The following is a 72,089-nucleotide window of genomic DNA, read 5'->3' as shown; positions in this document are numbered from 1 at the left end:
AATGGGATTAAGGGTCCATCATTACATGCAACTACCATGATGTACCTACTGCCTTTAGACATCCCCAAGAGCTACAGATTAACTGACTCTGCCTTGAGATATTTCAAATTGAGAGCTAAATATATTTGCCCATTATAAATTGATTATACCAGGTATTCTATTATATTAACAGAAACTTGAACAATATTTATCTACAGTAGTGATACACATGACTTAATAAAGCTCAGTGATAGAATACCCCCATAAAATGTACAAGTTTTACCCTAGGTTTTATCCTCAGCATAATTAAATAAATATATAAATAAATAAGAGAATGCCAATTGTCAAGGGAGAGAATACGGAAAAAAATCAGTTAATTTTGCTTGGTGTGTAGAAAATTTTAGTTATTCAAAATAAATATTTTATAGAGACCTGCTTTGTAACAGAATGAATATAGTTGAGAACAATGTATAATGTATTTTAAAATATTTCAAAAGTAGTCATTGTTTTGAATTTTCAAGTGACTCTATGTGTTCAGGAAACCTTTTGAAGTAGGTAGAGACTTTACTTGACTCCTACGATATTTCACAGAGGTATGTGCATGTTCACTGAGCACACTGTATATCCATTGTATAATTCAATTATATGTGCATAATGTTTAAAATAATGTTTCTTTTTTAATTTTATTTTATAATTTAATTTAATTTTACATATCAGCCACGGATTCTCTTGTTGTCCCCCCTCCTGCCCCTCCCTCCATTTCCTCCCAGTCCACCCCCCATTCCCATCTCCTCCAGGGCAAAGACTCCCCTGAGGATTGAGTTCAGCTTGGTAGATTCAGTCCAGGCAGGTCCAGTCCCCTCCTCCCAGACTGAGCCAAGTGTCCCTGTATAAGCCCCAGGTTCCAAACAGCGAATACATGCACTGAGGACAGGTCCCGGTCCCAATGCCTGGATGCCTCCCAAACAGATGAAGTTAATCAACTGTCTCACCCATTCAGAGGGTCTGATCCAGTTGGGGGCCCCTCAGCTATTGGTTCATAGTTCACGTGTTTCCATTCATTTGGCTATTTGTCCCTGTGCTTTATCCAACCTTGGTCTCAACAATTCTCATTCATACAAACCATCCTCTTTCTGGCCAACTGGACTCCTGTAGCTTCACAACATTGCATTTTATTTGATTATGATTTTTGGTAGTAGTCTCCATCTATTGCAAAAACAAAAAATGTTTCCTTAATGGGGAGTGTAGACCACATTTATCTCTGTAGATAAGGACAATTGTAATTGTTAATAGATTATTATATGTTTAAAGACTATCATTTGAGAAGTTCTTTAAAATAAATTTTTATACAATATGGTTGGATTTTATGTTTCGCTTTCCAGCTGCTCCCAAATCCTCTCTGCTCCCTACCCACCTAGATTCAAGTTGCTTCTCCTTCTTAAAAGAAAAAAATCCAAAGATACAAAAATAAAACACACACACACACACACACACACACACACACACACACACACATACACACACACACACAAACACACCCCATGGACTCACTGTATTGAAGAAAACCATTTTCTTTTTGTTTGTTTGTTTGTTGGTTGGTTGGTTGGTTTTCTCTTCTAGCTGGTATCAATGCAAAAGAAATGGACCTTGTGTCTACTTCTACTTCTCCATGCTGGGATTTTTGTCTGTTTTAAAATTGTGTAGGTCTTGTGCATACTGCTATACTAAGTACATATGCTGATCTGCCTTTAAATTTTTTTTCTTTGAAACACTGTTCACCACCTCTGACTCTTATAATAACTCTGTCTCCTCTTCCACATAGATTCCTGAGCCTTGCGGCAATAAATTTGAAAAAGATATCCAATTTAGGACCAAGTATTCCAAAGTCTCTCACTCTTTGCATATTTTTCAGTTATGGATCTCTGTGTTAACTACTGTTTACCACAGAGGAAGCTTCTTTGATGATGTATGATCCACTGATTTATGGATATAACAATATGCCCCCAGTAGTCCTGAATATATCTCCTAAAGGGCAGATTACAATTATGTGGGGACACAGTATGGTTATTTATATATTAAATGACTTGTTATTAGTATTTGCAATTTTTGTTCATACACATTTTAGACCTTATAAGTAATTAATAATTACTAAGATACACTTCCAAAATTGAAATTATATTCTTACTTCCAAAAGAAAAACAATTATTTTAATTATTAAGAAATTTTTTATTCATTTTATATACCAACCACAGATACCCCTCTTCTCCCTCCTCTTGCCTCCCAGCACTTCCCTCCAAGCCACCAGCCATTACAATTTTCTCCAAGTCAAGGTCTCCCATGGGGAGTCAGCAGAGCCTGGTACATTCAGTTGAAGCAGATCCAAGCCCCTTCTCTCCAAGGGTGCACAAGTTGTCCCACCATAGGCAATGGGATCCAAAAAGCCCACAAATGCACCAAAGACAGATCCTGATCCCACTGCCTGGGGGCCCTCTAACCGGTTCAAGCCAAACAATTGTCTTGCCTACCCACAGGGTCTAGTCCAGTAATATGGGGGCTTCTAGCAATTGGTCCACAGTTCATACATTTCCACTAGTTTGGCTGGCCATCTCTCTACATTTTCCCATCATGATCTTAATATCTCTTGCTCATCGAATCCCTCCTGTCTCTCATTGACTGGACTTCTGGAGCTCAGCCTGGTGCTTGGCTGTGGATCTCTGCATCTGTTTCCATCAGTTACTGGATGAAGGCTCTATGATGACAGTTAGGGTATTCACTAATCTGATTACTGAAGTAGGCCAGTTCAGGTACCCTCTCAACTATTGCTAGTAGTCTAAGGTGGGGTCATCTTTGTGGATTCCCGGGAACTTCCCTAACACCCAGTTTCTCCCTATTCCCATGATGTCCTCATTCATCATGATATCTCTCTCTTTTGCACCTCAACCAAAGAATGAATAAAGGAAATGTGGCACATATACTCAATGGAGTACTACTCAGCAGTAAAAAAAAAAAAAAAAAAAAAAAAAGATAACATATTTGCAGGCAAATGGATGGAACTAGAAAATATCATCTTGAGTGAGGTAGCTCAGACTCAGAAGGACAAACATGGTATGTACTCACTCATAAGTATATACCAGATATAAAGCAAAGCATAACCAGACTACAACCCACAGCTCCAGATAAGCTAGCTAACAAGGAGAATCCTTAGAGAGACACATAGATTGCTCAGTGAAGGATAAATATATGAGATATACATAAGCAAACTAGGGTGAGGGGGGTAATGGAGGGGAAGGAATGGGGGATGAGAACATAAGGGAATGGGAGGTTTGAGCTGGAAGAGGGACAGAGTGGGAGAGCACGGAAAAGGATACCCAAAGGAAACTTTTAAATATCACAGTTTGCGAGAAAGATAGAGTGACACTTTAAATATTTTTGTTCTAAGTCTTAGCTCTAGAAAGCTGATAATAAGAAGACCATGACTTTAAGGGAATGGATAGATAAATTTAAAATAGGATAGTAAAAGTTGAGAGAGGACAAAAAGAGGATGTTGGCAGAGGAATGAGACCTAGAGAAAGTGCTATTTCATTACAAGTAACAATGAAACAACTTAAAACTGTTGTAGAATACAAAATAATATTTTAGGAAATGTGTTAATGAGCTACTAAGATATTTGCATTCACAAGCATTCACACTTCCTATACATTCACACTGAAAAAAATTTCTCCCTCTCCAGGAGAGATTCTACACAGTGAACTGCATATAATTTCCAATCTAAAAATCCTTATGAATAAAAAAAAGGAATGTTACAGCTTTAAATATCTGTTTTCTTTCACCCAATGCACTGATTATGAGATTCATTTCTGTCATTTGAGGCATCAGAAGTTTATTCTAATTTTATTCTGCATATTATTCAGTCCTATGACTAACTACAAAAATCCTATTACTTATTGATTGTGCCACTCTGGATTGTTTCCAGTTAGGGTCTACTCCACACTAATTTGTTGAAGCAACAATATATAAGTTTTTTTTAGAACTATGCTTTTATTTAAGTAAAGAAAGATGGAATTGCAGAGCTTCAAGTTGGCTGCATGCTGAATTTAGAAATAACTGAAACATATATTAACTGTAACCTCTCTAATATTTAGTGTCATTGATCTTTAAAATTTTATTAAATCTGATGGGCAAATATGTACCTAATTGGTATTGAAAGTGTACTTATTGAACAAGTTCTGAATTTGAAGGTGTTCTGATGTGTAGATAAATGAATAAGTTGTTAAATGTTTGTTTTCTTTGCCAGAAATATATTTTTCCTGATAAGATGGCATCTAATTTTTACATACTCTATTAGTCACTATTTTTATGATTTGTGATGAAAACATCATTGATTGTCTTATGTTTTGTTCTGAAACCAATATGTATACCTAATATATATTAATAAATTAAAAAAGATAGAAAGGCGCTTTAGTAGTAATTATCAAGCTACATCTTTGTGTGCACAAGGTTATATCATCAACCTATTTAAAAATATTTTAATGCAACAATATCTGAATTAAAATAAATGAAAAAAAATTTATTTTCACATGACTTGGAATATTTATTTTTTTATATACTGTCATTTTAATATATTACAAAGAGTTTCAAATCTGGAGTATTTTGGAAGGGGCATCTGCTATTTCAACCCCATAGAAATGAGTTATGAAAACTTGTAAAACTTAAATATAGTACATTGATTATTCAAAGTCAAGGTAATATACAACATAATTTTAATTCATCATGTTATGAAAAAGTCCTTCACTTTGAATGGAAATATTTTAAAAACACATTTCAGTAACATGTTGTTAATCACATAATTTACACTTCTTGTCCCATAATTGATTTCTAGTAGCATCATTTTTCCCCAGGGAAGTCTGAGATGTCCATGGATATTTCTTGTTCAAATTGAGTACAGTTTCATATAAGATGATATATTGTCTCATATTTCTTTAACTAATTTAAAATTATTTACCCTGCATTCTTTATGATATAAAGCCATGGCTTATTTGTTTTATTTCCCTCATGGCTCATTTATTTACTGAATATATAATAGTTTTTCCTTCTTGATTTCCAAAACATAAAGTTCACAAATCACCTTTTTGGGAAATTAATATGGAACTAATTTTAAGCTACATTTATTAATACGGTAAGTGATCAGCCTCAGGGCTGATTAACAGTGAACTCTTTTATTTGCCTGTATTTTAATGAAATAGAACAGAAATGCTATATTTAACTAGAGGAAAAATTCCTATAGCTCGTAACCACATTCATTTATTATTGCTAAAGCCTCTTTGATCTTCAGTCAGTGGCTAATATCATAGGGTTTTGGTTTGGGAAGATCAATTATTATACCTCTTTGCCCTATGATTGTTTTCCTGGGTCCATGTTTTTGATGCTGATGCAAGCAATAAGAAAACAAGAGTATTTCAGAAGTGATCTTTGAATTTGAACATGTCACTATTTCAACAAGTCATTGGCCAAGTTGAAATCCTGGTATTCTAGTCACTTTGAGATCATAAGAATGTGTTGGTACAGTCAGCGGAGAAGGTACCAGGAATTGAGCCCATCACACACACACACACACACATACACACACACACACACACACACACACACACACACACACACACACACATTCATATCACGGGTACACAAAAGGATAAAATAAGTATCCCTATTCAGTTCAATTGTCTTCTTCATTCTGTAATGTATTGGCTAATAGTGATAATGTATATACTTCAGAAACACTACAACATGAATGACTGAGTTAGCTATGATCCTTCTTCAAGAATATGAATCACATAATTCCAGGTAAAAGTGATTGTCAGTGTTAAATATCAACTTTATGAAATCTAGAATGAATTGGGAAATAAACTTCTTGGCATATCTATGGAGGGATATCTTGATTATGTAAGGTGATGTATGGCAAAATGTCTTATTAGAACATCCTGAGGAGGTGTATTAATGGAGTAAAAGATCTGATGTATCCATCCATTGGACTATTCTGACTAGTGATAGAGTGTGACCTATTACTTCAAACTCCTGCTTCTTTGTCTTTCTACTATGAAGCAAGTGACCTCTAACTGTGTGAGGTAAAGTAAACCTTTCCTATTTTATGTTTCTTTTTTCCTTTTTTTTTTTGTTAGAGTATTTTACCTGGAAATACAATTTAAAAAACAGGGAATTAAACTAACCATCGAGTTATCATAAGATGAAATACACGTGGGTGAGGAACATTTTACAAAAGCTCAACATACTTAGCTACTGGGTGTAGCTTGATTTTTTTTCGCCTTGCCCACAGTCAGGACAAATCTTTGTCACCCGCCAGTCCCACAGCCGCTCAGACCCAACCAAGTAAACACAGAGACTTAATTTGCTTACAAACTGCATGGCCGTGGCAGGCTTCCCGCTAACTGTCCTTATCTTGCTAACTGTGCTTTTATCTTAAATTGGTCCATTTCCATACATCTATACCTTGCCATATGGCTGGTGGCTTACTGGCGTCTTCACATGCTGCTGGTCATGGCGGCGGCTGCAGTGTCTCTGGTCATGGCGGCGGCTGCAGCCTCTCTGGTCATGGCGGCGGCTGCAGCGTCTCCTTCTGCCTTTCTGTCCTTTTATTTCTCCTCTCTGTTAGTCCCACCTATCTTTCCTGCCTAGCCACGGCCGATCAGGTTTTATTTATTAACCAATCAGAGCAACTTGACATACAGACCATCCCCCAGCACAGCCAAGTGCAGACCATCTCAAACACCTGCACTCAGGCCCATGGTCCTAATCATCCTCTATACGGACCTGCTGGGTAACGCCACAAAGAACCCAAGAAGGGCTCCCACAGGACAAACAGAACATCCCACAGCAACTGGGGAAATGCAAATTAAAACTGTTTTGAGATATCATCTCGACCCAATCAAAATGGTTCTGTTCATAAAGAAAAGACAACAATTTCTGGTAAGGATGGAATGAAGGTGGAGCACTTATTCCAGGCTGGTGAAAGTGGGAAGAAGCTAGAAGTAGTTCTCACATGATACAGCTATGCCTCTTTTCTTCATATACGTAAAGGACTTTATATTCTGCTATATGGCTACCTGCTTATTCACATTAATTGCTCTTCTACTCACCAATAGTGAAGAAATGGAAACAGCCTAGATGTCCAGTGACAGATGAATGGATAATGAAAACATGTTACCTTTACACAATGGAGTGTCATCCAGCTTTTAGGAAAAAAAATGGAATTATGAAATTCTTAGTTCAATGACTTGATCTATAAGCAATCATTCTATTTGAGTTAGCCTATACTCAGAAAAAAATGCTGTATCCTTTTTTTTCCATATGTGGATATTGGCTACTAAGTTTTAAATATGAGGTTCATTTGGAATATCCATAGAGGTCAGGAAATTAGTAAGCAGCAACATAAGGGAGATTTCAAGGAAGGAGAGATAACACACTGAGCTCTGAAAGGCTAAGGGAATAGGGGGGCACAAAAGGATAAATGAGAAAGGGGGGTTACAGTAGAGGAAGAACTTAGGAAGGGTAAATGACACTTAAAATATTCTTGGAAAGGTAAAAAGGAAACTTACTGCTAAAGAAGGTTCCTAATATACCTACATACACACACATAAAGAATTAAAATGGAATTAGACTGTACTGGAAAAGCAATGATTCTACTAGTTACCAGGAACTAAAATCAAAACTGCCGTGCTGATCAGTAGTGGGATCGCACCTTTGAATAGCCACTGCACTCCAGCCTGGGCAACATAGGAGACCCGGTCTCAGCCTCCCAAGTAGCTAGGACTACAGGCGTGCGCCACCATGCCCGCGTTCCTCTGCTGCGGGATTCGGCGAGCACTGAGTGGCGAATGACTCGCTGTCTTTTGTCTCTATTTTTTAATCCACAGTCCCTCCCTCGGACATGGTGAACGCGTGGCTGTAGCGTGGGCGTTACTGCAACACTAAAATATAAAGAGATGAGTGTCCGATATAGGTTACCACTTTTGAAGATGTTGGAAAGAGACATACCATAGACTTACATACATTATAGGCTGTTTCTAGTGCTATTTGTACTTAAGGACTCAGTGGTAAAACTCCACTGTTGAAAACACCACATACTTGAGTCATTGGACATGAAGTAACTGAGATAGTATGGAACTGAAAGTTTTTTCTGTAATGGCTAGCTCTAATAATTATTGGAATTGTTATCCACACTATAGGACAATGAAAATAATTACCAACTTCAAAGCCTGTGAGTTACATTATGACTGATCTGGCAAGGCATACCCACTGATGAAATAGTGGCATGAACACCATAAAAGTAGCCAAGCACATTTTTATTTGATTTAAGTCATGATCCACAATTTGAACCCCATACCTAGCACTATGATTAGTGCCAATAACATGTGACTAGACAGACTCTAGGTCCTAGAGAAGAAGAACCTCTGCTAAATGATCATTGTGTTAAACCAACTCTTTTTTTTTTTTAACGTTTTGTTTAACTTACTTTTTTTCCCCCAAAGGACTGCGATCAACCTGATAGACTCAGTCCAGGCAGGTCCAGTCCCTTCCTCCCAGACTGAGCCAAGTGTCCCTGCATAAGCTCCAGGTTTCAAACAGCCAACTCATGCAATGGGCACAGGACTTGGTCCCACTGCCTAGATGCCTCCCAAACAGATCAAGCCAATCAACTGTCTCACCTATTCAGAGGGCCTGATCCAGCTGGGGGCCCCTCAGCCTTTGGTTCATAGTTCATGTGTTTCCATTCATTTTAAACCAACTCTTAATCATTTATTGTTATACCAATCAAAAAATCATCCATCTTTCAACTCCCATAAGAGCAGAGGTCTTGATGCAGGCTCTTGTAGATCCTTTGCATGCTGCAACAGTCACTGTGAGTTCATATGAGCTGCTCTCAGTTGCTTTATTAGGCTTGGTTTTCTCTATCCCCTCTGGCTTTTGGACTCTTTCTGCCTCCTCCTTTGAGAGGTTCTCTGAGCTCAAAGGGGAAGGATTTGACTGAGATATTCCATTTAGAGCTATGTGTGTTCCAAGGTCCCTCCTCTGCCTCTGGTATTAATTGGCTGTAGGTGTCTGTATTTGTTAGATTTGATAGGTTTATCTGATTCTTATAATGGCCGAATAAAGCACTGATCTGAGTATAAGAGAATATCAATAGGAGTCAATTGATCACTGCTTTTATTTTTTAGAACAGTAGTGTTTGATTTTACCCTTGGCCTCTGGGCTATCTATCTGACTTACGGTTCTTGATCACCCAAGCCATGTCAGATATAGGTTCCATTTCATGGAAAATGCCTTAAGTCAATTTAAACATTGGTTGGTTTCTTCCACCATTGCCCTAGCATATTATGCAGACAGAACAGCACTGTAGATCAAAGTGTTTAGGGCTGGGTTAGTGCTTACAGTTCTCTTGGTAGCATGAAGGGTACCTTCCTGTACCAAAGACACTCAGATGTAAGAGTGAAGGTTCTATGCAGGCACCTGCTTGACTTCCCCATGTACAATGTGTTTTGTCAGTGTTGTCTTAAGCAATGGAGTCTTGCTGTCATTTGTGGAGAGAAATTTACCATCTTGGCAACTGCCTGGGTTGTTTGGGGATTTTCATGGGATGTTTTCACCAAACAACTCAAATGGATTTAACCCAGTCATGGTACTGGAAGCTTTGGTGACAAGAGATGGGCAGTTGGGACTCCGTTTCCACCATTATTTGGAGACTTCTTTGGGATTGCCTTCATATATTTTGGAAAGTTTCCATTGCACAAGGTTTCCATACCACCACTCAAATGCTGCTCAATTCTAGTTCTATCTCCCCACTTTCCCTTCCTAAACCCTATTTTCCCTTTTCCTCCCCACCTGATCCTCCTGATCCAATTCCTCCCCTCCACCATTGCACCCATAAAAATCTATTCTATTTCCTCCTCATAGGGAGATCAATATGTGTTCTCCTAATTCTTTTCTCTATACCTACCCTCTCTTAGGCTATGGACAGTAGGTTGGTTATCATTTACTTAACAGACAATATCCACATATCAGTGAAAGCATACTGTACTTATCTTTCTGGGATAGTTTGACTCACTTGAGATGATTCTTTTTTTTTACTGGTTCCATCCATTTTCCTGCCATATAAGTTTATCCTATCAATGATTTGGTTAATAAAGTAATTGCCTCACTGACTTTGAACAGCGAGAGTCTATATTTTCCTTGTGGAATTCTGTAAGTTTCTAAAGATGATTGACTTTTATAACAAATTAGGGAAATTAGAAATTTTCTATTTCTTTCTAATTAAGTAATTTCTAAGGATTTCACATTTAACTTACCCATTTCTTTTTTTTCCAGCTATTTGATCATGTTTGGGGGTCTGTTTTTGTTCAGTCTCAATTCCATAATATATTTTTCCTTGATAAATAATGGGTTTATTTCTTGACAATTCAGGAATCAAGTTGGGTGTAAGCCAAACTCAGATGTTGAAAGTTGAAATGCAATAAACACCAAGCCAGCCTCAAAACCTTCGGTCTGCAATGGTGAACTTATTGCAAAGTATGCTAGGGCAATGTTGGCACAAACCTTGTGAGGATAAGGATCCAGCATCTTATCTGGCTTAAGACCCACTCCATGGAATGGAACCCATAGTGACACTGCTTGGGTGAACAAGAACCTGAGACTAGTGCAGTAACCTAGGGTAAAACCAAATGCTATCAATATTTAGAGAGTATTACAGAGTGATAAAATGACTACTAATGTTATTCTGCTATACTTCTGCTATACTCATAGATCAGTGCCTTATCCAGCCATTATCAGAGAACATTCCCCCCTGCAGCAAATAGGAAGAAATACAGAAATACAAAGACCCACAGGCAGGCATTAAGTAGAGAGTGTTAGATGTTGAAACACTCAGCCCCAAATGGAACCTCTCTATCAAATCACTCCCCTCTGGGTTCAGAGTACCCTGTTGAAGAGTAGTCAGAAGGATTTTAAGAGCCAGAAGGGATGGTGTACACTAAGAAGACAAGTCCCTCTAAATCAAATGAGCAAGCTCATATGAGCTCACAGAGACTAAAACAGTATTCACAGGGCTGGTAAAAGTCTGCACGAAGTGCTTTGGATGTAGATTATAACTTTCATTTTAGTGTTTTTGTGGGATTCCTGAGAGTGTGAATGAATGGGTCTCTTTTGCTTTCTTTGGACACTTTTCCTTCTGGTGGTTTGTCTTGGCCAAGTACTATGTGATACGTTTTGTTTTATCTTATTTTTTTATTCTGTTATATTTAATTGTTATCCTTCAGAATCCTGTTTGTTGCTGGAGGGCTTCTCTCCAGCTTCTACCAAGCCCGGCAGTCCCACAATCCACGTATAAAATAATCACTCAGACACTTATATCACTTACAAACTGTATGGCCGTGGCAGGCTTCTTGCTAACTGTTTTTATATCTTAAATTAACCCATTTTTATAAATCTATACCTTGCCACGTGGCTGGTGGCTTACCGGTATCTTTACATGCTGCTTGTCCTGACGGTAGCTGCAGTGTCTCTCTTCCTTCTTCCTGTTTCCCCAATTCTCCTCTCTCTTTGTCCCACCTATACTTCCTGTCTGGTCACTGGCCATCAGTGTTTTATTTATATAGAGTGATATCCACAGCACCTTTTCTTTTCTAATAAGAGAGTTAGATATGGATGGGATGGGAAGCAGAGAGGAGTTAGAAAGAGTGGAGGAATGAGAATCCATAATTAGGATATGTTGTATGACAAAAGAATCTATGTTCAACAAAAAGAAAATAGATGTTGCCATGATGGGAGGAGGAAACAACAGTTTAAATGTATCTATCAGATTTTCACATGGTAGAAAATTATTCCTCAAATTTGTGTATCCACTGAACTTAGAACTTAGAATAAACCTTTACATGTTTATTAATACTAAAGAAGCTCATGAGAGTGTGGCTAAAATAACCCTAGAAAACAAGAAGAGGATAAATGGCTAGTGTAGTACACTTAGAGCATGCTGTTCAACAGTAGGGTATTCTCATTCAATGATAAACCAGTGTCTACTCCATGATTTTAAAACCCAACCTCCATATACCAAATAGCCTTCTGTTTTCTAAACTACTACGCCAGGAAAAAAAAACAACAACTGGATAACATGAATTAAAACATAGAAAAATCTTTTCTAAATTTTTTAAACTTTCTCATGGCCTAATTTTAGTGGCTTTTAGGTTTCCCTCATAGATTGTGATTACTGATACAGTGAATAGCTTCTCTTTTCTGTATGTTGATAACTCCTCCAGGTTTTTTATTGTATATCAGTATTTAATTGTCAAGTCAAGTTCAATGTTACATATCAGTTTCCTTAAATTCCAAACTCAAGTTGCCATATTTAAAAAATATTAACTGCACCCCCATTCTCTGTCGTTTTGAGACCTGCTGTTCCACAATCAATGAAACAGAATAAAATCAGTGTCACAAATGAGAACATTTCCAATTAATTTCTCTATATAAATTTTATTGCTTATATGATTGGGCTTTGACTTTTTAATTTTGCATTTTGTGCATTTCCCCTCTTTAGTGTCCCTAATGTTTCCATTGATTTTTAAAAGCATTCCATTTCCAATTTTCAAAGAGAGAAATCATTTTCAGTTCCCAATTCATGGATATGACAGAAAATAACTATCAATCTGCTTTCAGATTTCAGCTATTACCTAAACTTCTCAACGGTATCTAATAGTCAGTGCATGTATTTTCATTTGGAGCACTATTTCTATTATTCAGCATGACATTTAAAATCATGCAATATCTGTATATATGGCAGTGTGTTTCATCAGCTTTATAGTAGAGAAGCCCAAGTCTTGGAAAAAATCTCTTACTTAAAGTTGTTAATAGTTGAGCTACAATTTCACATATATTTCTTCAGTGTAAATAGCATAAAGTGACACCTTTGTGTATTCAAATATAAATGTTTGTCATATCGATTACTTTATTACCAGAAAACAATTATATTTTAGACACTAGCTCCAGGTCATACCTGAACTAATTTACATTGAATCATTACCCAGATATACAAACAGTATTCTCATTATGTTTCCAAAAGTTTACAATATGATTGCAATTTTTGTATTATTTCCCAACTTATTTAACATACTTAGGAGAACATCTTTGAAGTCACGTTTATGAAGCTGTTTGATCAGCAGATTTTGTAAGCTTAGAGTTATTTTTCTACTTCTATATTTACAGTTATTTTTAATGAAAATACTACATTCACGTAAACAAATTTTAAAGAAATGCCAAATATCAGCAGGTTTTTTTTCCCAATATTTAACAATGAAATAATCACTGTTTGTTTGGATGCATCACAATTTTTAATGAAAAATTTTAGCAAAACTATATTAGCTAACAAGAGAGACATAAGGCTATTCACTAGGTTATAAAAAATGAAAATATATAAGTATAAAGTGGAAAAGTTGTGTGCCTTGTACCAAATGCTGTATTCATTTTGTTACTTGTGTTCTAAGTAGAGCAGTGATATCACCAGAAGGTGAAGATTAAAGTCCTCATATGTGTTGTTCTTTTTTTTGTGATACTAAACTTGTGCTTTCATCTTTTTCCTTTTAAAGATAGAAGTAGCTTGCTTCTCTTTTGCCAAAGGAAATAACCCAACTCAAAGGCTATGAGACAAAACATTTTTTAAAAAAATATACCAATCAAAACAAAATAGATATGTTTCAAAGAAGTCACTTTATTTGCTCAATATTACAGAAATCTTTATTGTTGTGTAGTACTTGAGATAAAATATGATATGAATTTCAGTCTTCCATAAAATTAATGAAAAAAATATGTTTTACTATTTGGGGTCATACAATACTGTTCCCTATTACAATTTACAAGACTATTAATTCAGATAATGGATTTAGTCTAGTTTGATATTATCCATATTAAACAAAACAGTTGCATTTTGTTTTGGGTCTTTCATATCTATTATGTTCATTTTTTCACTATTTATTAAAAAATCTTGGATCTGAAGAGATCCAAGTGCTTAAGAGCATGAAGTGTTCAATTCTGAATACTATTATTATTCTAAATCAGGTAATTATTATAAGTAATAAAGGAGAAGATAATAAACTTATTTGTAATACCATATTGAAAAGGGCGTCAGGCAGTGGTGGCACATGCCTTTAATCCCAGCACTCGGGAGGCAGAGCCAGGCGGATCTCTGTGAGTTCAAGGCCAGCCTGGGCTACAGAGCTAGTTCTAGGAAAGACGTGAAGCTACACAGAGAAACCCTGTCTCCGGAAAAAAAAATGGTAACAGCTGTTTGAGTATCTTTTGGACATATTTTTAAGGAAATCTGGTTTGTTATTATATCAGAAAATCCATTTAATCACCAAGGCAATGAACCTATATAAATACTGGAATGCAAAGTTATTTAAAACTCCCTACCACAAATTCTGGCACAGATTGCATATGTTGGTTCTCCTAGGAAGCACACTTAGTGAAGATGATTTGCGTGGAGAAAGTTCAATAGAACAATGCAAATCAAGGGTGATAAAATTATTATTGAACACAAAAGGAGTTGAACTAATGTCAAGGGATCTCAGCATTTTAAAAATTTATTAGGTCTAAGTCTGAAGTCATACATGAGAATGTCCAGTTAACCTCAGCTAATGGAAATTCCCAGAAATAAAGGCAGCTGAAGTTGTCTCCAATATTCCTAATTTTTTTAACAGCATTGAAAGAAGGGTTTTACTGGACACCATAACAGCAAATAAGTCAACATTAGTGGGCAAATTATACAGCTCTAAAATCTAGTGTTAGATACCATCAATCTAACACGTTTAAAACTTTAATGTACATAATTTAGGATATTAACATTTACAAAGTTCAGTCATCAAATTTCAATCCCATTTTTATGCTCTTGTATGCCCACTGATCTGCTATATTCTAAAATTCTATATGATAAATTAACTTTGATTGAAATGTGGGGCATGATTGGGAAGAATAATAGTATGAACCTGTCATTAAGATTATTACAAGTTTAGAGAACAATGCATTTGAGGAAAACTATAAGTATTTGACCATGAGTTGTAATCATACCGATATATTTTACTATCTATTATTACTACAAATGAAAGCAAACATTCTTGGAACTTCCGAGTTGATAAGAACAATAGAGAAACCTATAATTCATAATTGACAGTGTTTCTTTTCCTGCTTAAGAAGAGACAGATTTTCTGGATTGTCAGTGAGATATAGTTCTCTCTTCATTTCACTTTTTAGGTAGGACTTTTTTTTTTTTTTTTTTTTTTTTTTTTTTTTTGGTTTTTCGAGACAGGGTTTCTCTGCGTAGTTTTGTGCCTTTCCTGGAGCTCACTTGGTAGCCCAGGCTGGCCTCAGACTCAAAGCGATCCACCTGGCTCTGCCTCCCGAGTGCTGGGATTAAAGGCGTGCGCCACCACCGCCTGGCCAAGGTAGGACATTTTATGTTCCCACATTTGGAGTTTATATCTGTAACTAGAGAAACATGTCTATTTAATATTTATTAAATATTTCTATTTAATATTTGCTGCCATGCCATAATCACAGTTGGACTCTACTAATTTTCATTTAATTAATACCTCAATTCTCTCTTTCTACCTACCATATCATGAAAGAGAGAGAAGCACTGAACTCTAGCTTACAGAGGATGGTGAATCCTTTTGTATCCATCCTTAAAATTCATTAACTATTGTTATCCTAACCAAGGAATTAGAAAATAAAAAAACATGAATACGTTTTAAACAAAGATTGTCAAATTTTATCTTCTATGCTTCCTCTGGATAAGAAAAAAGTATAAAGTGATGTTTGGGTACTACCTGATGACATGTCATTAATAATTAGGACATCCATAGTCTAGACTATTTGTTAATTGTAATATAATCAAACACTATTGATTTTCAGGAGGAAGTTGGGTAAGTTAAGTTTTCTCTTTTTAGCATAATTCTTATTTATTCTTTGGGAATTTCACATCATGCGCCCCAGTCTCACTCATTTCCCAGTCCCTCCATATATGCTTTTGACATGAAAAATGTCTAGCCCCCAAAAGAAAATAAAAATCATAACAACATTGCTTCCAAACATCAGCAACAAGAACAACACTTTGTTCCACCATCCTTCTCACCTCTCCATCATCTCTTCATTCCTCTTGGTGGCATTGGGAGCTGTAGTGTGTTATGCAGCTGGTATTCAAATGGCCACAGCTGGTGGCCTAGACCCCTGGCATCTTGCGGCCTTTGGTGGTCTGTGGCCCTACTGCAGCCAGTGTGTGCGTTGATGTCCATGGCTCCTGTTACTTCCATTGTGTTTCAATTAAGGCATATAAACTATCAAAGAGAAATGATTCTATATAACTTTTTGATCTATGAATTGCAAGGAATTCTAAAATGAATAGAAAATCATATATCCTTGGAACGATTATAATAATTAAAATATCTTGTTACTACTGAAAAAACAGAGTAATTTACAAGCTTGTCTTTGCATCCTTCACTTTTAATACTATTGCAAAATGGAAGACTGGAAGAGAAGGAGAACAAATAGACCTGTGTTTTATTTTTTAACATGCAAGGTAACGAAATGGTTCCTGACTGACAAGATTTAGAAACAGCATGTAAGCAAACATGTGGGCATATATTTATCAGATACAGTGTTAAAGCAATGAAGCTGGTAAGTAACATAGGTAACCTATTTAAAATAGAAAAATTCTACTAGCTACTTAAAATAATTAGGGCATAAAAATCCCACTCCAGGAATTAATTAGAAAGAAATCTGAGGAGTGATGAATAGACACTGACTTAGTTCTACCCTTTTGAATGCACAGACTTGGTTTACTTTTAAGAGTCCCAGGGAGAAAAATGTAGGCAAAATTAATTAAAAAAATCATTCAATCTAAGATCATATGTTTTTCAGGTGTATAGGAGGCATCAACAAGCTCTATGTTCACTACGATATTTCAGTTCATTGGTGTCAGTCATATTCCATTCCTGTATTTCTAATATACAAGACAGAGCTATTGGCCATGGAAATAAGATGAGCAGCTTGAAAGGGATATGTAAACATATTTGTTAAATATACTATTAGAAATCAAAATAAAATAGGAAGAAAAATAATGAGTTAATTTGAATCTCAGAGCTTACTCAAATGTGCTCTGTTTGCTTGCTTGTTTAGAATTAATCACACGCATTCAAGTTTGATTCTTTGCCAGTGTTATATGAACATAATATAGATCAGAAAAGTAATGAGGGGAGAGACAGTAGATCCTTTACTAAATCATTTTAGCAATAAAAACATTAAAAGCATCATAACTATAGTAAAATAATAAACATTCTTGCTTTTAAAGAGCTTGGTGTCATAATTTATAAGTATAATTAAACTATTGAAAAATTGATATGTATAAGACACTTAGCCAGCCATTGAACCGAGACAATTGTGAATAAAAGAGTCTCCTGTGTGTACATAAATAGCAGACAGTGAGGAATAATTGTGATCGGAAGAAGAAGAATCATAAAAGAAATTTAAATACTGTGAAAAGTTAGATAGATCAAAATGGAAGTTATATAAATTTCTCAGGTGGGTGTGGTGGTTTGAATAAGAATGCCCCATGGGCTCATACAGCTGAATACTTGGTCCTCAGTTACTGAACTGTTTGGACCATGATGGAAGAAGTTTGTCACTGTGGGTGGACTTTGAGGTTTCTAAAGCCCAGGCAGTTTCCATTCAAGGCTCTCTCTCTTCCTCTTGTGTCTGGGTCAAATATAAGATTTCACCTTCATATCCATCTAAATGCTTGATTGTTTACTTCCATGTCCTGTACCAAAACAGTCATGATCTCTCATCCTTTACAACAATGAGTCTTATATGAAATGCTCTTTTATTAGTTTTCCTGGACATGGCATTTCATTGTGTTTTAGTTTTAATAGAATAACTAAGTAAGTAGTAGTTTTTCAAGAAGTCAAGAACCCCAAGAATAGTAAATCATTGCAGGAATTGAAGGGGAGGATATAACTGGTAAGGAGGTAAGCATCATTAAAGAAAAGTAGAGATCAATCCCAATGGATGCATACTCAAAGCAACTCCTACAACTAAAGCTTGGGGAACATTGCAGAAGAGGATGTGGAAAGATAGTAAGGGCCATGGGATCAATGTGTTTGCTGTGAGATTGTGTCTTCTAGTAATGTAGAAGCTACAGCCATAACGTTTGACCAACATGATTACCTAAATATGAGCTGAATAAGAATAGCAGCAATAGATCCACTAAAGAGGATGGGGAAGAAACATAGGCAACTAAGGAATGCTAAGAGTTATCCTCAGGAAAGAGCACACTAGTTGGTTTTCAAGTACCAAATGGTCAACCAAGAAAACATACATATGAGTAACATTACAGAGTTTCAGAAAGTTATATGTGGGGATATATGTGAATATCGATATACTTATATACATGTAACAACAATTAATGAAAAAAGGGGCCATGAATTTGAAAGAGAGCAAGGAGGGGGTATATGAGTTTTGAGAAAAGGAAGGGAAGGGAAGATGATATATTATAATCTTAAAAATAGAATTTAAATAATTATGAAAAAGAAAAAGGGAAACCTCCCACTAGGTCTTGGAAAGCTATCAATATGCCCTTAGGATAAGACAGCACCAAACCAACCCTTCTACTTCATATCATAGGTGAGACGTATTGTTTCTATGCTAACAAGCCAGGAGTTATCAAAGCAATGGGCAAAAGTTGGTAGAGACAATCGAGAACAAAGAAGATAAAAATGTGAGTCAAATAGTTACAGCTACCATAAAAGGTTGTCTGGAATTCCTGGCTTAAGACAGTGCTCAAAGTGGTAGAGCCTTGTGTCATCAATATCTACCTAAAATATGTAAGATGAAGGATTACACCGGTTATTATTCTAAGGACCCAGTACTCACGTCTTAATTAGAGAAAATGATTTGAATATAACTAAAAGTGGGGAATGAAATGGCTTAGGAATAGTCATGTTACCCTGTCCCCACATTTCTTTCCCTCTGGAGTTTTCTTCTGCTTATAAACATTTCCTTTCTTAGAAATGATGCTGGTAAGATCAAAATGTCCTTCCTTCACCTCTGGGAAAAGACTGTTGAGACAATTTTTGGAGACCCGGCTGCTGCTATGCCCCTTGTTAAACAGCTGGCTTACGAGCAATGCACCAAAGAATGCAGAGCTGCAATCACTCCAGTTAAAAGTAAAGGATTAGGCACATGAGTAAAGGCTTGCAGGGAGATAGGTGGACCTCTAACTAATGCAGGTCTTGCGGCTGCATTCCTCCAGATTACTCAGAAATGGGGGACCAGCACTCAGACTCAGGCTTGCTACAAATGTGGAAAGAAAGGACACATACAGAGCAATTGCCCATTTAGAGGAGACAACAGTCAGGAGCCAGGAAGTGGCCAACGCCCCGTTCAACCGGGACTTTGTCCAAAGTACAAAAAAGGGAGGCACTGGGACAGTGAATGTCGGTCTGTAAAAGACATACATGGACAGCCTATCGTTTCAGACAGTTTTCCAAAAAACGGCCAGCGGGGCCCTCACTCCCTGAGCCCTCAAATATATGGGGCAATGGAGACCCCGGGACAGGAACAATGGCCCTCCCTCCGCCATCCCAAGAACCGCGGAGAGCCACTACTGGCTCAACAGGGCTCGACCTCTGTGCCACCGCCGGACTCGTACTTGTTGTGCCCAGATCGTGACCCCCAGAGAGACCACCAAAGACGAACATTCCGGAATGCAAAAGCAAGGTTTAATTCTGGATATCCAAAAGCAATACAAGCCTAGGCAGGGACTTCGTCCAATACATCCAACACAGTGGAGGCTGGAGGAAGCGCCCACCTGTCTGCAAGCTCAGTTTTTAAAGGGAAAAGTCACAATGTTACATCATTTAGGGGTGCAAGTACAGGTACAATTCTGATTGGCTCGCTTCTAGGGACTTCTAGAAATTACTTCTAAGGGAGTGGTTGCCCGCCACCATTTCTCATTGGCTGCCCTCAGGTGGAGGCATTTCTGTGGTCAGTTGCCCTGGAAACCAGGGAGAGGACATTCCATAGTCTGGCAGGCATTACCTCGTGATTATCTTGTGACTGTGAACTTCTGCACTTCCTGGTTTCTGGAATCTGAACTGACTGGCTTCAGTAACTAATGGCCTATTCCCAAAAGGAGAAATCTTAGGCCTTAATTTTAGAGTGAAAGCATTTTGGTCTTATTTCTAAGATGGCTCATTTTGTCTCACAGTACTAACACCCCAAATGGGGGTTCAATTGGTGAACACAGACTTCTCTGGCACTCTACAACCTAATACAGTAGGATTGCTTCTAGGGAGATCCTCCACAGCCTTACTGGGCCTTCGTGTCCACCCCGGCGTGATTGATTCGGACTACACGGGAAAGGTCAAGATCATGGCTGAATCCCCTAAATGGATTACAGTCATTTCCCCAGGTGACAGGATAGCTCAGATTGTCCTATTACCCAGCTTGCATGGTTTCCATCCAGCACACAAGGAAGGAAGAGATGACAAAGGCCTCAGGTCCACAGGAGCTGATTTTACATTCCTATCATTAGATTTGGATATGAGGCCCACCCTGGAATTACAAGTAAATGGAATAAAGATTAGGGGACTCCTGGATACAGGTGCTGACCGGAGTATCATCACCCAGAAGGACTGGCCCCGCGGGTGGCCGATTCAACAATCCTCTCAGACCCTGCAGGGGCTGGGGTACGCTCGCACCCTGGATATGAGTGCGTCCGAACTCAAGTGGCAGGATGAGGAAGGGCACTCTGGTGTTATGCATCCTTATGTTCTTGAACTCCCCGTATCTCTCTGGGGACGAGACCTCTTGTTTTCCATGGGATTCAAATTGACTAATGAATTCTCTCTAGAATCACAAAAGATAATGAAGAACATGGGGTATCATGCGGCAGCTCCTCGACCAGCGAGGAAGAACGACCACCACGCAAGGATTCTTCTCAGATCACACTTTATTGGTGCGCCTCTTGGTTAAGGGAGAGCGGGAGGTGAGGGGCCCCGAGAACTAAATTGCAGCTGCTTATATGGGGAATCAGGCAAACGTGCCGTACTGTGATTGGGTCCTGCCAGAATGCAAGCACGGGGAGCCACGGGATAGGCTGAAGACATAAGGTCGATTACCATACCCGTGCATGCGCAGGTTACAGGACATGTAGTCCCGAGAGCATAGCCAAATATGGAGTTGTTTACAGCTGGGCTACCAGGAAGCCAGCGCCATCTTAGAATGGCGGCTCCCTACAGTATCATCCTAATTATGGCTCAGGCAAACATTTGCAGGGAAGGAAGGAACCCATACCTACAGTGCCAAAAAATGATAAGAAAGGTCTGGGTTTTTCTTTTTCTTTCTTTCTTTCTTTCTTTTTTTTTTTTTTTTTTTTTGGTTTTTCGAGACAGGGTTTCTCTGTGCAGTTTTGCGCCTTTCCTGGGACTCACTTGGTAGCCCAGGCTGGCCTCGAACTCACAGAGATCCTCCTGGCTCTGCCTCCCGAGTGCTGGGATTAAAGGCATGTGCCACCACCGCCCGGCTTGGTCTGGGTTTTTCTTAGGGGCCGCTGAGGAGACCATCCCCATAACCTGGAAAACAGAGGAGCCAGTATGGGTTCCTCAGTGGCCACTTTCCTCTGAAAAGTTGTATGCAGCACAGGAGATAGAGGAAGAGCAGCTGCAATTAGGCCATATTGTGCCCTCTGTATCGCCATGGAATACCCCAATATTTATAATCAGGAAAAAATCTGGTAAATGGAGACTTTTACACGATCTAAGGGCAATTAATGAACAGATGCAAGTCATGGGGCCCATACAACGCGGGCTGCCGCTTCTCTCCTCACTACCAGAAGGTTGGCCTATCATCATTATTGATATTAAAAATTGCTTTTTTTTTTCTATCTCTTTGTCCCCTAAAGACAGCATAAGGTTTGCTTTCACCTTACCCTCCATCAATCATGAGGAACCTGATAGAAGATATCAGTGGGTGGTGCTGCCCCAGGGAATAGCCAATAGCCCCACTATGTGCCAGCTTTATGTTACAGCTATTTTACAGCCAATTAGAAGGAAGTTTCCAACAATGAGGTGTATCCATTACATGGATGACATTCTGCTCGCAGCAAGACAGCGCGATATATTGCATCGAGCTTTTAAGGAGCTTGTTGGCTGTCTGAAAGCAAAGGGCTTAGAGATTGCCCCCGAGAAGGTTCAACAGGATACGGTTGTACAGTTTTTGGGCTCTAGAATTACCCCTCATATTGTGACCCCCCTAAAAGGTGGAGTTAAGGAAAGATCATTTACACACCCTCAATGATTTTCAAAAGTTATTAGGAGATATTAATTGGATTCGCAATAGCCTGCAAATACCAAATTATGAGTTAAGGCCCTTATATGATATCCTTGTTGGGAGTCCAGCCCTTGATTCTCCTCGCGAGTTGACCCCTGAAGCAAGGGAAGCACTCTCTCGAGTGGAAGTGGGGCTCCAAAAAGCCTTCCTACAAAGAGTGCAAGATCCCGCTAATGTGTGTTTATGTATTCTATCTACTTATTTTCAGCCCACTGGGTTGTTATGGCAGAGAGGACCGTTGTTGTGGATGCATCCTAAAATATCTCCTACTCAGACCTTGCAATATTATCCCTCTGCTGTAGCTGTGCTGACACAGCAAGGTATCCAGTTATGTATACAACATTTTGGGTTTCCTCCTAATGCACTTATAGTCCCCTATACTGCTAAACAGGTCATTACCCTATGTGCTCTTTTGGATGAGTGGGCCGTGTTACGGTGCTCCTTTCACGGAGCTATTGACTGTCATTATCCCAAGCATCCCTTGATGACATTTTATCAGATACATCCTGTAGTTTTTCCCAAGTTAACTGCCCCCCAACCCATACCTGGGGCGTCTATCGTGTTTACTGATGGCTCTAAGACCGGGGTTGGAGCCTATATGATAGACTCCTAGCAACCCGTTAATTGTCAGTTTCAACCGGGAGTCCCACAACAGGTGGAACTACAGATTGTATTGAAGGTTTTTCAAGCATGCCCTTTCCCTTTTAGTTTTGATTCCAGTTATGTTGTTAGTGCCCTGAAGACTTTAGAATGTGTAGGCCAGATCCGTTCCTCCAGCCCTGTAGGTATGCTGTTTCGCAACTGCAGCGACTGATTTGGCAATGCAAGAAACCTTTCTTTGTCCAGCATATTAGAGCTCACACGGGGTTGCCGGGTCCCTTGTCGCACGGCAATCAGGTAGTTGATTCCTGTACCAGACATGAATGGATGTTTTTAGCGTCTGTTATACAAAGAGCTTCTGATTTCCATAAAGAGTTCCATGTTAATGCACGGACTCTGCAGACTAAATTTTCCATTTCTCCTGCTGATGCATGAAAAGTCGTGCTAGATTGCTCACAGTGTGCTGTTTTCCATCATCCCCCCCCAAGTCTTGGAGTTAACCCCCGGGGTCTACTCCCTTTGAAAATCTGGCAGATGGATGTTACACACATCCCAGAATTCGGTCGCCTTAAGTATGTGCATGTTTCTGTAGATACATGCTCAGGCATTATTCATGCCACCCCCATGGTCGGAGAAAAGGCTACACATGTTATATCCCATTGTTTAGAGGCCTGGGCAGCTTGGGGAAAACCCCTCACCTTAAAGACCGATAACAGGCCTGCTTATACAGGTTCCAGATTCACTTCCTTCTGCCAACAACTGAGTGTTCAACTAATGCATGGCCTTCCCTATAACCCTCAAGCCCAGGGTATAGTGGAAAGAGCACATCGCTCACTTAAAGAAATGCTCAATAAACAAAAAGGGGGAATAGGTCATAACTGACCACCCAAGGAACGACTTTCACTTGCTCTCTTTACCCTGAATTTTTTGAATTTGGACGCATCAGGGGAATCCCCTGCGGACTGACACAACAACCCTGCCAGTCCTTCAAAATGCCTGGTTATGTGGAAAGACATCTTGACGGGCCAATGGCATGGTCCTGATCCCGTGCTTGCATGGGCACGAGGCTCTGTTTGTGTGTTTCCACAGGAACAACAAGACCCAATCTGGGTGCCGGAAAGACTGGTGAGAAGAACACAACCAACACGGCCCCAGGAAGATGTCCCCGTGAGTGTGCCTGATGCTCCTGCTGAGTTTCCAGTTGGGGAAGACAGAGCAGAGATAAGGAATCCTATCAGCCTTCTCCAAACCGATGCCTGTACAACATGAAGCACAAGTTTTTCCCAGAATCTTTACTACCAACCCTCATATGACTTTGCCGTATTTACAGGTGGATGGACAGATTGTCCCGTTAGGAGAAAATCGAAGCTTCCCTGAGGTAGGATCCTTATGCTTCATAGCAAATAATGATACATCTGACTGCATCCGCCTTGTCAAGAGCTTTATGGGCTGGTTTGAAGGCAACAAGAGGTTTATTCCCCTAGCAAATGTAACAAAAGATTCCAACAATATAGCCACGGTGTCCCAGGATTATTACCTCCAAGTTTCTTGGCTTAATGCCTCTATGCCCGTCTATCCAACCACAACAAGCAATGTTACACCACGCCCCCAACCGAAATGGGGGCCAAGCTGCTGGGGGCGATATGAGGGCCAGAAGTGGCCCTGGACAGATTGCCAGACCATTTTCGCCAGATGGGCGGATAACAATCAGAGGTTCACATTTTCCCCAGATATGCAAGGACCACTGGGTTATAGGGATCCCAAGACTCAGGGACTGTTTCTTCAAGACCCCTGGATGAATTCATTTAATAAATGGCTGCTCTGTGGAGTGAATGGTAGTTGCTCAGATATTTCCCCAGTTAGTTTGCTTATGGGAGGAGCTTTTGGAGTTAATACTGTAACCTGCAGACTTATATATACTAAGAATGATACTAGAGGGACTTTGCTAATGCTTAATTCCTGACCGGGAGTGCAGGAAGTTTAATAAAACTGTCCTAAATTTTACTCAGTATTCAATTACTCCTATATGTGTGTATCCCCTTTTTCTGTTTATCTTATCCAATGACAGTTTTACTCAGTGCCAAAATTCAACATGTTGGATGTCTCAATGTTGGGATGGTAAGCGTTTTACCAGGGCTCTCGTAGCCCGGATCCCTAGATGGATCCCTGTACCAGTGGAAGTCCCCAGTACTATGACCTTGTTCGGGCCCAAGAGGAGCTTTGGTATTACTGCAGCTGTGATTGTAGCCATTTCAGCTGCTGCTATATCAGCCACTGTAGCAGGAATCGCTATGTCTACCACTGTTCAGACAGCCTCCACATTGAATGATTTGTCGGCCACCGTGGCACAAGCCTTGGATACTCAAGCCTCCCTTAATGCACAGCTTAAAGGTGGCCTTATGATCCTTAACCAACGCATAGACTTGGTACAGGAGCAACTAGACATATTGTGGCAACTAGCTCAGCTTGGATGTGAGTGGAAAATGCCTGGATTGTGTGTCACAAGTGTACAGTTCCAGAATGGATCCTGTGGTGGTATTCTAATTGTACTGAAATGTGATTTTGATTGTATGTTAATAAATAAAGTTGCCCGAGAGTCAGAGCTATTAGAGCCATAGACAGAGTGTGGCAGTGGTGGCACATGCCTTTAATCCCATAGATCTCTGTGTGTTCAGGGATACAGCCAGCATTGGAGACATATGCTTTTAAGACCTAGGGGGCTGTACATTCAGACAGTGACGAGGCAGTCACGTGTTTGGGTTTACAACCAATGAGAAGGTAGAACAATAATACTATAAAAAAGATATACAGACAGGATATAGCTCTCTTTTTCGGGAAGCTGGGACAGCAGGCGGAAGGGTGAGATTTTAGCTCTGAGCTCTGACCTCTTGGCTTTCTCTTTTACATTGTTTCTGTGTTTCTTATTTAATAAGACGGTTGGTTACATCTACAGGATCCCTTGCTGCAAATTTGTCTAAACAATTGTCCAGTCATCTTATAGGCAGCTGGTCGGAGGAGTTCGAGGAAACCCTAGCGCAGCTGAGAGTGGCAGTGGTGGCAATCAGTTCCACGTGAGTGGACCTTAGCATGGCAGAAGGGCTGACGTCCTGGATTCAGCTTGCAGCAAACCATCTAAAGGAATGGGCGGGGTTAGGTGCGCCTTATCGATCCTTGTGATACTTGCCTTTCTTACTTGCCTGTGGTGTGTTTACATAGTGCCGCCAAGCGGCCATGATCATTCAAGCTGTTACTGCCATTGAGGCAGGACAGTCGCCCCAGGCCTGGCTGGCCACACTTAAAGACCTCTAGGCGCAGGATGTGAGGTGAAGCACTGCACTCAGGGCCCGACACGGCTTGCTTGGGTCCGAGGGGAGCAAGTCTGATTGCATGCGGGTCAGTACCGATCTCCCGCCTCTGGAAAAAGGTACCAGATGGGCCAAGTGTCCTCTGGGTGGATGACACCTGGACAGACACCAGTACAATGTCCTTGTTTGCCAGAGATCAGACCTCTACTCTCGCCTGCTGCCATATAAACAAAAGGGGGGAACTGTAGAGAGCTGCGTGCAGCCGCACCCCAAAATGGTGCCTACATCCTGTCCCCGCCTTCCCGCCAACGGGACAGTTGGAGGAAAACAACTCCATATTTGGCTTGGCATCATGACATGGCTTGCTCAGGCAAACGTGTACCAGTTCGATAGCCCCACGTGGCATAAGGAGGTTGGTGGAGCAGGACCTATATAAGGTTGGGACGGAGCTCCTCCGGGGTAACGCCCTGAATAAACAGCTTGAAGAAGAGCTCGGTGTTGCGTTTTCCTTGCTGGTTGAGGTGGTCGCGACACTGAGAGGCCAAAACAATGGTAACAATAGGTAATAGATTTTCAAACCTTGTATATTATAATTCAAAATAGACCTTTGTTCTTTATAAGTTGATATTCACAGGTATTATTCATAGGAGTCATATTCATCTGACTAACACATCCCACTATTGACCCATTTCAAGCAACTGAGAATCAATATCAATAATTTGGATCTTTGTGTCATATCTATATCATATCTGTCTTCAAGGATTAGTTCCATCTTCTATTATATAGACGTTTATTTATGTTTAAAGTTGAAAATATGATGCTTCGATGAACTAGTGAAGTGGCAAAATGCTGCATCATCGAATCTCCGGGTATGTCATCTTAGCAGTATCACTGAATTCACAGTTATATTTATTATTCTTCACACTGTGTGAGCTTAACATAATGATACTAACTCCAGTTTACAAGTAGTGGTCCATTAGAAGAAGCTCCTTCACTTCCTACATCCACATTGTTTAAATAAGAATGATGGAACAACACTTTTAATAATCAAGGGAATGGTTTTCTGGTTTTTCCATACATCTTACTTCTACTGAAATTTGTAACAATATTTTCAGATTAATAATTACATTACCTTCCTCCCTTGCTAATAAAGAACGAGAAATAGACCCATATCTATTGCCATGCACAAAAAAGTCCAAGTGAATGAAGGATCTCAACATAAATCCAGTTACAATGAATCTGACAGAAGAGAAAGTAGGAAGTAGCCTTGAATGCATTGACGAAGGAGACTACATCCTGAATATAAAATCAGTAGCACAGACACTTAGACTGACAATAAATGGGACCTCCTGAAACTAAAAAGCTTCTGTAAGGCAAAGGACATGGTGAATAAGAAAAAATGGCAGCCTACAGAATGGGAAAAGATCTTCTCCAAGCTCCCATCTGACAGAGGACTGATCTACAAAATATAAAAGGAACCCACTCAAGAAAACAAACATCAAAATAACAAATAATCAAATTAAAAATGGGATACAAATCTAAACAGAGCATTCTCAACAAAAGAATCTCAAATGGCCAAAAGACACTTGAGTTGTTCAACATCCTCAATCATCAGGGAAATGCAAAGTGACTCTGAGATACCATCTAAAACCTGTCTGAATGGCTAAGATCAAAAATATCAATGACAACTTATATTGGTGAGGATGTGGAGTAAGGGGAACACTCCTCCACTGCTGGTAGGAGTGCAAACTTGTACAGTCACTTTGAAAATCAATATGGAGGTTTCTCAGAAAATTGGGAATCAATATACCTCAAGATCCAGCTTTACCAATCTTGGGCATACACCCAATGGATGCTAAATTATACCATAAGAACACTTGCTAAACTATGTTCACAGAGCATTATTAGTAATAGCCAGAACCTGAAAACATTGTAGATGCCCCTCAACCAATGAATGGATAATGAACATGAGGTACCTTTACACAATGGAGCATTTCTCAGTTGTAAAAAATAATGACATCAAGAAATTTGAAGGCAAATGGATAAAACTAGAAAAAATCATTCTGAGTGAGGTAACCCAGAAAGACAACATAGTATGTACTAATAAGTGGATATTATGAGTAAAGTTTACAATCCACTGCCCCAGAGAGGCTAGATAACAAGGAAGGTCCAAAGAGGGATGCATTGATTTCCCCTATGAAGCAAAAATAAAAGAGATATTCTGTAGATGAATTTCTAAATGGTCTTATTCATAGAAAACTTGGAGCCAGATATAGGGGTGAAAAACCTGAGAGAGATCAGAGGAATAGGAACAGCCATATACTAACCTCATCTTACCAGCACTGCAGCTTCCAAAAGGTGAAATACTTACTGTCTACCCACGCCTATATGCCTTGCTGTTCTGATATCTGATTTGCTCTCTCTGTCCAGCTACGTCACTTCCTCTTCCTGCCCAGCTCTGTCACTTCCTGTCAGTCTGTACAGATCTCCAGACCTCCATGGTTAACTATTGTTGGAATTTAAGGCATGAGTCACCACCCCAGGCTCTGTTCCCAATGTAGCTTTGAACTCACATAGATCCAGACAGATCCCTGCCTCCCAAGTGAAAAGATTAAAAGCATGTGCTAACATTGCATGACTTTTGTATTTTCTAATAATGGCTGGCTATTTCCTCTGATCTCCAGGCAAGCATTATTTATTAGAGCACAAATATAATATCACATTTCCCCTTTTATGTCTAATAAAAAAAATTCTGCATGGAACCATGACCACACTTAACAGTGACTTTGAAATCTCAAAAAAAAAAATGGGATCCCACAAAGATGATTCCACATGGACTTGTACTATGATAAAGCCATTAAGCTGATTAACACCACTGAAAGATCTACTTTGGATTACAAACTACTCAGGACAATTTTGTGATAGCTAGCTAAGATGATACAGATTCACAGACTACTAGAACAAGGACTTGAGTTAAGCCCAGCATTTTCCCATTATGCAGATACTGGACAAATGATACAACTAACTCTCTCAGGACTTGAAAATTAACCCAAAATAATTCTTTTCAGGATTCCCTAATGATACCTTCACCCTCAGACAGCAGTAAGTAATGTTAGGAACATAATGCCCATATTCCCAAGAGGTAGTGTGGATAGATTTTGGTTGTTTAGTGAGTTATGGATATTGTCATTGTTTACGATGGTTGGTTACAAATTGTTAATTGTTAATGGTCAGGAAAAAAGCTAAACAAAAGAGATTAGATTCAGGGTTCTTTTTTTTAAAGATAATATAGATATGAGGTAGATTATTGGATCTATTCTTCAAAAAGAGAGAGATAAAAATAATAGGATAAATGGGTAAATTATTGTATCTACTCTAAAAAGAAAAGGGGAAGATCTAAAAATGATAAAAAGTAGATTATTTAATCTACTATGAAAAGAAAAAAGGGAATATGAATATAATAAGATAAAAAGAGATTATTGAATCTACTTTTAAAAAAGGAGCTACTTGTTTTAAATATTTTACATTAGACTGGATTTTTGTATTTTATATAAAAATTTTGTATTGGACTCACCAAAATAGGATAAATAATGAAATTTTGCCTGAATTTGTCAAATATTAGTGGACTTGACATTGTTAATATATATAATGCAGTTTTTTTTAATCTGAATCTGTCAAATGTTAATGGACTAGACATTGTTAATGTAATTCTTCACTGTATATATTGTATATACTTATTGGGTATAGTTGTTCTTATATTAGGCATAAGCTTCTTTTATTATTTTAGACAAAAAGGAGAAATGTGATGATATTTTGTCTCCCAATATATTGTGCACCCTAGTAAACTTATCTGGGGTCAGAGAACAGAATAGTCATTAGACAGACATAGAGGTCAGAAAATGATGGCACACACCTTTAATACTATCACTTGGGAGGCATAGATCCATCCGGATATCTGTGAGTTCAAGGCCACACTGGAAACAGCCAGGCATGGTGACACACACCTTTAATCCTGGGAATGATGGCAGGAAGCAGAAAGGTATATAAGGTGTGAGGACCAGGAACTAGAGGCTTTTAAGCATTTAGGCTTTAAGCAGCAGTTTAGCTGAGACCCATTCAGATGAGGACTCAGAAGCTTTCAGTCTGAAGTTTCATGGGAAACAGGATCTGATGAAAAGTTGTAGAGGTGAGGTTAGGTGTGGCTTGTTTTGCTTCTCTGATCCTTCAGAATTCACCCCAATACCTGGCTCCCATGTTTTTTATTAGTAAGATCATTTGACATTCATATTAGACTATCTTTGGTAAACTTGGGGCAGGAGAGTTGGGGATCAAGGGAAGGGATCTTGAGGGAGCTGATTGACAGGCTGGGTTTGGAGGTGGTTTGCAGACAGGATGGAGGGGGAGAGTAATGAAAGAGAGGTCTTGATAAGTGGATCATTTTAGGGTCAGGGAGAAACTTGGCACCAAGGAAACTCCAAGGAATCCACAAGGATAACCTCAGCTAAGATTCCTAGCAATAGTGGAGAGGGTGCCTGAATTGGCCATCTACTTTAATCAGATTGGTGACTGCCCTAATTGTCATCAGAAATACTCTATCCAGTAACTGATGGGAGCAGATGCAGAGATCCACGGGGAAGCACTGGGCTGAGCTCCAGGAGCCTTGTTGAAGAAAGGGAGGTGGGATTGTATGAGCCAGGGGTTTCATGTCAGGGGAACCCACAGAGACAGCTGACCTGAGCTCGTGGGAGCTCATGGACTGTGATCCAACAGTTAGGGAACCTCCATGGGACCTACCTAGGTCCTCTATATGAGTGTGACAGTTCTGTAGCTTGATCTCTTTTGAAGGCTCCCAGCAGTGAGATCAGGACCTGTCCCTGGCACTTAGCTGGTTTTTAGGAACCTGGTGCCCATGCTGGATTACCTTGCCCAGCTTTAGTGCAATGGGAGGGGCATGGTCCTTCCTCAACTTGATGTGACATGCTTTGCTCAGGCCCATGGGGAGGCCTTCTCCTTTCTGAATGGAGATAGAGGAGGAGTGGAAGAGGAGTTGGGGAGATTGAAAGCAATAGGGGGCACTTGGAGGAGAGGAGGGAGGGGAAACTGTAGTTGGTATGTAAAATAAATGAAAAAGTGTTATTTAAATTTTAAAAAGAGAATAAAAAAGAACTAGCAATATGGCAACTATGTGGGAGCATATCACAAGACACCCTATGTTTCTATTAAGTATGTACATCCCAGATTCAGTAGTATGGATTCAAATCATTCATTTCATCATTTTTGCATCTTAGCCCAGTGCTAAACATTTCTGATAAAGGTGAAAGTGTAGATTGTTGTACAATGGTGTGATCCCACTTTCTTGTTCTTGAGTCGTTGAGTGTTTCCCAACAGTGTTGTCTTTTCTGCACTCTATTCAATTTGAAAGAAAAATTGCATTACCAAATTTAAAATCACCTCAGCGCTTGAAATAAACAGCGAGTCTCTGGGTGGGCATATGTATATGAGAGGCAGTGCCTTTGGACACCAGAAGAGATCATTCAATACCCCAGAGTCAAAAGGAGTTGTGAGATCCCCCACCTGGATGTTTAAGTTCCTCTACAATCACTATTAATCACTAAATTGTCTCTCCAGCCCCCAAACACCCCAATCCAGAATACAGTTAGGCAACATCTGAATTTTTCCTCATGAGATTACAGCAGAGAGAATGACAAGAACTTGGTATCATCAGATACATTTAGGCCTCCTTGCTAATTTCTGCATGTGAGTCAAAAGTATGTATGTGGATTCATCTGAACAATGCATCCCATGGGCCACAATGCTCTATTAATCACCATGATTATACGCAGGTGGTAACACATTCACTTACATTAGGAAGAAAGCTGGGAAAACCTGACTATTCTTACTATGCTTGGGTTATTCCTCCACAACCACTGCTATGCCTTCAATATAGTCTATTTACAATCCAGTCTCATATTGTTCATAATACTGAAATCTTGTAAGTTTAATAAAAACACTAGATATTGATTGTGTTCTCTCTACTTATTCTTGAACATAATTCACTGTAGTGAGTAGCTCAGGGGTATACATGGACTCTCATTCTAATTACCTGAGTTGAAAAAGTTTGGAATTGTTTTACAATAAACTTAACTATCAGCATTGATTCTTACTGTTATTTTATATCATTTAAAACAATCTCCTATATACAAATATATAATGTAAGGACACTTTAGCAATTTCACACATGGTAGTTGGTTTTTGCAATTGTATTATTAAGTGGTTCATATAATACTACCCATTTTATGAAGGATAAAAATAATAGGAAAAAGAGAATATAATACTCATAGTCACTAATATGCCAGTTTGTGACACCAAGATCTAAATCAAGGTGCCAAGGTTCAGTTATGTATGTCTCTATAGCTTTAATTAAGTAGAACAAATAAGCAGTAATGTTCAGCCATATGTGTGATAATTTTTCGATTATTTTGCTTTCAATATTGTCACATTCCTTTCAGAATTCTTTCAAGCACATTATGGCTAACATTCTTCAAATAATTACTTAGAACCATTAAAGATTATATAAACCCAAATTCGAACATTTCATGGCAATATTTTAAAATAGGATCTCTGAAAGTTACACATAATAATAATAAATACCTGTAATTCTAGTACTTGTAAAATAGATGCAAAAAGATAATGAATTCAAGGTCAAGCTCAGCAAAATAGCAAGTTTGGACTTACCCAAAGATGTGAGACTCTGTAACAAAAACACATAGGATTTTTGGAACTATTCTTTTTAAGAAAAATAATGTGTGCTGGGAACAAAGCAATATCCATCAAACCCAAGCCTTCATAAATGAAACGTAATGTTTTCATGTTGAAAGTTTAAGATTCATGATCAGAGTTGTAGAAGTGAACACATTATACTTCAATGGCTTTAAATACCTTATATGTTCAGATCTGAAATGTTTGAAATGTATCCACAGAAAAGAAAAGGGAAATAAATAAACTGCTAGCCTAAGAATTTTTCAAGCTTACATATTTGTTTTTGTTTTCAAATGATTTGTTACAATTGGATAATGATTCATGTTTTGTATATGTACTTTATGAGAGATTAATAAACATGGTTTTATATTTGGTACCATGTCTACCTTAATAGGCTTGTTCTGGTGACAGGATTTTAGCACCTTACATAAAATAAATGAAATGAAGAATTGTCAGATACTACATTTTTGCCGCACACTATAACTTATAATCAGGTTGTATCATTAGAAGTGGTCTTATAACTTAGGAAAGAGTGAAATCATTGGTGGTAGTTTTCAGAGTGTGCGTTATTTTTGAGTGTTGAGTGTTCCTTAGCTGTTTTTCTCTGTGCACCAGGTATGTCCTGTGCACACAATCTGAAATGTTTCCAAAGTGGAAATAGATTTTGATTGGGACTCCTGGGATTCTATGATATAAACTGCAGGTAATATTCATATCATAGAAACAAAAGTCTGACAGACGTTAAGAGGCAGATGCTTAGTCAACCCATTCCCCATAGGTAAACACATTTCTTGAGTTCAATTATTAAAGTAAAAGTCACAGGAGACCTGGCGTATGTTATTACACAATTCATTGCTTTCTTTATCGACAGGTAAAGAGTAAAGTATCCCTGTTTGCACTGTTAAGAATTTTAATGAACTAAAATATGATTTACATAAAAATTTACAGATTGCAATTCAACAGTGTATAGAATTGTCAGATATTGACACTTTTCTCTACCAGCCAACAAAGATCATAAACAATCCTCTTAAACATACATAAAATTATTTATTAATGTTAAAGTATTGTATATGAACTGTTTCCTGTGCTAAGCATTGCATAGTTGTGCCTCATATGGCTATATAACTGTATCACTGAGTCCAAGAATAATAGCCAGTGAACATCATGTTATTAAATTATGTAGGCTCCCACTGTGTGAACATCAGTAGTTCTAGACTGGTTGAAAATCTATGTTAAGTAAGTAGTTCTAGACTGGTTGAAAATCTATGCTTTCCCAATAATAAGTTATGTGTTCATGGGAATGATTTTTAATCTCAGTTTTTTTTACAATCTACTGTAAATGAGATATGTGTAAGTCATGCTTATTTGAATGAAATCCACAAAGAAAATAATCTGGAATATATATTTTCAAAACTAGTTAACATAAATAGGATAAAAAAATCTGTCCAAAGGAAATGTACATGTTCTAATGTCTCCTTACACAAAGCATTCAAAGCAAAGGGGTATACTTTGCTATTCCTGTGACATGGAAGTTAGTCTATACTATCTCAGCCATTCTGTTCTCAGCCTTCTTAAGTTCCTATGGTGGCTGACACATTTCTAGTTTTTATGACTACACTCAAGTTGTACAGAAACAGACGAGGGAGGTAGAGACAAGAGATGTATGTGCTGTTCTCTCTTCAAGTAAATATAGTGGAATTTGCTCTGCCCATGACCTTGGGCTATAGGGCCTGAGGATGGAGGTGCTTCTTGCCATTGTAACTGGCCATCTAAAAGGAAAAAAGGGTCCTGAGCCCCTTCTCTCTGCTGTCTGCTTCTGGATCTGATTGAACCGCCAGGCAGATTTGCTCCTGGTCAGAACAGAGGAGGTCTTCAACTGTTTACTCAGTTTTGTATTCATGAGTGTGTTTCCTCATTTAATATCTTAATACTACCCATTAAATAGAATTACATCATTAATCACAACAGTCATTGTTTTTTTACAGCTGAGTAGTACTCCATTGTGTAAATGTACCACATTTTCTTTATCCATTCTTCAGTTGAGTGGTATCTAAGTTGCTTCCAGGTTCTGGCTATTATGAATAATGCTGCTATAAACATAGTTGAGCAAGTGTCCCTGTGGTATGATTGAGCATCCATTAGGTATATGCCCAAGAGTGGTATCCTTAAGTGTGGTGATATTGTGTTCCCCAAAACATTGTGCACCCTAATAAACTTATCTGGGTCAGAGAACAGAACAGCCACTAGATATAGAGGTCAAAAAATGGTGACACACGTGCCTTTAATCCTAGCATTCCAGAGGCAGAGATCCTCTGGATCTCCGTGAGTTCAAAGTCACACTGGAAACAGTCAGGCATGGTAACAAGAGCCTTTAATCCCAGGAAGTGATGGCAGGAAGCAGAAAGGTATTTAAGGCATGAGGATGAGGAACTAGAGCTGGTGAAGCTTTTAGGCTTTTAGCAGCAGTTCAGCTGAGACCCATTTGGATAAGGACTCAGAGGCTTCCAGTCTGAGGAAACAGGATCATCTGAGGAATTGGCGAGGTAAGGAAGCTGTGGCTTGTTCTATCTCTCATCTTCCAGCATTCACCCCAATACCCAGCCCAGATTTGTTTTTATTATTAAGACCTGTGAAGATTCGTGCTACACTTGACTGCTTCAGGTAGAATGATTCCCAATTTTTTGAGAAACCATCATACTGATTTCCAAAGCGGCTGTACAAGTTTGCACTCCCACCAACAGTGGAGGAGTGTTTCTCTTGCTCCACATCCTCGCCAACATAAGCTGTCATCATTTTTTTTATCTTAGCCATTCTGACAGGTGTTAGATAGTATCTCAGAGTCATTTTGACTTGCATTTCCCTGATGACTAAGGATGCTGATCAGTTCCTTAAATGTCTTTCACCCAGTTGTGATTCTTCTTTTGAGAATTCTGTTTAGATCTGTAGCCCATTTTCTTAATTGGATTGTTCAGTATTTTGATGTCTAGTTTCTTGAGTTCTTTATGTATTTTGGAGATCAGCCCTCTGTTAGACGTGGGGTTGGTGAAGATCTTTTCCCATTCCATAGGCTGTCATTTCATCAAATTTACCAAGTCCTTTGCCTTACAGAAGCTTCTCAGTTTTAGGAGGTTCCATTTATTAATTGCCGCTCTCAGTGTCTGTGCTACTGGTATTATATTTACGAAGTGGTCTTCTGTGACAATGCATTCTATGCTACTTCCTACTTTCTCCTCTATCAGGTTCAGTGTGGCTGGATTTATGTTGAGGTCTTTGATCCTGTTGGATTTGAGTTTTATGCATGGTGATAGATAAAGATCTGTTTGCAATCTTCTACATGTTGACATCCAGGTATACCAGCACCATTTGTTGAGGATGTTTTCTTTTTTCTATTGTAAAATTTTGGCTTCTTTGTCAAAATCAGGTGTTCATAGGTGTGTGGTTTAATGTCAAGATCTTCAATTTGATTCATTTTGTCCACTTGACAGTTTTTATGCCAATACCAAGCTTTTTATTTTTTAATTACTATAGTTCTATGGTAGAGCTTGAAGTTAGGGATGGTGACGCCTCCAGAAGTTGCTTTATTGTAAAGGGTTGTTTTAGATATCCTAGGTTTTCTGTTTTTCCAAATGAAATTGGGTATTGTTATTTTGAGGACTGTGAAAAATGTGTTGAGATTTGGGTGGGGATTGCATTGAATTTGTAGATTGCTTTTGGTAAGATTGGCATTTTTATTATGTTGGTTCTACCTATCCATGAGCATGGGAGATCTTTCAATTTTCTGATATCTTCTTCAAACTCTTTCTTCAAGGACTTAATGTTCTTTTTATATAGGTCATTCACTTGTTTGGTTAGAGTTACCCCCAAGGTATTTTATATTATTTGTGACTATTGTAAATGGTGATTTACTTTTACAGTAATTTCTTTTATTTCTTTCTCGGCCCATTTATCATTTGTGTATAGGAGGGCTACTGATTTTTTTTAGTTAATCTTGTATCCTGCCAACATACTGAAGGAATTTATCAGCTGTAGGAGTTGCCTGATAGAATTTTTGGGGTCACTTATGTATACTATCCTATCGTCTGCAAATAATGAAAGTTTGACTTCTTTTCCAATTTGTATCCCCTTGATTTCCTTTTGTTGTCATGTTGCTCTAGCTAGAACTTCAAATACTATGTTGAATAAGTATGGGGAGAGTGGATAGCCTTGTCTTGTTCCTGATTTTCCAAGACCTTTATCATGAAGGGGTGTTGGATTTTGTCAGAGGCATTTTCAGTATCTAATGAGATGATCATGTGTGGTATTTTTTTTCATTTTGTTTGTATGATGGATTGCATTGATAGATTTTTTTTGTATGTCAAACCATCCCTACATCTCTGGGGTGAAGTCCACTTGATCATGGTGGATGATTCTTTGATGTGTTCTTGGATTCTGTTTGCCAGTATTTTATTGAGTATTTTTGCATCAATGTTCATGAGGGAGATTGGTCTGTAATTCTCTTTCTTTATTGCATCTTTCTGTGATTTGGGTATCAGAGTAACTGTAGCCACATAGGGAGAGTTTGGCAATGATCATTCTGTTTCTATTGTGCAAAACAATTTGAGGAGTATTGGTATTAGCTCTTCTTTGGAATTCTGGTAGAAATCTACACTGAAACCATCTGGCTGTTTTTGGTTGGGAGAGTTTTAATGACTGCTTCTATTTCCATAAGTGTTACAGGTCTATTTTAAATTTCCATCTGGTCTTGATTTAATTTGGGTATATCTTACCTATTCAGAAAATTGCCCATTTCTTTTAGATTTTCCAGCTTTCTGGAGTACAGGTTTTTCAAGTATGACCTGAAGATTCTCTGGATTTCCTTGTTGTCTGTTATGTCTCCCTTTTCATTTCTGATTTTGTTAATTTGGATATTGTCTTTCTGCTTTTTAGTTAGTTTAGATAAGTGTAGCATGAATCTCTAAAGGGTCTTATTAATAAAATCAAACCTGAAGCCAGGTATTGTGGTGAATGCTGGAAGATCAGAGAAGCAGAACAAGCCACAGCCACCTTACCTCACCAGTTCCTCAGCTGATCCTGTTTCCTCAGACAGGAAGCCTCTGAGTCCTCATCCGAATGGTTCTCAGCTGAAATGTGCTGCTCAAAACCTAAAAGCTTAACCAGACTCTAGTTCCTCATCCTCATGCCTTAAATACCTTTCTGCTTCCTGACATCATTCCCTGCGATTAAAGGTTCTTGTTACCACACCTGGATGTTTCCATTGTGGCTTTGAACTCACAGAGATCCCGATGGATCTCTGCCTCTGGAATGCTAGGATTAAAGGCATGTGCCACCATTTTCTGTCCTCTATATCTAGTGGCTGTTCTGTTCTCTGACCCCAGATAAGTTTATTAGGGTGCACAATGTTTTGGGGAACACAATATCTCCACATATAAGGTTTTGCCTATCTTGTTGGTTTTCTCAAAGTACCAACTCTTTGTTTCATTGATTCTTTGTATTTTTTCTTTCTGTTTTATTGATTTCAGCCCTCAATTTGATTATTTCCTGCCATCTACTCCTCCTGAGTGAGTTTGCTTCTTTTTCTTCTAGAGTTCTTAGATATCCTGTTAATTTGCTAGTGTGAAATTTCTCGAACTTCTTTATGTGGGTATTTAGAGATATGAACTTTCCTCTTAGTACTGTTTTCATAGTGTCCCATAAGTTTGGGTATGTTGTATATTCATTTTCATTAAATTCTAGGAGTTTTTAATTTCTTTCTTTATTTTTTCCTTGACCCAGCGGTAATTCAGTTGAGTATTATTCAGTTTCTATGAGTTTGTAGGCTTTTGGTAATTTGTGTTGTTGTTGAATTCTAACTTTAAGCCATGGTGGTCTAATAAGTTACTGGGGGTTATTCCAACTTTTTTGTATCTGTTGAGATTTTCTTTGTGACTGAGTATGTGGTCAATTTTACAGAAAGTTCCATGGATGCTTAGAAGAAGGTACATTCTCTTGTGCTTGGGTGGAATAGTCTATAGATGTCTACTAGGTCCATTTGAGTCATAATGTCTAATAGTTCTCTTATTTCTCTGTTAAGTTTGTCTCTTGAATATTTGCTTATTGGTGAGAGTGGTGTGTTGAAATTTCCCACTATTAGTATGTGGGGTTTGATGTATGATTTAAGCTTTAGTGTTGTTTCTTTTACATATCTCGGTGCCCTAATATTCAGAGCATAAATATTCAGAATTGAGACTTCATCTTGATGGACTTTCCTGTGATGAATATGTAATGTACTTCTCAATCTCTCTTGATTAATTTTGTTTTGAAGTCTATTTTGTTAGATATTAGCTACATCAGCTTGCTTCTTAAGTCCTTCCTGCTGGAAAAAACTTTTCCCAGCCTTTTACTCTGAGGTAGTGTCTGTCTTTGAGGTTGAGGTGTGTTTCTTGTATGCAGCTGAAGAATGGATCCTGTTTTCATATCCATTCTGTTAACCTGTGTCTTTTTATAGGTGAATTGAGTCCATTGATATTAAGAGATATTAATGACCTGTGATTGTTACTTGCTGTTATTTTTTGGTTGTAGTGTTGTGTGTTTCCTTTCTTTGGGGTTTGTTGGTGTGGGATTATCTATTGCCTATGTTTTTATGGGTGCATCTAACTTCCTTGGGTTGAATTTTTCCTTCTAGTGCTTTCTGTAGGGCTAGATTTGTGGATATGTATTGTTTAAATATGGTTTTATCATGGAATATTTTGTTTACTCTGTCTTTGGAGATTGAGAGGGTTTTTTTTGGTGTATAATAGCATAGATTTGGCATCCATGTTCTCTTAGTGTCTGCATAATGTCTGCCCAGGATCTTCTGGCTTTCAAAGTCTCCATTGAGAAGTTGAGTGTTATTCTGATGGGTCTGCCTTTATATGTTACTTGGCCTTTTTCCTTTGGAGCTCTTAACATTTTTCCTTTATTTTGTATATTTAGTGGTTTGATTATTATTTGGTGAGGGAATTTTTTTGTATCTATTTGGTGTTCTGTAAGCTTCTTGTATCTTCACAGACATTTCCTTCTTTAGGTTGGGAAAGTTTTCCTCTATGATTTTGTTGAATATATTCTCTGTGCCTTTGAGCTGGTATTCTTCTCTCTCTATTATTTTTAGGTTTAGTATTTTCATGGTGTCCCAGACTTCCTGGACATTTTGTGTTATGAATTTGTTTAATGTTCTCATTGACTGACTAATCTATTTCCTCTATCATATCTTCTATGCCAGAGATTCTCTCTTCTGACTCTTGCATTCTGTTGGTTATGCTTGCCTATGTAGTTCCTGTACTCAGATTTTCCATTTTCAGCATTCCCTCTGTTTGTGTCTTCTTTATTGCCTTTATTTCAGTTTTCAAGTCTTGAACTGTTTCCTTCACCAGTTTGATTGATTTTTCTTGGTTTTCTTGACTTTATTTAAGGGATTTATTGATTTCTCCCAATATGTTGTTTGTCTTTCCATCAATTTCTTTTATGAAATATTCCATTTCCTTTTGAAAGACCTCTATAATCTTCTTAAAGTTATTTTTGTGGATTTGACATAACATCCCTAACTGAATCTTCAATAAGATTAATTACCAATTTTCTGAGAAACTGCCATACTGGTTTCCAAAATGGCTATACATGTTTGCACATGTGGAGGAGCGTTCAGCTTGCTCCAATTCCTCTCCAACATAAGATATTATCAGTGTTTTTTTATTTTAGCCATTCTGACTGGTGTAAGATCATATCTCAGAGTCATTTTGATTTTCAATTCCCTGGTGACTAATGATGTTCAGCAATTCCTTAAATGCCTTTTGGCCATTTGGGATTCTTCTGCTGAGAATTCTGTTTACTTATGTAGCTCTTTTTTTTTTTTTAATTTAAATCACCAAGGATGATCCCAGGTTCCACTACTAACTATAGTGGAGAGAGTACATGAGCAGGATTACCCTGGTAATCAGATCAGTGAATACTCTGTCATCATAGAAACTTCATCCAATAACCGATGGAAACAGATGACGAGATCCGCTGCCAAGCACCAGGCCAAGCTCCCGGAGTCCAGCTGAAGAGAGGGAAGAATGATTCTATGATAGGGAAACATATAGAGACAACCAAACCAAGCTAATGGGAACTCATAAACTTTAGACCAACAGCTGCTGAGCCTCCCTGGGACTAGACTAGACCCTCTGCATAAGCAAGACAGTTCTATAGCTTGATCTGCTTAAGGGTCCCCTTGGCAGAAGGATCAGGATCCATCCCTGGTGCATGAGCTGGCTTTTTGGAGCTCGTAACTATGGCGGTACACCTTATAACAACTTGATGCAGAAGGAGGGGCTTGTACCTGCTCCAACTGAATGTACCAGGCTCTGCTGACTCCCAATGAAAGGCCGTACCTTTTCAGAGGAGAGGAATGTGGGACGGGGGTTGTGGGAAGGCTGGGAGGGTGGCAGGAAAATGGAAGAGAGGGGGAATCTGTGATTGATATGTACAATGAATAAAAAATGCCTAAATTAAAGAAAGGAAAAAAAATAAAGTTATTTTAAAGGTCATTTTCTTCTGCTTCTTCTATATTGGGATGTTCAGGTTTTCGCTGATGTAGAACCTCTAGGGTCTGGTGGTGCCATATTGCTCTTTATGTTGTTGAATGTATTGTTGTACTGCCATCTACCCATCTCTTCCTCCAATTGAGGCAAATGGCGTCTGTGTTTCAGGGAGACACCCTTTGTCCAATTGGCCCTCTTGGTCCAGTCAGAGCTCTTTGTCCAATTGGAGCTGGCAGAGTCTGTGTCTCAGGGAGCAGCTGCAGTCTCCCAGGATGAATGGGCTTTGGCTGTGAAGTGGGTCTTGAAGGTTACAGGGATGGACCAATGTGGGGCAGGAGTTGCAGGCAGGCCTGCCGGCAAGAATCCTGCCTCCTGGTCTGCAACTGGAGCTGCATTGGGTTGAGGTGTGGGGCTATGGGTTGTTCCCCTAGAGCTAAAGCCTAGAGACTGTGGTGATTGGCCAGGAGAACAAAGACTCACCTCTTGGTCCAATCAGAGATGGCAGAGTCTGTTTCTCAGGGAGCAGCTGCTACCTTAGGGGATGGGTGAGCTTAGGCAGTAGAGTGCCAGGCAAGCTTTAATTGTTAGATCACAAACACAATATCGCCACACAGTTACTTAAGTTTTTGAACATATGTATATTAAAAGTCTCCAAGTAATTAAGATTCACAATTGGAAGCTTACATCTCCTTGTTGAGCAGTTGCCCAGAAAGCTAGTTTATATAACACTGAAGCCCATTGCTACAGCCTAGAATTGAACCACCTCAAAAATGTCAGTAAGTAATGGTCAGATAGAAAGGACATGTGCCATTTTCTCTGACTGTTAGAACATGCATCTGCAGGGATCATTTTTCAAAAAAAATTTTGTAATAGAATCCCACTAGCTATAGAGAGTCACCTTTATTTGTCCCTGTCTGAAGTCATCATGTAGGGACAAAACCTCAGTTCCACTTATAGTTGACATCCTAATTCACGAGGTCATAAGGGTACAGGATAATCTTTTGAAATAATGGAGGGATGAGGAGCCCCTTTAACATTGTTGGTGCTTAGAAATAATATCCCTTTTTTAGGTTTATTAACACAAAACAAATCTCTTACACCATGTGTAACTGACTGACAAATCAAGGGAGGTAAAAGACACTCGATGAGTGAAAACATAACTTTTAAAGGAATGATTGCATTGAAAACAGATCTGCCTCTTTCATAAAATAAAAATTTTGTGCTGTTTGTGTGTTTCATAAAATAAAAATTTATATGATTTGCAATTCCATAAGTTTCTATAAATGAAGTGTTAGCTATATTTTAATGAGTAAACTGAGGCACTAAGTGTTTAGGAAAATTAATGACAACAGAGTTGAGGTACTCCTTCAATGTACTGGTATTATAGTCCATGCTTAGATTATACATTTTCTTGCTTTTTATTTTTAATTAAAACTACAAAGGACAGGGATTTGTTTAAGGTTAGTTGAAGAAATCTTGATTTTCCATAAACAAAAGATAAAGAAAAATTATTTTCAACATTTGTTGTTGATATCACAGAATGATCACACCCCCATAGTTGTATATAATATGTAGGTATGGAATTTGCACAGTTTGCCCAGTATTCTTTCTAAAGTTTTATTTTTTCCCTTTCTGATTTGCTGTTATTATTTTCTGAAAAATCTGTTTCATGCTTGAGCTGGACTGGTTTCTTCTCCCAAATCAACTGAAAATTTGACTTTACTTTTCTACATTTAATTGCTTAATTTTTTATCAGTCTGTAGGTTAATTTAATCTTTGTGTAGTATAAAAAGAGACATTCTGAACAGAAAACATATGAGGTATTTTCATGGAATCTCTTACTACATGACAAAAATACATGAAACTAATTAAGAATATATACAAGTATGTGGTGATGATTCATGGCATCATTATTTATATGTTTTTCCTACATGTTTTCTTTCTATAGAGTTTATTGATCTAACACAGCATATTAGAATTGACAGTTAAATAATGACACATTACATGACATTTCATGTAGCTCTAGTGATCAATCAATAGTCCAAATTCACCTTGCTTCTATTACTAGGTGTTAACCCCACTTAAGCTATTCAAATTACTTTGTTAGCCTTCTGTCTTGACTTACCTAATTTTCCTTCCCTGGAAAATCAGAGATTATTTTCAATTGAGTAATGTCCTAGGTAATGATAATAATTGTATTGCCTTGTGGGTTTTGATTCAGCTTCGTGTTAATTTAATAAAGATAAAAAATAGATTGAATACAGGTTAACTTTTTTAAAAAAATGAATTGGTTGTTCCTGCCCAGCATCATGACAGACTGAGCAGGACAAAGGGACCTACATGCAGGCCCAGGATAGACTGCCCTGGGTGACAAGGGGAAACATGTTCCTGCCCAATACCATAATGAACAGGTGGGGTCAAGAGACCCACACACAGGCCCATCCCTGTGCTTCAAGGAGAAAAAAAATGGGCCTGCCCAGTGCCTTGCAGTACAGGCAGATTGTACACTGTTATGCTGAGCAAATATATGGTGTGTTAAAAGACAGACAGAGAGAGGAGGATGTGAGGGAGAGGGAGGGAGGGAGGGAGGGAGAGAGAGAGAGAGAGAGAGAGAGAGAGAGAGAGAGAGAGAGAGAGTTCATTTTTGTGGACAAAGGCATATCTGAAGACGTGAGGAGTTGGCTGAAGTAGGTAGCTTGATTGAACTCAGTGATATGGTGATGTTTGGGCCTGGGTGATTTACAGAATCTATGCCTAGGTTCATAGGCCCCGATGCAGTCACAGACTGTGCTGGTGTCCCATGTCCTTGATACCACCAAAGGCAGAGAGGATAGGGCTGTATAGAATTGGTCCCATTCCTTACTGGCTGCAACACTAGGAAGAACTGGTGCTGAAGTGCTACAAGAGAGAAGGCCCTCCACCACATCTGGGCAGCAGAGCAGAGCTGAAACTGTTCACAGGGGCATAGGCAAGCTGGCCCTGGGGGTATGAGAATGGCAGAGTAGGTCCTACCCCTCTCGTATGCTGTATGGTAGCATGGGTGAGGGAAAGATTCTCTCTTCCCCTTGCCCTTCTACACCTGCAGCAGGTGGGGGACGTGACCCAACTTCTCACCAGGTGCAGCACTCTGAAAAATGGACCATGTCCCTCACTTTGGCAAAACAGTAGAGTTGACGCTCTAGACAAGGATGTGGGTAAGCCAGCCCCGAGGGCATGAGAGGGGCATACCTGGTATCGCCTTACTTATCTGGTGGTGAGAATGGGGGAAGTGTGCCCTCTTTGCTTCTCCTACTGCTTCCCTCTGGGGAGGGAGCTGACCCTTTTACCAGCTGCAACACTGGGAAAAGCAGGTCCTGCATCTTGTCCAGGCAGTTAAGCAGTGCTGACCCTGTTGACTAGGGCACAGTTGAGCTGGCCCTGAGAACAGGAGCATGGAAGTCTTTATCCCCTCCTTCATCTGCCATATGGTGGCATGGGCAGGGAGGAGGTACCCTCCCCCATCAAGGTCTGAGGCAGTAGAAGAATTGGCCCTAAGGTCATAAGAGCAGTAGAACTGACTCTGTCCCCCACCAGATCCAACAACTGGGAGAAAAGGCTTTGCACCACACCTGGGTAGCACAACAGAGCCAACCTTGTTGGTGTATGTGTGGGTAAGCCAGCCCCAAAGATGAGAGTGTGGGAGAGCTATCCCTACTACTCATATATTATGTTTTGGTGAGGGTAAAGGAGGAATACCCCCTTACCCCTTGCCCCTAACTGCCTGTGACAGGTGAGGGAGCTGACCCTCCCCCTCCCCATTACCAGCTGTATCACTCAGGAATGTGGACCATTTATCTTGCATGGACAGCACAGTTGAGCTAACCCTATTGGCAGAGGCATGCCCAAAATTATGAGCATGGGAGAGCTGTCCACCATTCATCTGTCATGTGGCAGCATGGTTGGGGAGAGATGCTCTCAACTCCCATCAATATCTGAGGCAGGTGGGAGAACTTGCCTTGAGGTCATAAGAGTGGGAGAGCTTTCCCTGGCCCCCACAAGTTGCTACACTCAGGAGAACAGGTTCTGCACCTTGCCTGGGCAGCACAATAGAGCCAAACCTGTTGGCAGAGGTGTGGTTGAGCTAGCCTGCTGCGGAATAATCCTTCTGTATACTGTGAAGGTGTGTTGCTATCATTGTTAGTAAAGACCTGACTGGCCAATAGCTAGACAAGAAGAGGTTAGGTAGGATTTGCAGACAAAAAGAGAGTGTGGGGAAGAAAAGGGAGGGTTTGCCAGCCAGATGCAGAGAAAGTAGGAGATGAACATGCCTTGCTTAAAAGAGGCACTACCACATGGTAGAGCAGAGATAAGAAATACGAGTTAATTTAAGTTGTAAGAGCTAGTTAGTAACAAGGCTAAGCTATTGGCTGAACATTTATAATTAATAATAAGTCTGTGTATGATTATTTGGAAAGTGAGCTGGCAGGACAGGAAACCCTGCCAACAAATGGCACCCAATGTCTGGGGCCACATACATCCATATAAAGCCAAAGCAAGTTTTGAAAAAAAAAAAAAAAAGAATGTTCAGAATACAAAGACAAATGCACTTCTTCTAGTTAGGCTCAGTGCTAGAGGAAATCAGAGGCATGACTCTTCTAACAGGCCCTGCTACTAAACACTTAAATGGGGTTTATGAGCAGTGGGTGGCATGCTACTTGGTGTCAGCATGGACTCAAAAACTTCCTAGAGTTGGGACAGTAAGTTTGACTTGCTGGTACCTTTGCCATGAAGCTAGGCTCCCAGGGAACCAAGGGGTGACGAGCCAGCTTCTAGCACACCATGAACTAACCAGAACAATTGTTTAATTTGCTCATGCAAACAGAAAAGATTACAGATATGCAGTAAAGACAAATCCAGATTTGGAAAAAAAATCTAAACAGGCTATAGTGTGTTAGAAAATGCACATAGTCTTGAAAGAGAAAAGACAAAGGATATAAACAGTCATAGAAAATAAATAGTTTAAAATAATAAAATCCTTAAAAAGGAGTAATGTAATATAAAAGAAAAAAGATGAAAAATACATGGGGTGTCTGAATCCCATATGTTATTTTGTTGTCTTTACATTTTTTGATTGTGATCAACAAATAATAGCTGCTAAGAGACATTGGATTGTGAAGGCTTCTGGATTAAACCAATTTATATATTTTAAAAATGTCTTTCTTTTACAATGGAAGTCAAAAGATGTGTTGCTTTGGGGAAGAGATTGTGCTTTTGTTCCCACAGTAAACAAAAGGCTGTGGATATACTCAGGGTTTTAGATGATCAGATTTGATCAAGGAAGACATCCTGAAAATGCTGATACCAAATGCAGACACAAAGAAAAAAACCTAGAAAAACAACAAGACACATGATGTATATTTTACCTGCTCAAACATTAAAAAAAAAAATCATCTTTGGCTAACTTGTGTACAACCCACAGTCTATACTTGTATTAATGCAGATATGTAAAATACCCTTTGAAAGGTTATGTATTTTCAGAACAAGGGGACAAGAAAGTAATAAAAATGAATAATCCTAGTGATCCAACATCTCAGAGCATCTCTATTGCAGTTTCCTCAGAGTTTTGCATACAGAACAACTTCAAAGTTGCTAGCTGAGATGATCCACTCTCATAGATTACTCCAGCCAAGACAAAACATTATCCTGATTTTCTCAAGGTTCCACCAAGTTGCCAGCACCCATAAATATCAGGAGGCAGTCTAGAGAAAACAATATCCATATTCCCAAAAGATTGCTTATGGCTGATTGTCATCATTTGGGGGGAGGGTTGATTACAAGTTGTTACTGTAATGGTAAAAAAAAAAAAGAGTTTTATTCAAATATCTCTTACTGAAGCAACATGAATGGTGAATATAGGATCGATAGAAAAGAAGGGTAGATTATTGAATCTACTTCAAAAAGGAGGGATTTAAGAATGATAGGGAAGAAAGATAGATTATTGAATCCAAAAAACAACTATTAATCTCAGCTTATTTTACATTGGGTGTGATTTGGGTTTATTGATGCAAATTTAAAATTATTTTTGTTATATTGTATGTATGTTTCTACTCTTGTTTGGGGTACTATGCTCATTTAAAATGAAATTTTTAATTAATAATACAGATTATTACTTAGTTTATATAATAAACTTGTAGTCACATTACATGTAATTTTAAAAGTTAAACATGTATTTGAATAGATTGGTGATCTTCAAACACTTTTAAGACATACAAAATTATCATGTCAAATATTTTAATAACAAAAGCTTCTCTTGACAGTGAGACATGTCTGTTACTGGAAGTGACAATTTATTTCAGAGAAGAAGATGGGTGTCAAGGAAACTCCATATGGAGTTTGCTTTCATTGTGGCAAAAGCTAGCCACTGGGCAAAGAAACTGTCCTTGCCTCACTTGATGACAGTATACTGTCCAAACTGGACCAGCAGGATGAAAGAGAAAGTGACAGCTAAACTTTTCCAAGACAGATTAGGACAGTTCTTCAAAATTCCCTCATTCTCAGAATTGTCTGTCAGATATACTAGGACTGTAAGCCAAAGTTGAATGCCCCAGTGTTTCAGAAGAACTTTGAGTGACTGTCCAGGCTGCTTGATGTCCCTGTCATTAGGTAACATTACACATTCCTGGGGTCTTTGATGGACTTAAAGACTAAATAATTAGACTTAAATTTTCCATAGTTATGAAAAAAAAAAGGTAAATTAGCTAGAAAACTTTGCTGTGGGATAATGTTTTTGTACACTGGTTTAATAAAATGCCGATTGGTCAGGAAGTATAGGCAGGATAAGCAGACAAAGGGAATTCTGGGAAGAGGAAGGCTGAGTCAGTAGACACCAGCCCACCATCCAAGGAGCAACATGTAACAGCACACATGTGGCAACAGAACATGTGGCAACATATAGATTAACAGAAATGGGCTGAGTTTAAGTGTAAGAGCTAGTCAGTAGTTAGTCTGACTAATGGCCAAGCAATCTTAATTAATATAAGCCTCTGTGTGCTTACTTGAGTCTAAGTGGCTGCTGGACTAGCGGGTGAGAGAGATTTGTCCCAATCGCTGGCCTGCCTGGAAACAGAAAATCTTCCAACTACAAAACTTTAGACTCACAAAAATAAGATGCATAATAAACTATTTTCTCTAATTTTGCTCAATACTAATGGACTGGATTTTGTCACTCTATCTCTTACTTGATATTTTTTTTGTTATATACAATTTTACTATGTTAAATTTAAAACCTTCCTTTTTAATTAGACAAATTGGGAAATGTTATGGAATAATCCTTTTTAGACTGTGTAGATATGTTTCTCTCATTGTTAATAAAGAGCTGACTGGTCAATAGATAGGCAGGAAGAGTTTAGGCAGGACGTGTAGACAAAAAGAGAACATGGTAAGAAGATGGTCACCAGACAGATGCAGCGGAAGCAGGAGATGAACATTCCATGCTGAAAAAGATACTGCCATATGTTAGAGTGTTGATATGAAATGTGGGTTAATTTAAGTTGTAAGAGGTAGTTAATAATAAGCCTCTGCTATTGATGTGAATCATTTATAATTAATATTAAGTCTTAGTGGTTATTTAAGGAGTGAGCTGGCAGGACAGAAAACCCCACCAATATCAGCCCCAAAGTTGTGAGCAAGGGGGAGCTATTCCTGTTACTCATTTCTCATGTGGTGGCATGAGCATGGGAGAAATCCCCTCTCCCTCCTGCCTCAGTGGGAGAGGTGGCTCTGAGGTCACAAGAGCAGGAGAGCTGTCCCTTCCCTTCATCAGCTGCAGCACTCAGGAGAGTGGCCCCTAAACCTCAGCCGGGCACCATAGTAGAAGTTTAAAGATAATAGGTATGTGTGAACTGATGTAGCAAATGTAAAAGCAGGAGAACTGACCCCACCCCTTGCTCATCACTTCAAGTGGTGAACCAGCCATGGCAGTGCTAGAGAACTCACCCTGGTGGTGAGGACAAGAGCTGGCAGGCTGACCCTCCCTGGAACTGTCCACGCCCAGAACCAGGGTTAAGTGTTGGCTCACCCTAGCATCTACTCCATCTGTGATCTGCTGTAGCACAGGTCGGGGAGCAGTCCAGTGGACCCAGGGCAACAGGATCTCCATGAAGCAGGGCAGCAACAGGATACCCAGGAAGAGTCCCAGTGAGGGCCCGCTGTCAATAGTGTAGCAGAGACCTGGGGCCTGCAACCAAACCAAACCAAACCAATGATTCTTTGTGATGAAAGCTTGCATACAATGATGTATGGATAAAAGGGTTTACTCCATGACTTATTGTGGCACTACAGCTTCCATGATGAGATTTTCCTTTTCTTCCTCCCCCTACCCCAATTTTATGTCTTAAATTATATTTTGTTTTACTTTGGTGAGAGGGAGTTTGCAGGAACCGAGGGCCTAGTACCTTTCCTTCCACTTTTCCCCTAGAGTCATTGAAATTTATGTAGGTATATTTTTATATGTACTTATATATAAACAAATGTTTTTAAACATTATTAATTAAAAATGGCTCATATTTTCTCTCTGAAATTACCTGGGAGAAATAACTGTGAGTTTATCTTTTTAATGGCTACATGGTGTTCTGGGATTGGATAGAACATTATCCAGTCACTTCTTTCCTGAGTGTTAGGCATCATTTTGATTTCATTTTGCACTATATATTACTTATGCCCTTATCTACTAATGCATTTATTTTTCTGGGATAGATTCTTGGGAGTTGTTTTCCACCTGGGAATATGTTTGCATTTGTATTTAAACACAAATTGGCTTTATAAGAAGATACAGTCATTTTTCATTTTTAGTATTAAATTTGAAATATAACAGCTTATTTTCAAAAGTTTTGAATAACTATATATTGAATGAAATAAAATGTGATAGTGAATTTGCAAAGTTATACACTGCAGGCACTATGTTATGAGATATTAACAAATATTTCAGATAATCATCTAATAAATATTTATAACTTAATTATAATTTCCAAATGGATTGATAAATATAGTACATTTTAAAATATTTAAACCATGAATGCATTACATACAAAAGACAAATTCTTCTTATGGCCACTGTAATAAACTGAATATAAGACCTATTAAGCATTTAGCACAGAAGTAAGTGTTTGTGTGAGAGGAGTGTGTGTGTGTGTGTGTGTGTGTGTGTGTGTGTGTGTGTGTGCACATACACTCATGCATGCATGTGCACTTTTCTGACAGGAGCTGGCATCACTACCAGCTCATAGAAGCACAGTTGAATTGTGCTCTAAGAAACTAATTAAATTCAAATTAAACTTGAATTTAATCAGGATTAAGACTTGTCTTGTGTTTTTTCTAAGATTGTATCAAAATATCATGATTTAAAGCAACTTGGAGAAGAAAGAGTTTATTTCTCCTTACATTTATAAGCCCATCCTTGAAGCCAGGTCAGGAACTTAGGGCAATGAGTTGGTGGCTGGAGCTGGAGCAGAGCCATGGAGGAATGCTGCTTCCTGGTTTGCATTGCATGGCATGCTCAGCCCGATTTCTTAGAGCACTCAGTACCACCAGTTCAGGGATGGCACTGCCCACAATAAGATGGACCATCTCACAGCAATCTCTATTGAGAAAATGCACGCTGGGCAATATGGTAAGTACGTTTTCCTCAGCTTTAATTTTTTTTTTCTAAAATGACTTTCTTCTGCAAAGTTTACATAAAACTAGATAGAACTAGGCTTTTCTAGGAAGACCAAAAAAGCAGTTGAGTGACAGAAATGCAGTGTAAAAAAAGAGACTTTATGAATTTCATAAAATTTGATATTATAAAGAACTTGGGGTCAATGCCTAATGTGTGGAAAGAAAAGAAATCTTGAAGATTCATGGATTAGAATCCCATCTGTTACCAAAGAGTTTGTGGAGTGTGTATATTGAGGAATACACTAGGAAATTACTTGAAAATCAAATAGAAGAGGATTCCAAGTCCTATGGGTCAAATATAAAACCTTTTTCTGTACAACCAACATCTAGTTGAAGCTCATTCCAGGAATATTTTGTTCTGCACCACATACTACTTCTCATTTCAGAAGTTATTAGCATTAAAACACAAAGCATAATGGATGTAATTTAGAAAACTTCTCTATTCATTTCACTGCCTAGAAATCAGTTTATTTTTTAATTCTTTTCCAGCTTTCAGATCAGGATTCTAGAGAATTACTGAGAGTTTAATACCACACTACAATCATTATACCTGGCATAACTACTAGCTCATAGAAACACAGTTGAATGGTGCTCTAAAATTGAAGGATAAGCAGCAAACTGTGAAGCCGTGGTGTGAATTGCTATGTTTATTCATTTGAGAGGATCATGAAAGTTTTCTCTTCTCTTTAATCCCTGTGAGTCATTCATTATCTTTTTGGAGATACAGTAAGAGGTGAGAGAAAAGAACTTAAAGGTTTCAGATGCTGTTTAAGGTGAACTTGTTTGTTTAGTTTTTTTTTAATTTTCATTTTACATAATGCTCATTGTTCCCTCTCCTTCCCCTTCTCCAATTCCTTGAACCTCCCCTCACCCTACCCACTCCTCATAGGAGATAACCCCCCCCCCCTTGAGTATTCAACATAGGCTGGCATACCAAGTTGGGGCAGACCCAAGCCCTTCCCCTTTGTATCAAGGCTGAATAAGGTATGGCACCATAGGGAATGGGCTCCAATAAAGCCAGTTCATGTACTCAGGATGAGTCCTGGTCCATTTGCCAGAGGACTCACAAACAGATCAAGCCACATATCTGACACTCGCATTCAAGGCACTTAGTGGGTTCCATGCTGGCTCCCCAGCTGTAAGTCCAGAATCTGTGGGCTCCCACTAGCTTGGGTCAACTGTCTCTGTGGTTTTTCCCATCATGATCACTGCTCTTATAGTTCCTCCTCCCTCTCTTCATCTGAACTCCAGGAGCTTGACCAAGTGCTTGACTATGGGTCTCTGCATCTGCTTCCATCATTTGCAGGTTGTAGGTTCTATGATGACAATTAGGAGAGCCATTGATCTGAATACAGGAGAAGGCTAGTTCAAGCACCCTCTCCACCACTGCTATGAGTCTTAGCTGGGGATATCCTTGTGGGTTCTCAGGGATTTCCCTAGCACCAGATTTCTTCCTAAACCTATAATGGCTCATTCTGTCAAGACTTCTCTTTTATTGTTCTCCCTCTCTGTCCCTCGCCAAACTCAGCCACATCAAGTCCTCATGTTCCTACCCCAATCCCATCTCCTCTACTTTGCCATCCCAATTTACCCAGGAATTCTTAACCCTTTCCCTTTCTTGGGGTGATCCATGCATGTCTCTCTCAGGGTCCTCCTCTATACCTAGCTTCTCTGATGTTGTGGGTTGAAGCCTGTTTATCCTTTGTTTTGCATTTACTATTATTCACTTATGAGTGAGAACATAGTGTCTTTGTCTTTCTGGGTCTGAGTAACCTCACTCAGGATTTTTTTTTTTCTAGTTCCATCCATTTTCCTACAAATTTCATGATGTCATTGTTGTTACTGCCGTGTGATATTTCATTGTGTAAATGTACTACATTTTCTGTATCCATTCTTGAGCTGAACAGCATCTAGGCTGTTTCTACGTTCTGGCTATTACAAATAGTGCTGTTATGAACATACTGGAGCAAATGTCCTTGTGGTGTGGTTGAGCATCTTTTGGGTATATGCCCAAGAGTGGTATAGCTGGGTCTTGAGAAAGACTTATTCCCAGTTTTCTGAGAAACATCCATACTGATTTCCAGAGTGTCTGTACAAGATTGTACTCCCACCAGCAGTGGAGGAGAATTCCCCTTTCTCCGCATCTTCTCCAACATAAACTGTCATCAGTATTTTTGATCTTAGCCATTCTGACAGGTGTAAGATTGTATCTCAGAGTCATTTTGATTTGCATTTTCCTCATGGCTAAGGATGTTGAACACTTTCTTAAATATCTTTCAGTCAAGTCATTTGATATTCTTCTATTGAGAATTCTCTGTTTAGATCTGCACCTCATTTTAAATTGGATTATTTCATATTTTGATGTCTAGTTTCTTGAGTAATTTGTGTATTTTGGAGATCAGCCCTCTGTCATATGTGGGATTCATAAAAAACTTGTCCCATTCTTTAGGCTGCCATTTTGTCTTATTGACCATATCCTTTGCCTTACAGATGCTTCTCAGTTTCAGGAGGTCCCATTTGTTAATTGTTGCTCTCAGTGTTTATGCTACAGGTCTTATATTTAGGAAGTGGTCTTCTGTGCCAATGTGTTCAAGGCTACTTCTCAGGGGCTGGTTTTAAGGACTTTGGAGACAGTGAGACACCCTCTGAAGACTTGGAATGGGCCCTTTGGCCCCTGAAGAGGTTCCCTAACTGTACTAAAAAGCACATGTATACCCTTCAATATAAGCATATCAAGTTTCTTAAGAACCTGTCCTGAATGGAAGGTTTTTGAGAAAACATGGGGGAAAATGGATACATTTTTTTGTATTTACTATTAGTTTTATTATTCTGCCCCTATTTTCATTTAATTGGAATCAGATTATTATCTTATAAATCAAGCCAGTAATATAATTACTATTCCAATTTTACAGTGCTTAGAGGAGCTATATTTAAGTATTTAAAAATAATGAGTGTTTTTAACTGAGGGAAGGGGAGAAAGCAGACACTCAACAAAACTGTGTACATCACACCTTAATATATTTGCATATTCCATGTGGCATATATAATGAAATACTTCATACCCATGCATATGGTGAACTATAGCTTCTGCTACTGTGTTCTGATTTTTATGGTTTGATTTTGTGATAGTATCTCATCAGGGTTCTCAAGGCTTATTGGTTTCCAATGAAAAATTAGCAATTCAACTCAGATTACTACCACTAGTTAGAAATATTCCACATGAAAAATATAGTTTTCATAATTGGATTTATAGTATTTGTCAAATTAATTAGAATAATGTCTTAGTTTGGTGGGTTGAACCACTTTATATCTAAAGGAATGAATAAACTAAGTCACATTTTTTTTCATAATCCTTACCTTAGGAAATGGAATTCTGGCTAAATTATAGCTGGATAACAAGTATACATTAAGCACATCTGGACAATATGAAATTTAGCACAATGTCAGCACATGCTTTATCTTAAGCCCATAAGAATCATGTTGGAAAAGCATAGATAACTGGCATAACATGATTGATGATTTCTTTCCAAAGAAATTTTAGCTGTGAGGGCTATAGCTATTTCAATATTGCTATGGCCTTTGAAATTATGTACTAGTGTTAATTGAATTTGTATTTGAATAATTGCCATAGTTGTTGAAATATCTACTTTACATCTAAAATCATCAATAAGTAATCTCTCAGCATTATATATTCCATGTTATATTTGTATTTTTGTATTTAAAGTTTTCAGTTTATGAATTTAAAATAATATTCAGAACTTTCTGAATCATAAACATATTACATAATTACTTTAAAAATATCCTTGTGTTTAGGCATGTAACTGTAAATATCTGAGTGCTTATATAATTGAGGTATATAGTTTCATTTATATAAATGGGGAAAATACTAAATAACTTAAAATATTATATATTAAAATTATAGAATTTCTGAAATGTAGTAACGATTAATAATTCCATTATCTCTGGTAATATGGCAAGGACAACTATTTATTTTCATAACATTCTTTTCTATATAGTAATGGATCTCATATATTTTTATAAGAATATTATTTGCTTGGGCAAAAAACTGCATTTATTATAGCCAATGAGTCATATACAGAAATTATATGCATGGAATATAGCAAACCTACATACCAAAATTTCTGTCTTTCTAATCTTTACCATACAGGTTATAAGGTAGAGACCATGAGTCAGTTGACAGAACACCAGGGTAAACCCTAAGGGAATGGTTATAAGCAACATAGCTCTCAAAAACTAAGATGATATTGTGAAATAGAGCTTGTCACCCATTCATACCATTTCATTCCCTCTGTGTCTTTAAATAAGAAGAAAGGAATGTCCATCTTTTTATTTTAGCTAGTCATCATTTAACCATAAATTACCACTTTATTACTATATGAAGTTAATGTTTGAAAGCATTGTACCCTTAATAAAATGATCTAAACTATAAGTAAGTGACTCAGCCGTTTGAATGTGGATTGGATACATAATGCAGGATAGAAATGTTGCTACCTTTCTCTTAGAAAATAGATAAAAAAATCATCAATGATTACATACAGGAGAAAGTAAGTATTTATTGGCTTATACTTTCACAAGACAGAGCTGCTGGCATGGTCTTATGTTTATAGAAGAATGAAAAAAAAAACAACCACCAGCATTCGATTCAGGCAAAAATAAAATAAAATAAAATAATTCCCGAGTGCAAAGATAAGGGTTTTATCTTTGCTCCATAGAATCTCTGTGCATAATATCTTCAAATTATCTAACTTTCTTGTAGTGCTAGGGATCAGACTCAGGCACTGGTACTTCTAGTCAGGAGTTCCAGGACCTAACTGCATTGTCAGATGACACACAATTCAACTTGATGAACTGTTCGATATTTTTGGTTCTGAAAATTGAAAAACCCAATAGGTTTTTAAGCCCATCTCAAGCAAAAGATTTTGGTTTGTCATTTGCAATCTATTTCAAGAGCCTTGATTTCAGAGCTAGTCTGTGGAAGTTAGCAGAGTTGTTAGGAATAGCTGGAGAATGCTGTTCTCTACAATTCACTCTAAGCTTTACCTGACCTAACCATGGTAACCAGATTTGATCTGGGACTGTTGAAATGATAGCTAGCTGAAAGAGCAAAAACCCATCCATTGAGGGTTATTATGTGTCCAAAGATGTATGTATTCTTTGTCTGTAGAGTACAATGGACATATCACAGCTAATGAACTAGAGATCATTCCACTATCAGCATGTCAAAATAACTCTAAAAAGGTAGAATTCTGAGCTTCCAAATTGGCTAATCAGAGAAATGTCTCCTCTCAGAAAATGGGGAATTTCTTGATTTCATAGTCTCTGCTACCTGACTTTGATACCTGCCATCCAATGCAGACAAGTATATGCATTCAATAAATTTTCACATTTGTTTAGATCTTTCTCCTCTTTTCTGTCCCTTTCATCATTTCTGCTCCCCAACTCCTCTTGTTCTGGAGTTGTCTGACTCATAGCAATCACAAGCAAATAAAAAGTCACATCTTAACCTGCTGTAATTAACTGTACTTCCTCTAAGAACAAAGGCAATGTGTAATACGAATCTTAAAATGTCTTATTAATAGAACACCTAGAGACAGATATAGGGGTAAAAGCTGAAAAGATCAGAGAAACAGAATAAGCCAGCCACAAGCTCTTACCTCTAGGAAACCCTCAGTCTTAAGACATGAGTTCCTGATTCCTCATACCTAATATTCCTTTCTTTGCCCAGACATCACTTCCTGGGATTAGAGGCATGTTTGCTTCCCAGTACTGGGATTAAAGGTGTGTGCCACCACTGCCTGACTCTGTTTCTAGTGTGGCCTTGAACTCACAGAGATCCTGAAGGATCTTCTGTCTCCTGAATGATAGGATTAAGGGTGTATGCCATCACTATCTGGCCTCTTGTCTAATCCAGTGGCTGGCTCTGTCCTCTGATCCCCAGATAAGTTTTATTGGGGTGCACAATATATCACCACAGCAAAGAGGTGGGATTATAACTAGAACACTATTTTATAGGTGATCATAATGACTGACACAGAAATGTGAGCATACAGTAGACAGTATTAATTGGTATCTAAAGTTTTTCATGCAGAGCTTTTAATGTGGCAGCACACCTAGTTGGTTTTTTTTTGTTGTTAGAAAAAATGAAAACCTATTTCCTCCTCTGCCCTTCTAGTAAGCCGCAATGATGCAAGACTAGAATTGATCCCATTTTGGCCACCAGAAAGGAGAAATGTACAGCAAACTATGGTATGAGACAAAGAATGCTTCATGCTGGGTTGACTTCTTTAATTAAGCTGGTTTTACATCAGGTCTGTCAATTATCTATCAGGTTTCATTCTATTCTGTAAAACATTTCATCTGACTTCAAAAAAGTGTATTACTTGGATAACTTTTGAGACTAATTTAAGTTTCGGTTCTTTTTGGCTCTTTTTTATTGATTCTTCTTTCATACAATGCACCCTGACCATAGCCTCTGCTCTCCTCCTCCCAGCCCCCACCTCCCTTGCAGAGGCCTGTTCTTTTCTCAAGTTTCTATTCTTAAATATTATATATGACTTTCCTGTTATAGATGATATTTTATATTTTTTTCTTATTTTTTTAGGCGAAGCATGTTTATGAAATTAAAATAAGGAATAAATGTTCTGCATCAGCATTTCCTCAGATGAAGCATAGACTTTCAATCTATAGATTCATATTTTTTAACTATTACCTGCTATTCAGTTATGTATGTGTTATTTTATTTTTTGGGGTAATAGATTTCCAAATATGATATATTAATTGTCATCAACTTATAATTAAAAATGATGCAGAACTTTCATTCTTCCAGGTACTGGGTAGGAAATATGACTCAGGTTATATAGTTCTCAAATGATGGTATCATAAAGGTAATGCTCCTTTCTGGAAATATATATATATATATATATATATATATATATATATATATATATATAAATTTCTATCCTATATCTATGTGTGTCTAAGTATGTAGGAGTTCATGGATATAGATGTTGATATTGCAGTATAAAGACTCAGGTATTATCAAGCACGTAGAATCAGTACTGAGAAAATGTGTCATCTACAAATTATTTATATATTAGAAATCAAGAGAGAAAATGAAACATGATTTCAGGAAAATAGAAGTGGGAGCCACTGTACCTCGCAGGGGCCCACATAGGCTGTCTGTGCCATCCTTCCCTGCCCCATCCTGATATCTCTAGGGTACACCTAGACTTGCTGATGTAGCTATCTAAGCCCCTCCTTGAAGCCTATTTTCACTCCCCATGGGAATCCATGCCACACCTTGCACTGACTCATCATGCCCCTAGTTCTCTCTCTGTGACACTCAACCTTTTCTTCCAAATCATCTCAATTCCTCAATGAGCACCTGAAATGCTATACAAGGTCATAGCCCTGTGAGATACCATAGGCAGTCCCTTTTGTTCACACCTCCAGTCTGGTGGGCTGGCAACTTAGAAAACTCCGAGCTCTCTCCAAGACACTCCATAGGCATCATATTTGGGGGGCACATCCCTAGTTCTCTTTCTGTGGCACTCAGCCTTTTCTTCCAAATCGTCTCAATTCCTTTGTAATTCATTGCTCTCTTCTAGAGACTCCATAGGCATCATATTTGAGGGGCACTGAGGTAGATTATCTTTGATGTTCTTTAAGACCTCCACTCACTCTCCCTGGGTTGCTTAGATGACCCTTTGTCCCTCATCTTATTCCTTTCTCCAAGTCTATCCCCATTACCTTGGGTAATGATGGCACACATGCACAGACCCAGCATAGTCTTTGTTCTGTGGCTGCTGATCTCTGTGGATCTAGACCTCAAAGCCTATGTGAAGATTTTCCAGAATCAGTTCATTTTCCCATCTAGTGACCTATCTCCCACCACACTCCCTGATCTAGAAGTGCTTGGAGTCCTAACCAAGAGAACCAACAAGAACTTTATATCTGTTAGAAGTATGAATCTGATCCCTGAAACCAAGAGTGGGATTAAGATTGGGAATCAAACATGATTTGTCTCATTTATAACCTGACATATTGAGGTAATGCCAACCAAAGAACCACACACATGCATCCAATGAGCTGATATTCATCCATACCAAGGAACAACACAAATAAGTCAAGACATCTGTATTCCATTGTAAAAACAAACCTGAGCAGGAAGAGATTATTCTCATCCAGAAACCATTCAAAGGAATATCCCTCCAAAAGTAGTTTAGCTAAATAAGGGAATGAGGACTTCAAAATAGCAATGGTGGATATGTTCAAGGATATTAAAAAGGAGATGGGCACATGACTGAAATAGAACCTAGAAAATACAATGAGTTAAAAGAAATTATCAAAACAATTCAAGTTATGAAAATAATTTAACAAATAAATAATATTGCTGAAAGAAAAGTCTACCTGAAATAAAACTCGAGTAAAAAACTCAGGAAGTAGAACAAAGAGTTTAGAGAAATAAATATACACAACTGCCATTATATAGACAGAACAGATTATATTTATGTATTAGGAACACACACATGTAACAACAATTAACTAAAAAGAGTCAGTTAATTTGAAGGATATGAAGGAGGGATATACACAGGAGGTATTGTAGGGAGGAAAGGAAAAACAAAATGATGTAGTAATATAATTTTAAAAGCTCAGAGGAAAGCCCCATCAATAAACTGATGGAAATAGAGAGAATTTCAGATCTTGAAGACAAGATAGAATAAATTGGTCACTCAAACAAATGTTAATTCTAAAAATTATGCATGTATAAATATTCAGGAAATCAGGAACAAAATGAATATATGAAAAAAGAAATATATATATAGGAAGGAGAAGAAACCCAAGTAAAAGATACAAATTTTTCTTTTTTTCTCTCCCATATATTACATCATGACCACAGATTTCCCTCCCTCTTCTTCTCCCAGTCCCTTCCCACCTCCCCTTTCCTATAGATCCATTTTCCTCCATTTTCCTTCAGAAAAGGGCAGACCTCGCAAGGATACCAACACAACATGATATAGCAAGTCAAAATAAGACTAGGCACATAACACATATTAAGCTGGATAAGGTAACTTAGTAGGAAGAAAAGGGTTCCAAAATAGGCAAGAGTCAGAGATAGCTGCTGTTCCCACTGTCAGGTGTCCCACAAAAACATACATGCAGAGAATCTAGGTCAGACCCATACAGACTACCGGGTTCTTGCCTCTGTCTATGTGAGCCCCTATGAGCCCTTACTACTTGATTCTGTGGGTTGTTTTCTTATACTGTTCTTTACCTCTCTAGCTCCTATCCTTCAATCCTTCCTCCCTCTCTTCCTCAGGATTCCCCAAATTCCACCTAGCATTTGGTTGTTGGTCTCTGCAGCTGCTCACATTAGTGGCTGGATGATGCTTTCTGATGACAGTTGGGCTAGGATCCATTCTACAAGTCTAGCAGAATATCATTAAAAATCATTTCATTGAGTTTTTTTTTTTCAAGTCGTGTTTGGTTATATTCTAGGTCTCTGCGATATCCAGTCTCTGGTGCTTGGCACTCCAGGTAGCATCAAGCATTGTTTCCAACTCATGGCATGAGTCTCAAGTTGGAACAGTCATTGGTTGACCACACCCAAAGCTATACACCACCTTTTCCCCAGCACATATTAAAGACAGGAAAAATTGTATAACAAAAGTTTTGTGGCTGATACTCTTTTCCTCTCCAAATTGTACATGTATATTTCTTTTGGCCCCATGTGCTCTTCTCCATTGTGGACCTACAATAGAATGATAACTAACTATGTAAGAACTCAACACTAGTCTTGTTTGAAATCTCTTTCTCCTAAATGATTCCATTTCTTTTCAATTTAGCCCCAGGCAAATTCCTAAGACATTGGTAGTACATTCTTGAAATATTAAAGAATGTTCTCTAGTCAAGTTGCTGATATTGCTCCCTGCTGAAACTCCTTGTGCTGGACTTCTAAAATTCAAATTGATCTCAGCAATTCTGTCTTCCAAGATTCTACTAGGATTACACATTAATCTTAGCTTATATTACTCAACTACTTTTCCAGTCCAAAGTCCCAGTCTTACACATTCCTCCAAAAACCATCATAGTCAGGCTTGTAGCACCAACTTGTTTTATCTTAGTTATGTTTCTATTGCTGTGACCAAATACACTGAGCAAAAATGGAAGTAAAAAAAAAGTTAAATATATGGTGACAGCTGGAGAAGAATCTGAGAACTCAGGTCTTGGTCTAGAAATAAGAGGTCCGGAGAGAAACAGAAATGATGTGAGTCTTTTGCAAAAGCAAACCCTACTCCCAGTGACTCTCTGCTCTAACAAGCTCTGGATCTTTCACAAACAATCCCACCACTGGGGACCAAGAATTAAAACATATTATTCGATAGAGACAATTCTACTTCAGACCACCATAGATACCTATCAAAGTGCAAGAGGCATAATGGCTACCAAAGATATGGAACTATCAAAGAAATTCCTAAGATAAAAATTCAAACACTAACTGTAAAGAAGAAAGAACAGTTGTTAAAAGCTGTGAAGGAAAAAAACACTTAGTCATATATAAAGACAGACCTATTTGAATAAATCCTGACTTTTCAGTCAAAATTCCAAAAGCCATAAGGGCCTGAAATGATATTCTGCAAGCTCTGAAAGGTCACAGACTATAGCATAGACTACTACTACTACTACTGTATCCATCAAAACTATCTATCATTATTAAAGAGAATGAAAAATATTTCATGGTAAGAACAAATTTAAGCAAATTCTGCCCACCAATCCAGTGCAACAGAAGATACCAGAAGAAAAACATTTGTGTGAAGAGTTTAATTATACCCAAGAGGACACAAAGAATAAACAACCCCCAAAGAATTAAAGAAGATGAAAGAACAAAACAACAAACCATAATAAAAAAAATAGCAAATCAAGTAACATGAATTCCTATGCATCACTCAATAATAACTCTCAATGTTAACAGTCTCAACTCTTCTGTAAAACACATATTCTAACAGATTTAATCAGAAAAAAAATACACCTTTCAGCTGCCTCAAAGGAACACATTTCACCATCAAAGACAGATATCACTGTAGAGTAAAACATTGTAAAAAGTTATTCAAAAAGAAAAAAAAAAGAAGCAAGAAGCAAGCAGTGTTATTTATTTAACATCTGACAAAACTGACTTCAAACTAAAAATAAGCAAAGGATGTAAGAAGGACACTATGTATTCATTAAATAAAAAGCTAATAATAGAATATTATAAACATTTGTGCACCAAATACAAGGTCACCCAAGTTCATAAAAACATTAGTATGTATAAAATGATTTATTGATTTAAGACAGCTAGAATAATTGGATTCAATACCCCATCTTAACAATACACAGGTTACCCTAAGAAAAAAAACTAAACAGAAAAATGTAATAAATAATGTCATATAACAAATGGACCTAACAGACATCTACAAAACATTCCACTCAAACACTAAAGAATATACTTTATTGTTATTAGCCCATGGATATTTATTCAACATGGAGCATTTATTAGGACACAAAGTACATTTCAAAAAAATATAATAAAATTGAAATGACACACAGTGTCATATTTGACAACCAGGAATTAAAGTTGAAATGGTAGAAAGTACACAAAGCTGGGAATCTTAACAACTCATAATTGAATAAATAGTGAGTCAAGGCAGAAACCAAAGAAAAATTGAAAAAAAATTAATAGACTCTAATGAAAATACAGAATATCCAAATCTCTGAAACACAATGAAGAGAATACTAAGAGGGAAGTTCATAATGCTATGTATGTACATCAAAAAGCTTGAGAGATCTCAATCAATAATTTAATGATGCACTTGAAATGTTTATAAAAAAAGATAATGAAAAAGAAATTGAAGGAGGCATTAGAACATGGAAAGATTCTTCTTGATCATGAATCAGTAGAATTAATATTGTGTAAATGGCCATCCTACCAAAAGCAACCACCAAATTTAATGCAATCCCATTAAAATTCTAAGACAATTCAGACACTGAAAAAATTGTCATAAGTTTCATATAAAAACACAAAAATGAGAATAGATAAAACAATCAAAAATAATGAAAGACCTAGTAGAGGTATCTTTATCCCACACTACAAACAGTGATGATGATTTATTATAATAAATGCACTAAAGTTGGCATGAAAATTAGCATGTGCTTTGTTTAAATAGTCTTTAATATTTTTATTTGAGTAAGGTGACATCCCAAAGTAATTTAAATTTGCATTCCCCTGATATCTAAGGATAAGCAGGTTTTAAGTGTCTCTCAGTCATTTGCAATTTATCATTTGACAATAATCTATTCAGTTTTCTTAGTTGTGAATATTATCTTTAATTTTAGGTGTATTTCCATCATTTAGAGTATCCAGAGAAATTAATTATATAATAAGTAAGGGGCTTGGGAAAAGGAGGGGATCTTCCATGGAAGAGGAACTAGAATATCCTGTGAAAAGGGGACAAGATTAGAGCAGGAAGATTAAATGGAGAGAGTTGTGGAATGGTAGAGTAGAAAAAAAGGGAGCATGAGTAGCAAAAACACAAAAAGCTTTTTGAAAAGCTATATAAAAGCCTACTAGCATAGAAGCATTCTTACCATATATACTGATCCTAGATTAACTCAAACAAATCAGTAGTCCTCCTGTATACAAATGACTGACAATGGATCAAGAAAGAAATTGGGAAGCAACATCCTTCACAACAGCACAGATAATATAAAATATAAAAATGGTAACCATAACCAAGCAAGGGAAAGCACTGTATGATAAAAATTTGAAGGCTTTGTAGATAGAATTAGAAGAATATATCAGAAGATGTAAAGATCACCCATGCTTATGTGCCAGTAGAATCAACATAGTAAAAGTGGCCATCTGACCAAAAGCAATCTACAGATTCAATGAGATCCCTATCAAAATTCCAAAGCAATCATTACAGACCTTGTAAGAACAACACTGTACTTCATATTATCATCATCCCTGATTTCAAGCTGTCCTACAGAACTATAGTAATAAGACCCACATGATATTGGCTTAAAAACAGACAATTTGAGCAACAGAATTGAATAGAGACCCAAATAATTCCACATAGTTATGTGTAGCATGAATCTTAAAGAGTCATATTAATAAAATCAAACCTAGAGCCAGGTATCGGGGTAAATGCTGGAAGATTAGAGAAGCAGAACAAGCCACAGTTACCTCACCTCGCCAGTTCCTCAGCTGGTCCTGTTTCCTCAGACTGGAAGCCTCTGAGTCCTCATTGAGAATGAATCTCAGCTGAACTGCTGCTAGAAGCCTTAAAGCATAACCAGCCAGAATGCTTCTATTTTCTGATCCTCACACCTTATATAACCTTTCTGCTTTCTACCACCACTCCCTGGGATTAAAGGCTCACTTTCTGGGATTAAAGGTGTGAGTCACCATGCTTGTCTGTATCCTTGAACACATGGATTTCTGCTTCTGGAATGCTAGGATTAAAGGCGTGTACTACCATTGCTTATCCTCTATGTTTAATATTTTGGCTGTCCTGTTCTCTGACCCCAGATAAATTTATTAGCATGCACAGTATTTTGGGGAACACAATACCACCACATTTCCTCTCTTTTTTGTATAAAATTAAAAAAAGCTTATAACTAATACAAGAAAAATTATATCCAATAAGTATATACAATATACACAGTCAAGATTACATTAACATTTAACAGATTCAGACAAAAACCTCATATATATATATATATATATATATATATATATAATGTCCAGTCCAGTAACATTTGATAAACTCAGACAAAAAAATTTCATTACTTATCCTATTTAAAACAAAAAGTTCCTTTTGAAAAGTATTTTTTGTCATTTTTATATCTTCCCCTTTTTTCTTTTTAGTGTAGATTCAATGATCTACCCATTTATCCTATTATTTCTTTATCTTTTAATGGACACCTGGTTTTTTATAAAGAAGTCAGAAATACACACTGGAAAAAGAAAGTGTTTTCAACAAATTTTGCAGGTCTTCTGGATGTCAGTATGTAGGAAAATTCAAATAGATCTGTATCTATCACCCTGGAAAAACCTCAGGTCCAACTGGATCAAAGACCTCAACATTAAACTGGATACACTTAATCTGATAGACAAAAAAAGTGAGGGAATATCCTAGAATGCATTGGCAGAGAAGACAGCTCCCTGACCAGAACACTGATAGCACAGGCACTAAAATCAACAGTTAACAAATGTGATCTCATGACACTGAAATGCTTCTGTAAAGCAGAAGACCCATCGAAAGAACAAAATGGCAACCTACAGAATGGGAAAATTTTTTTTTGCCAACTTCTCATCAAAAGTTTAATAACAAAAATACATAGAGAACTCAAGAATCTAGGTATCAACAAACTATATAAACCAATTAAAAATTCTAAAGAGAGTTAGCTGTTTGAAACCTGGGATTTATGCAGGGACGCTTGGCTCAGTCTGGGAGGAGAGGACTGGACCTGCCTGGACTGAGTCTACCAGGTCGATCTCAGTCCTCAGGGGAGACTTTGCCCTGGAGGAGGTGGAAATGGGGGGGTGGGCTGGGGGGAAGGGGAGAGGGGCAGTGCTGTGGGATGTTCTGTATGTCCTGTGGGAGCCCTTCTTGGGTTCTTTGTGGCGTTACCCAGCAGGTCCGCATAGAGGATGATTAGGACCATGGGCCTGAGTGCAGGTGTCTGAGATGGTCTGCACTTGGCTGTGCTGGGGGATGGTCTGTATGTCAAGTTGTTCTGATTGATCAATAAATAAAACCTGATCGGCTGTGGCTAGGCAGGAAGGATAGGCGGGACTAACAGAGAGGAGAAATAAAAGGACAGGAAGGCAGAAGGACTGACTGCAGCCGCCGCCATGACCAGCAGCATGTGAAGACGCCAGTAAGCCACCAGCCATGTGGCAAGGTATAAATTTATGGAAATGGTTAATTTAAGATAAAAGAACAGTTAGCAAGAAGCCTGCCACGGCCATACAGTTTGTAAGCAATATAAGTCTCTGTGTTTACTTGGTTGGGTCTGAGCGGCTGTGGGACTGGCGGGTGACAGAGATTTGTCCTGACTGTGGGCAAGGCAGGAAAACTCTAGCTACAGGGCAGGAAGAGGGAGAACAAGGGAATCTGTGTCTCTTATGTAGAACTGAATGGCATTGTAAAATAAAATAAAAAAAAAATTGAGAGAAATTTTCACCATCCAGAGATGTCAGAGAAAATGCAAACCAAAACTACATTAAGATTCTATTTCACACCTCTCTCAACAGCTAAGATAAAAAACTCAAGTCATGGCTTATGCTGGTTTAGAATGTGGAGAAAGCATAATACTCCTCCAGTGCTGGTGGGAGTGGAAATTTGTACAGTCATTATGAAAATCAATGTGGAGATGATATGAAACCACATGAGGACATGACCCACAGAATCAACTAAGCTGGGCTCATATGATATCACAGAGACTGTAATGACAGTCATGGACCTTGTATGGGTCTGAGCTCGGTAGCCTGCATATATGTTATGTTTGTGTAGCTGCATTTTCTTGTGGGACTCCCAAGAGTATCATGGGGGGCATGTCTCTGGCTGTTTTGTCTGCACTTGAAACACTTTTCCTCCTATAGGTTGCCTTGTCCAGCCTTGATGTGTTTGTGCCTAGTCTTTTTTTTTTAATTTATTTTTTTTTTTTTTTCATTTTACACACTGATCCCTTTTCCTCCTCCTTTCCCTTTTCCCATTTCCCCCATAGTACTCTTGGGTAGTTAACACAGGTAGGCTCCCCAGCTGTCAGTCCAGAGTTGGTGAGCTCTCACCAGCTTGGGTCAGCTATCTCTGTGGTTTTTCCCATTATGATCCTGACCCTCCTTTTCCCTATAATCCCTCCTCCCTCTCTTCAACTGAACTCCAAGAGCTTGACCAAGTGCTTGGCTGTGGGATTTTGCTTTTGTTTCCATCAGTCACTGAATGGAGGTTCTATGATGACAATTAGGGTAGACACCAATGTTAGTACAGTAGAAAGCTCATTCAAGCACTCTGTCCACCATTGCTCTGAATTTTAGCTGAGGACATTCTTGTGAGTTCCTGGGGATTTCCCTAGCTACAGATTTCTCCCTAACCCTTTAATGGTTCACTGTGTCAAGATATCTCTTTCATTGCTCTCCTTCTTTGTCCATCCCCCAACTCATCCATCTCATCCATCTCGAACCCTCTTGTTCCCACCTCCCATCTCCTCCCCTTTACTCACCATTTCCAGTTTACCCAGGAGATCTTAACCTTTTCCCATTCCTGGGGCAATCCATGTGTGTCCCTCTTAGGGTCTACCTCTTTACCTAGTTTCTCTGGGATTGTGGATTGCAGCCTGGTTGTACTTTGCTTTGCATCTACTATTCACTTATGAGTGAGTACATCCTGTGTTTGTCTTTTTGGGTCTGGGTTACCTCACTAAGGATGATTTTTTCTAGCTCTACTCATCTGCCTACAAATTTCATGATGACATTGTTCTTCACTACTAGATAATAATCCATTGTGTAAATGTACTACATTTACTTTATCAATTCTTTGATTGAGGGACATCTAAGTTGTTTCCAGGTTCTGAGTATTACAAATAATGCTGCTATGAACTTTAAGTCTTTGAAGAAAGAAACTGAAGAAGATATCAGAAAATAGAAACATCTCCCATGCTCTTGGATAGGTAGGGTAAATGTAGTAAAAATGGCAGTCTTATCAAACGTAATCTACAGATGCAATGCAATCCCATTGAAATCCTAATGCAATTCTTCAGAGACCTTGAAAGATAATATTGAACTTCATATGGGAAAAAAACCCAGGATAGCCAAAACAATCTTATAGAATAAAAGAACTTCCAGAGTCATCACCATGTCTAGCATCAAGCTCTACTATAGAGCTATAGTAAAACAGCAACTTGGTATTGGCATAAAAACAGACACATTGATCATTAGAATCAAATTGAAGAGCCTAATATTAATGCACACACCTACAAAAATCTGATTTTTTACAAAGAAGCCCAAATTATACAAGAGAAAGAAGAAAGCATCTTCAACAAATGGTGCTGGCATAACTGGATGTTTACATGTAAAAGAATGCAAATAGAGACGGCAACCTGGAGTTGGTATATAAAATGAAAAAAAAAACATTTTAAATACAAAAAGAATCAGATAAAAAGAGCTAGAAGTTGTGGAGTATTCATGAAAATGATGATTTATTGACAAATTGGACTGATGCCCATATGAACTACCAGAGACTATGACAGCATCATGAGACCTACCTGAAATTAACCAGACAAAATCCCAATGTGAAATAGATAAATAGGTAAATGTCCCAACTTTAGCCAGGAAACTTTTTATTTCCTAGCTTCTGGGAAAGAGAAAATCAATTTTCTCCAATGGAGTTGCACTGGTTATATCATTCCTATACCAGGGCAGGTTCAGGAGCAGATGGCTGAAACAAACACATAAATATTTTCTTTCATGTGTGCATATGGAAGCCCTTTGCTTTTTTCTTTAAGAGATAGAATGAACATGAAATTTGGTGGATAGGGAGGCAGAGTATCATGCAGAAGTTAGTGGTGTGAAAAGAATATATTCCATATAGAGTATAAGCAATTCTTAAATAATAAATAAAATATAAAAGTTTTTATTACAAAAAGATAATAGAAAATAAATTGATAATTTAAATTAAAAATCATTAAAAAAGAAAATAAATAAAGGAAAGTTAAAGTTGTATCTTAACAATAATAAACTGGACATATGATTCCTAAGGCCATTCAAACATGTTATAAACATGAAACAAATTCCTAAACTATTTAATCTATTGAAGGATGTAATGTGAATGTCTTATGCCTAAGAAACAACTGAGACTTTACTTTGAAAACCTCTGGTCCTGATAACTTCTCTGACTAGCTCAGTAAGTGAACAGTTCAAGAAGTGTAAGTAATTACATTCAAACATTTTGTGAACATAGTAAAATGAGCTTTGTGAGTCTTATGCTGTTGGAGCAGACGTTCAGAACCATCTGAGCTTCCAGCATCACAGAAAAGTTTTACAGGATATTACTCATATTCTGCAAATTCCAGCATTAATTATCATAGTTTAATTTCTATTGTTGTGATAAAATAAAAGTCCAAAAGAAACCTTAGAGCTTAAAGTCCTTCATGAAGGGAAGTCAGAGTAGGAACTCAGGGAAGGGGCCTGGAGGTATGAACTGAATCAGGACAATGGAAGAATGAGGTTAACTGCTTTCCCCCCCATTGGTTGCTCAATCCACTTTCCATCTTTTTAAAATTTTCTTTAATTAACATTTTTCTACATTTATTTCACATACTAACTACAGTTTCCCCTCCATCCTCTCCTCCTGTTCTCTGCCCCAACCTCCTATCTACACCCTTCTTCATCTACTCCTCCTCTGTCTCCATTCAGAAAGGGCCAGGCCTTCCATGAGTGTGGTGGTAATCTAATTGTACTGAAATATTATTTTGATTGTATGTTAATAAATAAAGTTGCCCGGGGGTCAGAGCTATTAGAGCCATAGCAAGAGTGTGGCGGTGGTGGCACACGCCTTTAATCCCATAGATATCTGTGTGTTCAGGGATATAGCCAGCATTGGAGACATATGCCTTTAAGACCTAGGGGGCTGTGCATTCAGACAGTGACGAGGCAGTCACGTGTTTGGGTTTGCAACCAATGAGAAGGCAGAACAAAATACTTTAAATAGACGAACAGACAGGAAAGAGACCCCTCATTCGGGAGGCTGGGACACCACACGCCGAAGGGTGAGATTTTGGCTCTGAGCTCTGACCTCTCGGCTTTCTCTTTTGCATTGTTTCTGTGTTTCTTGTTTGATAAGATGGTTGGTTACATCTATATCTGGCGCCCAACGTGGGGCAAGAGTTTCCACCTAAAACCTGAGAAAAAAGATTCTAAAATGGAGCTAAAAACAGTTCCTAATTGTCTCTCTCAAATGAGCGGCAGCTGCCGGTTTGAGTTACTGGCGGGTTCCTGGCGTGTGCACTTAACCTGCAGTAAGGCGGAAATGAGGCCTCTGCAAGTGGCACATTAAGCTGCGTGGTGGATTTAGCCTTTGCTAGTTACAAAACAAAAAAGGTTTCTGGGCTACACGCTGCTTGGATAAAAGCATAGACTCATGATAGCTCCCAGAGCTGGCGGTAAACGTACCACTGCCATGTTGGGAAGCTGAGGTGGGCGGAGCCAGCAGCCATAGCGCTGTTTCAGTCTTACAAATGCTGCAGTTTAAAGCAATAGATTCACAATAAGACAGATTCAGATGGAACAAGACTTTAAATGCTTTACAATGTGTGTAAAAATGTACATAGGCTTGGAAGAGAGAGGAAAAGGAACATAGACAGTTATATAAAGAAATAGAAAGTTTTAAATAATAAAGTCTTTAAAGAGAAAGTAAAAGTAATATAAAAAATAAGCCATGTAAAGATGGATGTCACACAGAGAGTCTGGATTATATTGTCTTTGGGATTTTTAACTGCAGAAAGACATTTGATTGTAAAGACTGCTCAGTTGAATCAATGTGTATATTTTAAAGGTATTTCAATTTTGAAATTTATGTCTAAGGATGTTTTGCTTTGGAGAGGAGACTCTGCTTTTGTTTCTACAGAAAGCCAGAGGCTATGGATTTGTTCCAGATTAAGATACATCAGGTTTGACCAGCCAAGACCACCTGAAAGGTCTCTGATGACACCATGGCCCAGATGATTCAACATCCAGAATTGTTTCAAGGCAACTGGCTCAGACGATACAGCCTCACGGACTACTCCATGATCCTTAAATATTCTTTGTGTCCCCATAAGATACAGCGCCCCCCTCCAGCAGGAAGTAGTTAAGAGAAGCTACGCCCAAATTCCCAAATATACCAAGCTGGTTTTGGAGATGTGTAAAAATTAAAACCTTCCTTTTTAAAAAAAAAGAAAAGGGGAAGTGCTGTGGGATGTTAATGTATGTCCTGTGGGAGCCCTTCTTGGGTTCCTTGTGGCGTTACCCAGCAGGTTTGCATAGAGGATGATTAGGACCATGGGCCTGAGTGCAGGTGTCTGAGATGGTCTGCACTTGGCTGTACTGGGGGATGGTCTGTATGTCAAGTTGCTCTGATTGGTCAATAAATAAAACCTGATTGGTCGTGGCTAGGCAGGAGGTATGGGCGGGACTAACAGAGAGGAGAGATAAAAGAGCAGGAAGGCAGAAGGAGACGCGGCCAGCCAGCCGCCAGCCAGCTGCCAGCTACCGCCAGGACAAGCAGCATGTGAAGATGCTGGTGAACCACGGGCCGCGTGGCAAGGTATAGATTTGTAGAAATGCATTACTTTAAGATATAGGAACAGTTAACAGGAGGCCTGCCACGGCCATACAGTTTGTAAGCAATATAAGTCTCTGTGTTTGCTTGGTTGGGTCTGAGCGGCTGTGGGACTGGCGGGTGACAGAGATTTGTCCTGACTGTGGGCAAGGCAGGAAAACTCTAGCTACACATGAGTGTTAACAAAGCATGGCACATCAACTTACAGAGGCACGACCAAGCACTTCCTCCTTCATCAAGGCTGGAGGAAGTCATTCAGCATAGGGAACAGGTTCCCAAAAGCCATCTAAGTTCCAGTGACAGGTCTTGATCTCAATGCTAGGAGGCTTACAGACAGACCAAGCTACACAACTGTCACACACACACACACACACACACACACACACACACACACACACGACCTA

Source organism: Peromyscus maniculatus, chromosome 15, assembly GCF_049852395.1.
Source record: "Peromyscus maniculatus bairdii isolate BWxNUB_F1_BW_parent chromosome 15, HU_Pman_BW_mat_3.1, whole genome shotgun sequence".
Lineage (NCBI taxonomy): Eukaryota > Metazoa > Chordata > Mammalia > Rodentia > Cricetidae > Peromyscus > Peromyscus maniculatus.
This window is presented reverse-complemented; position numbering follows the sequence as displayed.